Source organism: Rhodamnia argentea, chromosome 1 (genome assembly GCF_020921035.1).
Source record: "Rhodamnia argentea isolate NSW1041297 chromosome 1, ASM2092103v1, whole genome shotgun sequence".
NCBI lineage: Eukaryota > Viridiplantae > Streptophyta > Magnoliopsida > Myrtales > Myrtaceae > Rhodamnia > Rhodamnia argentea.
The window spans coordinates 8220986-8280144 of record NC_063150.1 but is presented as its reverse complement, the minus strand read 5'-3'; the positions used below and the strand labels follow the sequence as shown (position 1 = coordinate 8280144).

The window sequence follows — 59159 nt, the reverse complement described above, 5'->3', positions numbered from 1 at the left end:
GGCTCGCCAAGTGTGTTGCCTTGGGGCGACCTTGTGCTGTGCCATGCGAGACTGGGTCAGTGGACCGTCCTTTTCCAATGTAATTACAAGCATTTGATGGATCGATAGGAACACGAAATGTCAAGACTCAGCAACCGTAAACCAAAAGACAAGACCGAGTGCGGTTTTCCGTGACTCTTTCTAAAGCATCCAACGGAATGTCCTGTCACTTGCTCTACCGACGTCGATCCCTACGATTCAGACATATGCTTGGAGGGACGACTGCATCACCTTGTTGAATCATTCAACTATCCTAACGTGATGCTTATCAAGTTAGTATTGCTTTTATTCGTTGGGGAGCGCTCTATCTCTCTCTCTCTCTCTAAGCAAGTTTGCAAATATTTGAAGCACCAGACTTTTGAAACGTCGGTGGGGCTATGGTGAAGAGCTTCTATATCCTCTGGGCATACTAATTTGTTATGCTTCAAAACCGAACATTCCGTAATGGGTGTGCAACTCCCATCGAGAAGGATACATGTATCTCTTCGTGCCCTTATTATGGAATGATGCAGTCGCATGTGAGCTCTGTACCCTGTCAAAAGGGACACCCCGTGTCTAAACCGACCACGTCAAACTTAGAACCACTCTATCAAATCATCAAATTGAAATGCTAATTAAATTGGCAATCCTCTCGGTGCTTGTCTATGGCATTCTTCTTGGCTCTTTATCCTGTAATTATGAAATCTTGGAATGGGGGAAAGACATCTGACTATTGAGATCAAATAATATGCTCCGGTGCATGCGTTAAGGAAAGAACAATGAACTTTTCACCTTTCCCTTTCGCCCGTTCATGATATCACACCTTTCTTTTCTTTATTGACCTTGAAATTTTCATCTGTGACCTATTTATATGGAGATGTGACATGTGGGGTAGTACGAATGGTTTGAACTTATTGCCTACGCTCGCGGGAAAGGGATCAAGCTTGGCCCATTTTCAGTATTCTCCTAATAACTGCGACCCACGTTAGGGTACAAGAAATTATCATCTCTCTCTCTCTCTCTCTCTCTCTCTCTCATGATGCTTACATACTAGAGACTGAGTCAATTTCTTGCTGGTGTGTTGGAATGATGATTACACACCATGATCATTTGTCAAGCCACAATAATTAAGAATAATTTAAAAATGTTCGAAAAAGATTTAAAATCTTATTAAAAATTTTCCACGTCGATGCCGGTCGCCGACGCCCACTTCGATGATTTTCGGCTAATAGGATCGAATTGTCAGAATGTGAAAATGTTTATTTATTTATTTATTTATTACAATTTTATGACTAAATTGATCAAGTTAAAAAGCTTAGAACCGAATTGGTACAAATATAATAAGTTTAGTACTTTTTTTTTGTACTTTTTCCATTTTTGGTAGGGTCAAGGAGGGCTTTGAGTAGGGGTGAGCGGTTCCAGGTTCCTTACAGGTTCCACCTGGAACCCGGAACCTACCCGTCGGAACAGGTTCCTCATTTTTTAGAACTTGAAACCTACCCGTCACACCTTAGAACCTGGAACCTACCCCGTCACAAGTTCTAGGGTCGGTTCCGAGGTACCCGAGAACCTATCAATTTCTTTTATTTTTTCATTTTTAGTTAAGCAAAATGAGAGTGAAGGCTATAACATTTAAGAGAAAATAGATGTGAGTGATTTTAGGCTATGTACATGTTACATTTAGAACCTAAAACCAATTAATTGGAACACGTTTATCATTTTTTGGGACCCGAAACCTAAAAAATTGTTTGGCTCCAAATTATACACTTATCATCGGATGCCAAAAACATTGTATGATTGTGCAAAAATATATACCAAGAAAAATATAAAAATTTATTTCAGAATCTAGGGTCCGGGTTCCGGGTAGTGGAACCTGGAACCTACCCGTTGGAACAGGTTCCTCAATTTTTGGAACCTAGAACCTACCCCGCATACCTTGGAATCCGGAACCAGAGTGGATCCTACAGGTTCCGGTTTCGTGTTCTCGGTTCTACCCTGGAACCATGCTCACCCTTAGTTTTGAGAGTATAATTTCCTAATACAACCGGAATATTAGATTTCAGAAATAAGGTATAGAATGTAATACAAATCTTGTGCATCCAATCAAAGTTGGGTTTGTTCAAGGATAACTTTGAAACATCTTTAAATGACAAGCATTGGAGTCAGTCGATCAAAATGATCCAAGGGCTTGTTCAAGTACACGACGGATTAAGAAAAGTGCCGATGACTCAGTCTCTTCCATTTAACGTTGCGTGTTCTTGGAACAAATAAGACGGCGCGTTCAACGGCGGATAAAACGTTTCATGTCGGATCTGAACTAATGCAACTCTCAATACCATCATCTCATCCATGCAAAATGCAACTTTCCCAAAAGTGGAAACCCTGACGTGTGATTCACGCTTGTGAATCCCTACAAAAGAAGAACAGAGGGAAAAGAGGAGATGAACTTCACGTAACTACGTTGGTCTTGTCATTGTGGAGGGACGAGTCGATTAGATGTCTGACCAAAAAAATAAAAAGAGCATGGAATTTGCTTGATTCACGGCTAAAAAAAAGAAGAAGGAAACTATACAGAAAAAGGATGAGTGGCCCCGTGGTCTCCGGATCGGAAGTCAATCTCTACCGTTGATTATGTGAGCTCGAACAAATATAAGTCTCGACTTGAGGCCATTTTCGCACAATCGACGGCTACAATATGTTTGGATCCATATATGGGTTGCCTTCATAGCAGGACCCGCGTAATTAACTATGGAGAAGATATTTGTTCTCGCAAATCACCTCATCCCATCATGTTTATGGACATGATTGGGCACTGTACGACGTGGTCATGCTGTCCCGAAAGAGACATTGGCTTTCAGCTCAAGCGATTGGGGATGAGGTTGGGGACACACACATGGCCATGGCCATGCAGACACACAGCAACATCATAGCCTGCCCCGTCCCGGCCATGACGACCCCAGTTGGATTCCATGTGCACTTTCTCCATCCTCCTCTCGAAAAAGTTATTATGCAAATGATAGCTGCTCCTCCAATAATTCGACAATATTGCAAGATATTTTTAATCATATAATTGAATGCTTTATGCGAAACACGTAGTGATAATGCGTAGATCTATAATTGAGATTTTACCGTTTTTAACAGTATTATTAGGAAAGAATTTTTTAATATAAACTGACGTGATAATCTAATTCAATCGCATATATAAAAAAAAATATGGAGTGAACTTTCTCTATTGGCTTGGAATACCTCTCTCTTTCAAACACACGCGAGCAGAACAATCCTTCCCTACGCCAATCAATCGACCATCCTCCCGTGGCGCACATGATGAGAGACTTCCCGTCCTGCTTCGGCGAAAGCGGAGTCCAAATCGCCGACTCGTCGCCGTCCTTGGCGAGGAACAGCCCCCAGAACTCGGTCACCTGCATCTACAAGTCCAAGGTACGCGGCCGCCCTTGCCTGATCACTGTTACCTGGACCAAGACCCTCATGGGCCAAGGCCTCACTGTCCTGATCCTCGTCGACGACGGCGATGGGGGCGACCCCGCCAGCTCGTCTCGCTCCCTCTGCCGAGTCGAAATCAAGCCCTGGCTCCTCATCTCCAAGCATAGAGGTTGCCGGAAAGCCCCATTGTCGTCATCAGATTCCTCCACTCTCGACGTTCACTGGGACCTCTCGAACGCGAAGTTCGGCGCTGCCCCCGAACCTGTCCAGGATTATTACGTCGCGGTCAAGGATGACCGGGACATGGTCCTCCTCCTAGGGGACATGGAGAAGGAGGCCTACAAGAAGCTCGCCGGCCTGGGCTGGGACCGTGACACCGCAGTACTCGTGGGGAAGCGGGAGAACGTGTTCGGTAAGAAAAGCTACTGCACGAGGGCCCAGTTCCGGGACAAGGGCCAGGCACACAGCGTGGTGATTGAGTGCGACCCCGGCGGTGGCGCTCCGGCCGAGCCATGCCTCGTGATAAGGATCGACGACCGGGACGTGGTGAGAGTGAGGAGGCTGCGGTGGAAGTTCCGGGGGAACTGCATGATCGACGTGGACGGCACCGGCGTGGAGGTGTTCTGGGACGTCCATAACTGGCTCTTCGGGGGCGATTGCGTCGGGAGCAATTACGGGGTGTTCCTGTTTCAGACGGGCCCGTTCCGGGCCGAGAGCGAAAATGACAAGTTCCACGGTTCGTCTAGCTCGAACGTGGCGAAGCCTTCGTGCATTTCGAGCTGGTGGAGCTCATCGTCGTCCTCTTCCTCGCGGGGGATCGAAGATGACCCTCATCATCAACATCAGTTGCAGCTGAAGCAAGGTCTGGCCTTCTCTTTAATACTGTATGCTTGGAAGAGTGAATAAATAGTATTATTCAACATTTTATCTATTCACCTTCCCCACCCCTCCCCCCCTCCCAAAAAAAAAAAAAAAAAAGATTGTAAGAAGTAGAGAAGTTTTCTTCTTACTACCTTTCGGTTTTTTTTTTTGGAAAGACAGTTTTGGCTTTTCATATGGTTGGAGTGGTTAGTGGTATGGAAGATGCATAAGATGAGTTCTTCATGAGTTTGATCGAAGTACAGTGAAATGAATGCAGATATGTCGTTGCTTCTGATATCTTGTTGCAAATTCTGTCCATACACATTCTCTTGGCTCAAAATTTTCTTTTGCACATACAGCAAAATTGTCCCTAGTCGGAAGGGATAACCTCCGATGATACCTTTTAATTAGGGTCACGAGTTGTGATATCATTTATAATTAAGCTTAAGTGAAAGCTGCAAAGGTAAAGCTATAGTTTCATTCATCCCTTGTAGGAGAACTAACCGTGATGTTAAAACCCGTTGATGTTTATTTTCGTAGCTAAGAATATGAGTCGATGAAGCTTAACTTCACTTGTCATTGATATGGTGTACGGTTTAAATAGAGATATCACCGCCTATAATTATGGTGTAAATCAAAGATAAAAGATAACAATTTGATACCCATGGAAAATGAATAGAAAAAAAAATCAGATAAAATCACGTAGATTCTTTGCTTGATGTGTTATCTTCAAGGAGAAGATTTTGCACCTCATTTTGATTTTTTGTTTTTTTGATTTGTTACTTCAATACTCCCCTTCAAACCGATTAATGGGGAGGACCAAAGACTGAGTTTGGTTCGGAAACCGACAAACTTATCTCAAGTAGGAGTGGTCGGTTCACGATTTGGCCCGATCCCACTTAGAAACCAATTAATTTACAAATCCGGGGACACTAAAATCAAGAACCGGACAATTGATCCGATCCAGTTCCCGGACAGTCCAATGCAACCGAATGTGCTTTAAAACACATACAATTTTCATAATTCTACTTTTGCATCGCAACATTGCCTTGAGCGCCATTTCTCTTTACCTAGCTGAGAAAAGTAAGCATTCGGCAAGCGCTTATTTGTGAAAATAATAAGCTTTGTGGCTTAGATTTTACTCACATGGCTTGTCCTTGGAGCCTTCAATGCGTTTGATGGGAGACTTGTGTCCACAGAAGCACTCAAGGTTCGCATGGAAGGCTTATGTACGTGACTCGCCCGGTATTCGGCTTCAGCTATGGAGCGGGCCACAATAAGTTGTTTCTTGGCACACTATGAAATGCAATATGAGCCAAGAAAAGTACAATAAGCGGTAGTTGAACGTCGGGTGAGTTTGCATCCAGCCCAGTCTTGTGACGGTCTAAATTTTGCCCGATTGAATTAATGAGGGGATTAGACATAGTCGGGCCTTGTTTAATAGTGAAAGTGACTTTGGGGTTTAATTATTTTGTGCAGTGAATTATTTAAGCTCAATGGTGTAGTGGGCGTGGTGAGAGTGGACCGTTACTTGTCGATAATCGTTTTAGTCTTCAAGAAGTTGATTCATGCCGGATTTGGTTGGAAATTGAGGCACGAAGGCCCCAACCGACCACACCCTCTCTTCCACCATATAAGGGTTCCCACCTTCTCTCTCTCCTCATTTGGTTGTAGGGGTGAGCGGTTCCAAGTTCCTTACATGTTCCACTTAGAACCCGAAACCTACTCGTTGGAATAGGTTCCTCATTTTTTGGAACTCGGAACCTACCCGTCATACCCTGGAACCTACTCTATCACAGGTTCTAGAATCGGTTTCAGGGTACCCAAGAACCTATCAATTTATTTTATTTTATTTTATTTTTTCATTTTTAGTTAAGCAAAATGAGAGTGAACGCTACAACATCTAAGAGAAAGTAGAGGTGACTGGTTTTAAGTTTCATACAAGTTACATTTAGAACCCGAAACCAATCCATTGGAACATATTTATCATTTTTTGAAATCTGAAACCTAAAAATTTGTTTGACTCCAGATTATACACTCATCATCGGACGTTATAGAATATTATAGGATCGTACAAAAACATACCAAGAAAAATATAAAAATTTATTTTTGGAGTCCGGAACTTGGAACCTACCCATTAAAACAGGTTCCTCAATTTTTAGAACCTAGAACTTACCCTACATATCTTGGAACTTGGAACCGGACCGAATCCTATAGGTTCCGGTTCTAGGTTCTCGGTTCTACTTCGAACTATGCTTACCCCTAGTTGTAAGAACACTCTCACCTCTCTCTCGCATTTCTCTCTTTTCCCCTCGGTGGTTCCCTCTCGCCCGAGCTGCCTCTTGTTCTTACCTTGAGCCGGCGATTTTGTGGCGTGACGACAATGATTCACGAACTCTTGTGGTCCGTGCTCAACCCCAACGCCGCTCATCTCCTTTTCCTCTGTTGGTTCCTCTAGCACGTGACCCGCCAAGGAAGAACGGATGATTCGAGCTCATTCGGGAGGCGATTCAAGCCCCGTTTCTTCGTACGCGTTCCCAAGGCAAGTAGATTTCTAATCATTCGACTAGGTTGCCCATTAATTGCTCGGCTTGGCGCTTAGTGATAAATTTCGGTTGTATTGTGCGGAATTGAGGCTGACCTTGCGTCAATGAGAAAACGTCGATGCATGTTTGATATATTGCTCATAGTAGTACCTATAGGATGTGGGTAACTTGAATCTATGAGCTGATCGTCAAAGAAGTCGTAAGGAATGCCATGAATTTGAGTTGCGCCATGTATAGGGGAGATTTGGCCGTGGGTCTTGCGAAGAAATTCTTGGTGTTCAGGACTTGCAAGTCAAATCTGCTAGCTAAAATATTGCTATTTGGGACTTGGGTAAGCAGAATCTATGAGTTGATCGGCACAGAACTTGGTTTTGGGAATGGGCATTCCTATGGATGGTTGAGCTTGACTGGTGAGGAAAATGGTGTTCCATATGCGATCCATTGCTTGAGTCGGCATCTCTGGATCTTCGGTACGCTGAATATGTGAGTGGATTGCCTGGATTGCTATTGATTTGTGAGGAATTGAAATGGGTCTATGTAGAGGAGGATCGACCATATGGTTTGGGAAAAGATCCACGAGGTCCGATTCTTATATGGCGGGTCCCTTGGTTATACGGATGATGTCTGACTTGGATAGGATGGAAATTAAAGTCAGATGGCCTGATAAATGGCTAGTTCGGCTTGAAGTGAAATCGAGACTATATGAACTTCGGCCTTAAGATGTGAAATGAAGGACCAATAGATTCATCCGGCTCCTTCATGTCTTTTTTTTTAAGTCTCGTGAACCTTCCATGCTTATACCTTGTGTTGCCTTCTGCCTGGTATTCTGTTGACTTGTGGTCTACTAAGATTTGCTTGATTGATTGAATGAATGGATTGCTTAATCGTTTGGTTAGATCTCTCTTCCCTGAGCTCTAGCTCACCCCCTGTTGTTGAACACCTTTTCAGATGCCTAGTTATGGCAATGGATAGAGCCATGATGTCGGTGGTGAAGATAAAGCTCGTCAGTGGTGCCGTTGGATTAGGAGTAGTTTTTGCACCTTGTAATTATCCCAGTAATCTTTGAACTTTTGTAAAGAGTTGGTTAAAAAGATATATGTATATGTATGTGTATATAAGCTCAATATTTTCTGAATTTGTTGCTTGAGTTTCAGATGTCCGATACAGAATAGTGAACCCTATGAGGCCATACCCTCTTAGGCGTCGTGCCTTCCGTACTTTTCACACACCTGTTTTTTTTGTATGGCCGCCTGACTGTTTTATTGTTTAGTCTTTCGCATGTGCCCTTTATTATATCAAGCACTTTTAGATAGTATTGATCAGACCGAATCAACCATGTTTTTTCCTAATTATCGTCACAACAATGCCACCACCCGAAATAAAATATATAATATAAGATAAAAACAGAGCGCGATTAGCAAGCATATGGCGGGACCGGGAGGTTACCACAAGTTTGCATGGGCAAAGCCAAATAAATGGAGAGAACTACAAGACAAAATGCGAAGCTCAATGTGTAAAGTACCGCGAATATGTTAAGGAGTGGTTTATAGTCCCCAACGACAGAAAAATATGCAGGTAGGGTTTTGGAGGAGCTGCCCTTGTGGCGATTTCAAGGGGGCAGCGCCTCTTGAACACCAGAGGGTTTTTATAGTTTAAGCTCATAATTTTTCATTAGTAGTTTGAGCTTGAGCTCATGAATAGCTACTGTTATATATACGTCTTTTCGCTTGTAATTGAGTGATGTAACAAGAGGTGCGAGATGTTAATTATAGTATAATATTATGTTGGACGTAGCTTAGTTCAAGGGTGAACCAGAATAAAAACATTGAGTATTGATTTCTCTTTCTCATTACGTTTTTCTTCGTTGTGATTGTGCGCCAAATCCTAACGTAAGATATCGCAATATGCATTTTACCATCCGATAGTGAGCAATCGTTGGGGAAGTGACGAATTCCTAGAATTTAAGGGACGTGTGGGACAAAGAAATTATTGAAGAGCGTGAGGAGGAGGGATAGAATGCTTAAATATTAAATCATGTCTTCATCTAGTATTATAATATGTAAATATCAAGCGGCTATTGTCTTTCATCTTAAACTTTTAGAACAGTTAGCAATGATCCACAAAATCTCACATGATATTAGAATAGAAGGTTTTGAGTTCAAATTTTTCCAGTCCCTATGGATCTCCTCAATTAAATATTTCATGTTTAATACTAGGCAAAACTAAACGTGAGAGAGTGAAATAATATATAAATATTAAATTTTATAATTTAATCTTTTAGAACAGCGGCCAATCAAAACGCGATTTGATAAAATCACGGCCTATGAAAGTAATCGAGTCCAATTTGCAACTCACCAGAAAGTGGCGTGGTCCGAGGATTTTCTCTCATCAGAGATTGGGGTAAATGTGGCCTGAAGAAACAAGGTTACACCAGTCTACTTCTCTCTCTCTCTCTCCTCTTTTTTGACTGCCACTTAACATTTGAAATTTGACTCGTGCCAAACACATAGTACCTCAATTCCTTAAAATCATCCAAGAAGTGATGTTTAATAATCTATAATGCTATAACAATTCACTAGAGATCTTTTTATTTTGACAAGTGATCAAAACGTGCTTTGAAGTTAAAATTCCTACCAGACGCGTCCTCAATGAGTTTCATGTCGCGAGGAAATCTTATACAAATATAGTCTATGAGTGATGTGGTAGGCATAGTCAATCGCGTATAAACTGTGTGAGAACTAGTGTTTTCTAATGAGTCCCAATGCGACCATCACCACTTCTTGACATGTGATTATGATCTATGATTAGATTAAATCTACCTAATATATTCTCTTAATCATTTTGCTCACCTAATAAAAACATCAAGTCCAATAGTAAACGAAAAGTGAATATCATTGTACGATTTACTCTGGTTGACAACGAGAAATGACTAATGGGAGTTAAGATTACTATTTCTTTCAATTGAAATTAATTGGATATTTTCCATTAGGAGACACTATTTGCACATCCATTTTGGCAAAAGACATATTTTCAAACGAATTGACTAGAATGTCCTAATTTCTCTCTCACCTTTTGTCTTCTCAGTTTCCTCTTCTCATCATGAATAGTTTTCTCTTGAATTCATCCCGTCTCGTGGGTTTCTTGCCACCATCTCTTTCATTGATCGAGTGTTTATACATGATTCGATCCTCCAAATCACAATGAATGACACTTTGTGTGTGAGGATTTAAGTAAAAGCAAGATTAAGAAGTTAAAAGACCAGACTTTCCATCTGTGTTATCTTGGTTTATTGCTCGAAACAGATTGTCGATCTTAGGTGTTACAAGTTCATCCTCGGTGCTTCATCGGAGCGCTTCATGATTTTTGTGGAAGGCAAGCAAACAACATATTTTGACCAAATGGAGTTTTTGAAGGGAATTTTCCGACCGTTCATTAAAACAGGGGTTTTAAAGTCGAAAAGAGTAAAAGTAGCCAAACCCATTTTACATATCATAAAGAAAAAGCAGAAACTACCAAAAAAATCCTAAATATATCGCATTGATACCAATTCAATTTCAAACCTTTCAATTATGCCAATTTAATCCTAAAACCTTTTCAAATTGGTACCAATTCAGTCCATTCGGCCAAATTATGCTAGAAATCGCCGATGTGAATATCAATCGTCCTACATGGCATAATCCACGCCGATATAGAATATTTTCTCATAATTTTTCAATATTCATTTTTAATATTTTCCCTCTCCCTTTTCCTTTTGCTAGTGGTTGACGAGGGTTGGCCTCGCGCAAGTGAGGTCAACCCTGGCCAACCATGGCCTATGGACAATGGCCGGCTACCGGCTAAAGGAAAAAAAAGAAAATATTCAGAAAATTCTAAACATGTTCACGTCGGCACCAATCGTGCCATAAAGGACGGTCGAAGTCCACATCGGTGATTTCCGACCTAAATTGACCGATTGAATTGAATTGATACGAATGCAAAAAAGTTTAGGACTAAATTAGCCCAATTAAAAGATTTATGACTGAATTAATAACAAAACAATAGGTGCAGGACTTTTTTGGTACTTTTCCTTAAAGAATAATCTCATAGTACGGTATATGAAGAGAGAAGAGAGTAACTCATTTGTTTAACTGCAATATGCGACCTATTAATTGGACTCGAGAATTCTGACAAGAGTTCAGCAAATGTATTCAAATTACATAATCTAAAATCGAAACTAATCACGTATAAGATATAAGTATCCAAGTGATTTCTCGAACTCTGTAATCTCCATAAAGTTTGTTGCATCTTCACACTCAAGTTGATAGAGTAGACAAATATCAGATGGATGCCAGGAAACTTTGCAAAAGGAAGTGCCATCAAATTAGCTTTCGAGTGGACGAACCTAAGATGCAAAAGCACCATCTGAAGGCGTTCGAATTAAATTCCAATCAGACAATACATGTAAGTGATAGCACGTTTAAAAGCTAGTACCATCGTATTAGCTTTCGGGTAGATCAGTAACAGGAGACGATCACGTCATCTGAAAGCAAGCACTATCCGATCTTACTTCCGGGCAGATGGTGCACAAGGTGCTTGGAAATAAGTTTTCGGGCAAATCTATACTTAAAGACGATGATCCCATTTGAAAGTCAAGAAAATGAGCACTCAGGACATGAAACAGCATTTGAAAGTAAGCGACGGACGTCGTCCTATGCGGGGCCACCTGCATGACAAGAGCTCCCTATCCACCGTCATCCATTAAGCTACGAGACGGAGAGTAAAGGGGAGTCCACGATACATGGGGTTGACGCAGATGGGGTGGGGCATGATGAGACTGATTCATGGAGGACCTCGCATCAATGCTTGCGAAGGAGAATTAGAAGGTGGAGTGAATTTACGAAGAGATGCATAGATGTGCATCAAGAATGATTTGCATCCATTGCTACTCAGAAATGTGAAGAAAAAAGACAACAAGCCAATTGTATGCTACGACCTATTCTGGATAGTGCTTATCGAGAGCTTTCCAACGAAATCTACTTTTCTCAAATCCGACGGTCAGATCTTATTATATCACATCTTCTAACCATGGGCTGTTCTATCTCAATGGTGTCGGGAAACTTTTTCACACGATAAAGTCATTTTCATAAAGATCGTGTCCCAAGCTTTTCCATACTTCCAGAATTGAAGCCTCAGTGACGAAATTGAAAGAAAAAAAAAAAACGATTGCCATAAACAAGCCTTACTGAAGTTTCCGGGGTGACTTTAGAATCATATCCTAGAGGAAATAGTTAAATTTGTTAGAGCAAAGCGGACATTGACTTCACAGCTGCTCCATATCTCAAGAAGCAAACTAATCATTGAATAGAGTGGTCGAATTGCAATTATAAGACGGTTGACAACACCTAGATTATCCACAACCATTACAGAACTGAAATAGCAGAAATTAAAAGCGCCATGAACAAGAAAGAAATTTAGAGAAGGAAAAAATCAAAGCATCAGTCATGAGTCATCCATCCGATAAAAGTGGATGACAATTTTGCACCGGGGAGAGAGGGACAAGGGAAGATGTTGCTAATTATGTTCTGGCCTTTAGGCATTTATCCATGATGAAACTTTCGGAGTTCAGGCAACAGGCATACACGAACCTGGGGTTTTCGGCGTTCCTTCAAATCCACAGCCCTTGGCGGTTAAAACTTGACTAGGGCGGTGCCATTGATTCGGATAGCTAGATAAAGAGCTTGTTGCAGAACTGACAAAAGGAAGAGAACAAAGAGGAAATACTGCATCAGTTAGATTTTGCAAAAATATCGTAAAAGAACTGCCACTGTTGCAAATCCCACACTAACGCCTTTTCTAACAGTGCAGCAGAATAACCGTACTATAACAGTAACGCAGAATAACCATGAGACATTCCTCACATACTGTAAAGTGCATTGAATTTATCAGACGGGGTCTCCTAGCCACTAGCTTCAGGCAAACCTTTGGGCACGACATATCAAAATTCGCTTCAGTGGAAACTCACACTTTTCTTCCCATAGTTTATAAGTAACCCTTCTATCAGAATAAATGCGCCCTACCACTAGGCAAAAGCCTAGAGGTTCAGATCAAGGGGCAGGAATGAGAGAATCTATGGGTCCAAATTACAAAGAAGAGAAAACGAAGCATGGGCCCTTCTGAGGCTCCATTTATTTTTTGTTAACTCAGTTCATAAGTAAAACAAGCGATCATTTTTAGGAAAATATTTTCCAATTCATTTTTTGAGAAACAAACGGAGCCTGAAAGTAGATATAAGGAAAAAATAGATAGGAATTTACTGTATATTGCAAGCAGTTAAATTCTGATTGGGAAAGAAAGAACATCATAGCAAACAGAACCTGAGTTTAAATGAAGCAAAAAATTCAGAGTCTCGGTACTAGGTGATATAAATGACAGTGGAGCACGCACCATTTTGTTTTAAGGCACAATCTCCAAACTTTCCTTTGCTTAAGGCATTTCCTAGATTGGAAAGTAGTCCAGCTCATCTGAACTTTCCTCGTAGATTACGTAGCTGGAATCACGGCTATCCTCATTACCACTGCCTTGATCACTATTGTAGCTGCTTTCAGATGAACTTATAAAGACAGAACTATCTGATGCATGACCATTATGATGCAATGGCAGGCCAATCTCACTATTGAGGTCACTATCAATAATTTGTTCCATCTCGCTAAAACTGCAAAAACAACATAAATCCATGGGGCAAAGAGGAGATTGAGATTCACGTTCCAAAGAATGCATGCAATAATTTAAATCTGAAGGTAGGTATCAAGCACAACGGTCATAGAGCAAAATCCTAAATCGATAACTACATGGAAAAGAACATTTTCAGACAAACCTTCCCCCCTCTGATGGAAAATCTGCTAGCAAACAAATATCCGGCCTTTCTTCCACTACCTGTTTGAATGGGATGACACTGACAAGAAAAGTACCAACAATGTAATGTTAGAGTGGGAAACTTGCAGCCATTCCAACATGATGAATCTAATTAATTTTAGGCATACCTTGAGCAGTAACTTCTGTTATACCAGTCACCTTCAGAAGCTAATCCTTCCTTATTGGATATGTCCTGCAGCAGGAATAATTTCAGGCTATATTGCAAAATCACAAAATAATGATAAGACAAATAGAAGGTCCACGGTACCCACAACGTGTCTTAGACACTTGAAATCTCCAGCAAGAACAGCGGTAAAAAACCGAGCAACCTCCGTCTGCAGATAATCTTGTATTAGAGAAGGTGGCAAGTGGAGAGAGAGGTGACATAATGGGGCTACTCTTTTTCTCACCTCTTTGAGATGCATACAGTCCCGTAAAATCAGGAATTCCAGTAATGTTCCCATTGAAGTGCTGCCAAGATTTCTAAAAATTGAAAACAACATACCTATTTGAGGAAAATCCACAGGACGTCGACCCATAAACAGAAAATTAATCTTATGACGCGCTGTTCAGGGAGGGAGAGATTAGCTGACCTCAGAAAATTTCCAGTGATTGAGTAGGATGTTGAAAAGTCAACATATCGTAGCTTTCGAAATCCCTGTGAGAGATACCAAGAAGAGTGCTTTTCGTAATTGACAGAAATGACTCAATCAGAATCATCTTACTAGGCCTAATATCTCCTTAGAAGGGACTATTAAACTCAAACATCCAACCAATCCCAAGTGAAGAGATTTATATCATCCCACCACCTATGACTCATAGAGGCAACCTTAGATGAAAGAGAATATGGCATAAAAGAGCTGCTGATAGAAATTCTCTGCAGTCAGTCCCAGATAGCTTTTAAGAGCCAAAAGTGGCTTATAGTGAGTACATCGGTGTCCCTCTTCAAATGCTTATCTTACTAGTAAAAAGTGCGGCTCTTTGGTTTTTTCTAGGAATAACCAAAGTAAATTTCTATCGAAACGCTGGTCTCCAATCACCAATGATCACATAATACAACAACCATCAACTATACACATGCCTTCAATTAATGAAAATCTTGTTCCATACACTGCATTTGGTCGTCAGGACCAGAATTGTATAAAAAATCCCCCTGATGGTAAATGTAGACATATCAAACCCTATCATGTTTGGCACACTTTAAGATAGATTGAAATAAAAACTGAAAACCCAATTAAATTAAAAAAAAATGAAAATTAGAAAATCCAATTCAATTAAAACCAGAAAAGGAAAAACCCTAGATCTAGGCATTGTGGCTGCCGCCGCCACCATGGCCGTGATTGATGACAGTGACCACCAGCATTTTGTCACGGTAGTCCAGTGCTATGAAAATAAGAGGGATTGAGGGCGGCGAAGGAAGCCAGAGAAAGAGGTTGAGGAATTGCAGGGGTGATGGCAAACCACGGAGATTGAGACATGTCAGTTAGGGAGTGCCACTTGAAAGCAAGCAATAGCTTGTTGTTTTCTTCTTGTTAAGTTCTTTTCTTATTTTTTATTAATTGCAATCTGCGTCTATCCAACCCCTTTCCCAGATTTCTTATCAGGCATTATAACTGGATATATCCAGATGCATTTGGTTCGGAGGATGTCCCCAAACACCAAATAAGATGACAATATCTCCCATCTGGATGTAAACCCGGATCAAATGCAGCCTAGCAGTAAATAGAGTTCATGGCCATATAATTAGAGCAGAAATAAGACCGGCCCGATAGGGGGAGGGAATTTACTCCATCGACTACAAAAGTCCAACAAAATAGTCTAACAAATTGAAAAGAGATAAATTTAGCTTCAGACTAAGCAAGGCAAAAATATGTACCTTAACAAGTGTTCTAACTTTGCAATCGTGGAGCTTAAACCCTCTTAGCGACAATGAAGTCAAATGAGGACAATTGTTGACTAGATCAACACAAGTTGGTGATTTCAAACTGTCATCTCTACCTGATGGAAAGAGAAAAGTAACGACTATATCAGCAAAAGTATGACATGAGAATTTTGTTAGTGTCAAAGAACTCTCACCTGTTTTTGAAGATTCAAAGAACAAACGCTCTATCAAGTGACAATTTAAGCCCACGGAAGTCAAGAATTGTCTCAATTCAACATGTCTGTAATTTGAAGAATGCAATGTTAGAACACATGATAATGGGTTACAAGAATGCTTACCTAATAAGTAACTGAGAATAATTTTACAAGGTTGTCATGAACAAACTTGGGTAGGGCTATAGAAGGAATAGCTTGTCTTGCATGCTAGCAATTTTTGTTCGACTTAGAAATCAAAGAGAAGAAAGAAAACATGATATGCTAGTGGATATGTAAATGTAAAAAAGACAGGTCCAAAAAAGAGGATGTTTTTGTCAGCATCATGCAGAACAACTTCTGGAAATGAAACATTAAATGAAAAAGAACTTACAGGCCAACGATTTCCAGATCAATTAGAGACGGGCATACTGATAAAGCCATACAAAGTGATGCACTATCCATTCTTTCAATATTGTACAAGTGCAATCTCCTCAACAATATCCTTGAGGAAACGTTAAAGGCAAAAATTAGGAGGAAATTGCAGCGTGAGCAGCACAAGTTCAAAGAAATCATAGTATACGACATACCCAGCAGCACTTCCATCAGCACTTAAAGGGCTTAAGCATGTCCTGGTCAAGATGGGCGACTCTTTCCCTTGTCTGGTCTTCTTATCATTCCATGAAAAGTTGGAGACATCAACGGAACTCCTTATTGTATAGACCAATGGTTGAGAAGATCCAGGTGATATGGTTGGGCCTGGGACTATACCAAGCTTCAACGACCTCAAAGATTTAAAGGGAAAATAAAGCAAATTTAGATGGAGAACAAGTAATCCCATTATGCAAAAAAGAGTACCTTCATTTAAAACATTAGACAAGATTTCCTGCAGAGCAGACGAAGAATTCACCAATAAATATAAAAGTCACATCACAAAAACTATCGAGAGAAATCTATTATACACACCACACAACCTACAAATAGAACCCAAAGGGAAATAAAGGCAATGACATTTTTTCAGATCAATCAAATTAAGTGGCATAGAGTACAGTGGGTCAAAAAAGCCCTCCAGTTTCTCACTGCTTTAGTTTCATATGGTCTAGAAGAGCAGAAGGGGAGATGTCCCCTTATAAAGTGTGATGCAAAGGAAGAGAAGTAGCATGTGTAGACACTACTTATCTCTCACCCTCAGGCACATTTAATTACATCACAAAGCATCCTTAGAGAACCAAATTCAGTCCAACCAATACAACCGGTCGTGTACAACTGCACGACAAAGCCTATTCAGTGCAAGTTCATCAGTAGCAGGTCAGTTATTGATGCAGAGGAAAAACTGGCAAAGAAGGACTTGAAATGAAAGAATTTCACTACGATTCCTTACTGAAGGGATCTTCCAGCTCTTTGAATCATTGTAGACACAACAGCATTATTAACCTTCGGGACAACTGTTGTCAAGTCAATATTGGTATAGCATAAAGGATCCATCGCGCACTTGTTAAACAGCGAACAAGTTGCTGCAGCGTAGCATAGGCTTTGTGAATCAAGCATGGAGAAAACCTGAATTCCCTCGTAAATAAAAACATATAAGTACCCGAGGAAGGAAATATTGCAAAACCATTTCAACAAAGGCCAACAGCGTGAAATGCCAAAAGACATCATATTTATTGATAATCGAAGAAGAAATAAATATTTTATTCTACTATCAATCGAAGTGATCCGGTTGAGTACATATTGTCCAATAAAGGCCTTTTAAAGGCACAATCAGAATCAGCCAGCAACATTTGCAACAACCAGATAGCTAGGACGTGAGTAGATAATCGTATCATCACCGAGGCAACATACAATTCCTCGAGCTCGCAGACAAAAACCGAAATCAAACTCCATTCGTAAACTGATCCACCACCCAAGGGATCCATCCACACGCAAATGAAACGAACTCAAACGATTCAACCGCAAATGCCTTCGCCACCACTCCGCAGCGCAAAAAATCACAAACCAAGACATTGCAATTCACAAACCTAGAAACCTCCGGAACGAGCCAAGGATGGTAAGAGACGAAACCTTAATTGTGAGATCTGGAGGGAGAGCCCAGGCGACGGAATTGTGCTTGGTGGCGCGCTTCCTCGCGGAGCGCCTGGCGGCCTCGGTGATGGAGGAGCCCAGCCGCAGAGCCCGGTCGATGAGCAGGGCCTGCTCCCGATCGGAGGCTGTCGAGTCGAGGAGCCTGTCGAAGGAGAGGTCGATGGAGTGAGAGCGGGAGGAGGAGTCGGCGAGCGAGAGGAAGGCGTCGAACAGGTGGTCGATTTGGTTGAAAGACGAAGACGAGGACGACGCCGGCGGAGGGGGCGGCGGCGACGACGACGGGCAGGGTCGCTTGTTGGCCATGGATGATGGCGACGGTGCGGTGGCGCTGTGGAAGAGCACGGTATCCATAGTGGGTGGAGTGGAGGATATGTGTGTGTGTGTGTGTGTGTGAAAGGGAGCGAGAGTTTTCTTTGGGGGGGTTTTTCGGGGAGATCGATTTGATTGGGGGAAGGTACGGACGAGAGGCTGGAGCGACACGTGGGCCAATGACGGCGCGGGTGAGAAGGGAGAAGGCGGTGTGGACGGGTGAGTTTAGCGGATTTACTCCCCATGTCTGCGGAATAATGTGATTTTGGATTTTAGCCGAAAGAGAATAGAGGCGGGACGTGCTGCTCTTGCGTTTATACGTATGTATGATGCTCTCCTAATTAGACCCTAAAAACTTTTTAAATTCACTTATACCTAATTTCAGTTCAAGAAAAATTTAATGAATTTTTTAGGAACTACTTCTTTTCGTAAATAAATATTTTCTTAAAAACGATCCACTTTATAAGTAAATAAATAATTAATATTTTCATTGTTCACGAAAGTATTTAAATATAAATTATTATCGATAATAAAAATATTTTCATTAATTAATTGTTTCGAGCGATCCACAAGTAATTATTATCCTACAAAGGAAGTAACGAAAAATAATTGTCAAATAGTAGTCCCATAGGAAAGGGCATCTTATGCATGGTCCATGAGCGGGACAGGTCGTAAATAATATTTCATTGACTAGAATCTCTCCGCGTTGCCTCTGTAAGGGGAAAAGTAAATTATAAATTGCAAAATATTTCTCGGGATGCTATGTGCTACAAAGGTTTTAGTAAAGTTTGAAATTGATTTTACCATATGTTAGTTGTGGGAACATGCGTGAGCGTGCCGGACGAGAACGGAGTGCCGGACATAGACACCGCCGTAACCTTGGAAGCTATCCGGCGTGGCCCAGCAGATTTGGTTTCCGTGGGCTTATAGCTCGCAGCATCGGCATTAGGATTGCTCCAATCTTTGTTGCATAAATCACAAACGATATATTCACACACAATAAATGAATTAGAAAAACTTCACTTTTAAGAAAAAAAAATGTCTATCATGTATTATTCCCTTTTCCTTTTTTACCAGCACAGAAGAAACTCACTTTTGCACTCTCCCTTCATGAAAAGGAATGTATTGAATTTTTTTAGAAGTGATGCTTCAAAAAAAATTACCAAAAAAATCCTCAACGTATTGCAATTATACCAATTTAGTCCTACTTTTTTTTTTGTGCCAATTGAATCGTAAAATTTTTGTATTTATGCCAATTCAATCTGCCTAGCTAACTTTCGCCGGCCGACCACGACCTCGCCTCCGGGTGGTCGCTCGGTGACCAACGAGAGAAAGAAGGAGAACAAGATAAAAGAAAGAAAAGAAAAATATGAAAATATAAAATTTTGAAAATTTTTATAAAAAAATTGGCACATCAACGCCACGCAACCAAAATTGGTCGAATGCACTAAATTAGTATAAATGCAAAAAGTTTAGGACTCAATTGTTAAAAAAAGATTTATGACTGAATTGATCATATTGCATTAGATTTATCACTTTTCTTATCATTCCCTCATTCTTTATGTCTTTAATCCGTTTGCAGCAATTACAACGACCAACACCATTGTGTTCTAGCCGGTCTCGTGTCCGGATGACTCGATTCTAGAGGAAACCGAGATCAATATCTCATCATCATATCATTGGTCCATTAGTTTCCCGACAGACGAATGCTGGGAAATCTAAAACAGGGTGTGGATTTTTTTTTACCTCGAACGGCGCTCTATTGGTATCTCGCTTAATTCTCAATAATTGATACATGTAAATATGCCAAAATTACTTCTCTTCAGAAGTAGAAAAATCAACTTCTACTCGGAAAAGTAGATTTCTAAAGCAAAAGTGTTACTACGCGTGTGGCAACAGTGGACATTTAGGATATGTTAAAAAAGCATAGGAAGACGGTACCTTAGATCTTTCCTAAGGGGAAGCATTCAAAGGGATGTTGGGGTCATCCCAAAAACATCAAAGAGGTTGAGAGGAGAACTTTTGGAGAAACAAGACATGGAATTGATAAAAAAAAAACTTGGACCGGAACCACCGGACAAATCAACCTGCAGAGCACCGGGGGTCGAATATATAAGGAAAATTATAAAAAAAAAATCTTAAATTTATTGTACTTTTGTCAATTCAGTTCTAAAAATCCTAAACCTATTGCGTTTATTTCCGCGAAAAAAAATCCTCTCTTCAACCGCTTCCCCTTTTTGCCATGGTTTTGTCTGGGCACTACGTCTAGGACGAATGAATCCAAGTCTGACCGAAAGTAGCTTCCCAGCACAACTCAAGCAAGAACACACGTCATGTACTTGAACAGTTGAACTGAACTCCCACTAAAACCGTGCATTCCAAACAGACAACCTAAGGGCAAAAAAGAAAGAAAGGAAACACCAAGGAAACAACATGAAGCGATATAATTACTCACATACGAAGAGGACTCGCATGAACTTTGCCCATCTAGGCGAACCCCATCACGGCCTCGTGAAGCCGACCGAGTCTCGGAAAAGGCAAGGACGCGGCAATCCACGCCGCTCTCAGGAGACCGACTAGTCCAATCTCCATCTTCTTCGCGTCTTCCAATCCTCCTTATCAAAATGAGAAGAATTTGTCTCGTTCGATGCTGAAAATAACCCGGGTTAGTTTAGGCAAGAATTTTCTTGAACTTTTCCGGAGAATGAAGAAGAAAGTGAAGGGTGGTTGCGCTTGCAGGAGATTAAACGCGGGGTACGGGACAGTGGCAGGGCAGCGCGAGACCTTCAAGAAAAGTCATACCAGGCGGTGACCTCTCTCGAGATTCACATGGAAGCACACTCGAAACTTGTTCCTGTTTTTTGGCCCCTTTGGCTTGTGAAGCTGAGTGAGTGTTACAAGAGACTACGGACGTAATCAGCTTTTACTATTGAATTTAGGGAAAATTTCAAATGTCACTGTACTCGTTTTCTCAAATAAAATCTAAAATGACCCTCTTTATTTTAAATAAAGATTTCTGACCTCATTGACCGGCTGAATATTCGTACCAATCAATAACATTTTCATTCAAAGACAATTTTAACCTAACTCTTAATTAAATTAAATTAAAAATTAAGAAAACTAAAATTTTTTAAACAAGATAAAAATACAGGCAAGGGAGTCTTCCCCCTTATGATTGCCGCCCCACCGCCGGTGGGGCGTTGGCCATGGCTGGCGGTGTGGCCAATACCTCGGCACCTTAGCGAGGGTCGGGGCTCGGCCGGACTTAGGGCGAGGGTTGCGGCCCTTGCCACGCCCCATCGGCGATGAAGCGGTGGCCACAGGCAAAGGGGTCACCGTCCAACTTGTATTTTTTTCAATTTTTGTGTGGTTTTTTCTTTTTTTTGGTTTAGCCTTTTATTCCTCTTTTGAGTTTGTCTTTTTTTTATGGAAAAGTTTGGAAACAAAAAAAGCAAAGGACGAAAATGCCCTTCACTAGCCGATGAGGCACGCCCTTTTCTGAGACCAACATAGTCTCAGCCTCTTATTCGAAATAAGGTTCACTTCATACCTTATCTAAAAATATGAGGATACTCCCTAATTTGGAATTATCCCTTAAAATTAGGTAAAAGCCACTAAAAAAACTCAAATTATATATAATGTGACACATTTACCTCAATTTTTCTTTTAGAGAAAATTCCAAATAAAGGCTTAAATTGCCATCATTTTCTCAAATAAGGGTCACTTTATTTTAAATAAGGGCCTGAAATACTCAAATTATCTCAAAGAAGGGTTTGGCCGATGAGCATTTTCGTCTCTTACTTTTTTTCTATTTTTCCTGTTTCCTTTTCTTTTTTCTCTTTTTCTTTTTCCCCTCCTCTCTCTCGCTCGTTACTTACGGCTTTTTGCTTTTGATTGACTTCCAGAATGCCTGGTACAACCAAGGCATTTCGCTCATGGAAAGCTGCAAGAGAACTCGCCGAGAAGAAAGACATTGAAGCACTTCACAATTTGTATACTCAAGAGGTTCGTTCATCTCTCTCTCTCTCTCTCTCTCTCTCTGCATCATGTATTGCTGCTGCAAATTGCCATTCCAACGTGTTTTAATCCATTTTTGGTTGCTAATTAGGTAGAAAAGTTCATCCATCAATGGAACCGCGACGGGCATTGGAGGCAGGACTACGAGAGGAGGATTCTAGCTTTGCTGAATGCTGAGCCAGCGGGGGGCCGCGTAGGGACGGTAGGAGAAGGAGTCGCGACAAGGAGCCAACCGTAATGGAGGGAGGGTTCGTCGATGACGAAGGTACCCAGAAGGCTCGAGAAAGCGACGCGAGCGCTGGAAAAGGAGGATCTTCGAGCAGAAAACCAGTGTTCAAGTAGAATCATAGTCATGATCAAAATTAGCTCCCAAATGGTCAATACCAAACGCGAGTTTTGCATGATTTTTACCAATTTTTAATCAAAAAAGTTTGTACCTACAATCGAAACGTGTTGCTCAACAGACAAAAACGACATGAATAACCAATGCAGCAGGCTGACGAAAGCATGTGTGAATCAGAAGAGCACTGCCACAGAAATTACTGCTAACCCGTGAATCAGAAAGAACGTAGCGAAGTGATATTTTCTCATCAGCTGATAAAGATTATCGTCGCTCGCATCATTTAATCTCATCACGTTCATGGGATCAAACAAAAACCGCCAAATTCGCGAGCACACCCAGGGAAATTATCAAAACCCCACGAAAAAGCTCAAGAGGAGGTTCTTGCTTTGTTGGGGTTAAGGAAGCACATTAGGCTTGTGCGTTCCAACAAGACGGGGATCAAGACAATACAGTCTTGCAAGCTCGGCCTCACCGAACCCACTCCCCTCTTGTCCCAACTCGGATTACTTTGCGTTCATCTCCTTCAAGATCGCCGCTAGAATCTCTCTTCGTCGGGTGAGGGTCACCCTCGCCCGCCCTGGCACCACCCAGGTGAGGGCGACCCTCGATTGACACCGGCCCCGAGCAAGCATTGTCCGACACCGGCTCAGGCGAGGGCCGCCCTCGCCCGAGCCCGAGCCAGAGGCGAGCGATGGCCGGGGAAAGGGAGGGGAGGGAAGGGGAAAAAGAAAAAGAGAAAAAAGAAAAAGAAAAAAATACAAAAAATACAAAAAAGGAAAAAAAAAAGAGTAAAAGATAAAAATACTCTTTGGCCAAGCCTTTCTTTACGACAATTTGAACTAAGGGTGAGCATGTGCCTAGTTAGTAGAGTCCAGACCTAGATCTTGAAACCGACCCTGTTATAATCGGTTTCCAATTTTTGGAACCTAGAACCGATCTTGTTTGTCTTGGAATTTGTTTTCGAATCGACCCTATTTTTCGATTTGATTCCGTGGTCTAGCCGAGAACCTGTTTTTCTTTTGTTTCTTTTTCTGATTTTATTTTTTTTCATAAAAATAATATAAGTATCGATGAACTCACCTCGCTTTGGATAGCTAGGTCGGTGTCGGTGAGATGCAAAAGAGAGGTCTATAGTGGCTAGTCTAGCAACAATGAGACAAAAGGCAATGATGAACTGTGTTGCATCTTTGCGGCGCCAATTATGGCGACAATGAGAGGCGAGTAGATGAGAGAGAGAGAGAGAGAGAGAGAGAGAGAGAGAGAGAGAGAGAGAGAGAGAGAGAGAGAGCACGACGAGATGGGAAACATGAAACAGAGGAGGGAAGGCAAGGCTGGTAAGTGAGGCTAGGGTTTCTTTTTTTAAAAGAGTAGCTAAAAATCGGTTCTAAAATCGGCGTGGGTGGGTCTCCACCTAAAATTGGGAACCACACCGATTTCAACCGATTCTCAAAAAGTGAAACCAATTTTCGGACCGGTTTGAACAAGAACCCATTCCCGGCCCTATTTTTCAGGTGGTCCAATCCGGGTTTCGAGTAAACCCGGTCCGGTTGCACACCCCTGATTTGAACAATTCATACCCTTATTTAAAATTTTTTCATTTTTTTATGACACTGAAAACCTGAAATTTGTTCTCGTGTGACTTATTTACCTCAAACTTATACCCCGTAGGATACATTTACCCAAAACTTATTATTTATGACACTAAAATTTCCAAACTTAAACCCAAGCCAACACATTTATCATTTCTCAAGATTTTTTTTTCTTCCTTTTTTTTTTCGTTTTCCTTCCTCCTTCATCTTCACCGCTGTCCTCGGGGGGCCGAGGACGCGGACTGAACTCATTCAAAACGAAACTCGGCTGGTTCGTGGGGGTGAGACTCAACGTGAGGAGGCTTGCAAAAGATTTTGGAATTCAGAAGGCCCAATGGACTTACCAATCCGACGTCTCATTTCTTGAACTGAGAGAATTGAGGCCACAGCATTTGTGGGTGAATGGGCCAATGCAATAAATTTTTGTAACTAGGGTAACAGTTCATTCAAGAAATTTCCAACTTCCTTGTCAAAGATAGATTGAATTTGGCGATGGTTTCTTGATATCTTGCCAGCCGAGCAACCATATATTGCTTTATATTTTAAAAAAAAATTGGGTTAGATAAGAAGATGCCGAATAAAGAAGGAAGCTGATAGTAATGTTAGTTATTTCTGATCACACGCTGTCTCAATTAATGAGTAACACACTGTGATGGTATGTGGATCTATGGTTGAGATTGTACCGTCCCCGACGGTACTGTCAAAAAAACATTTCTCAATAAAGAATGACATAATACCTGTGTATTGGATTCATAATGAAGTGTAAATACAATATACATGTATAGAATGTTATAATACCAATTACTATCGACTAGAATCCCGAGAATATGTGCAACCAATGAAAATAACTTACAATCCCGAGAGATATGAAAATCAAAAGAAATTAGTCTAATAGACTATTGGATAAAACATTCTGAAAAAAAAAAAATTTGCCCAGGTGGATGCTTCATAGTGTAGACGTTACTAGAAAAATGGTAAACATATGGTAGAGAACTGGTGAAGTAGTCTACGTGAACCGGTTTGGTCTAGTGACGTGATAGGTTACTGTTAGCAGCCTGGCGCAATTTCTGACGTCGCTACCATACAATAAACTGACGCGGCAAATGCACATTCGAGTCTAACGTGGGTAGGCTACACTACAGCGGTGGCCGCCGCCGGCATGACAGGCTATTCGACAACAAGTTAACGTGGTCGTTCATGCGGCGGTGACCGGACCGCTTGGGTCGACGTTGGTGAGTTGATGACGTCAGTGATACGCACGCAAAGGCTTCCGGCGGGTGAGAGGAGCACGAAGCTTGGCCACAGCGGCGCGTGGTGGCCACGTGACAGGCCGTGCGACAGCACAACGCGACAAAATTTCAAGATCTGGCTCGCTCGCTTGAGGGCAGCAAGTCCAATGGTAATGTTTGTTGTTTTGTTGTTTTTGCTTTGAAAGGAGCAATGACAAGTGCCGAGGTCGTTGAATAAGACCACAATCCACAGTATCTTGGAGAGAGGGAGAGGGAGAGAGAGAGAGAGAGAGAGTTTCAGCGCATGCTCGCCACATATTATGGCACAAGATCACCAGACTCAAGCTGGAGATAAGGAAGGAGGTGAGTGGTTTGCTCGTGGGACTGGGAATGATGACTGTTTCAGTCCACGGAATCGCTTTCCCTCCTCTTTTTTAGGGGAATCGTGGCTGTCTCTTTCCCTTCTCTCTCTCTCTCTTCCTCTCTCTCTCATCTGCATGTTCGCCGCTTGCACCTGCAAAAGGGTGACGGTGAATCCACGATCTCGCGTGGCCCCCGTTCCTTCACTCCCCCAGAAATGGTCAGACCATCAGCTCCCACGAGCAATTTTGCTGGGATGGTTGGTCTTTCGAGAGTTTCAGAAGGAGCCTTTTTTTTTTACTTCAATGGGTTACCCTCCAACGCCCTGTTGCACTCTTCTTTCTTCCTTCCTTCCTTCCTTCTTCTTGAATTCTTTTCTTCCTTTTCGCTCTTCAGCAAATGACTTTGATGATGAACTCTCCATCCCCTCTTGCACTTTGTTGTACCTTTGCCTGTCTGCTTGACTCTCCCACCCACCAATTGGAATATGTTCCTCCGTCGAATCCGCACATGAGTTCCCTCCTTTTTTTTTTTAGGGTGATTGGTAAATTTATGCAGGGGCGTTGCTAGACTAAATAACAATATTTTGTGGGTCACAAATTCTTGAATGAGTGGATCCCATAGTAACTTTTAATTATTTGTTCGGATCTCATAGTAGGTTAAGTCGGTCTCATAATCATTGGGATTTATCAAAATTACCGTAATTATTTTTGTGCATGCTATCCTTTCTCCACTTTATAAGTTAAGCTTTTGGATTAGATTTCCTATAACAATAAATAAAAATGATGCGGCCTTTTCAAAGCAAGATACAAATTAGATGGGAAAATGACCAAAATTAACATTAAATTGTTGTATGGATGTTAATTCGATTTTAAATCTTTTAATTTAGCTAATTTAATCTTATTCCTTTTAATAATTTGTCAATATAGTTCTTTCAGCTGGTTATGACTAGAAATTTATTCATATATTTAGAATTCGCGGATTCGTGCCATGTCGTGTTTTTTTTTTCCATCGTTGAAAACGTTGGACCACTATGTGCTTATTGTTGCACTATAAAAGTAATTTTCAATTTAATTTTTCTCATTTGCTTAGTTTATGATGTATCCCAACTAGAATATGATATTTTCACCAAACGCCATCATTGGCTAAAAGCTTCTCAAATGAGAGCTCATGAGCATATCAACATATGCAATTAGTCCTGCCTTTCATCTTGGAAAAATATTAAAAATCACGATCCACGCACATCTCAATAATCTCTTCCTCCCGCGTGAGCTCTGATCTTAAGCACGCTCCCTCTTAATCCAGACGTCATTCTGCGTCAACGTATCCCAACTCGAATGTGATATTTTCACCAAATGCCAATCAACATTCGGAGCCCATCATTCAACCAAAAGCTAAAATGCCGCTTGCTTTAACACGCGTTAGAAGCTCTAGTACCGCATGTTGTCACGTGTAACGGAAGCTCGATACCTCCACCTGTGAGATTATCAAAAGAGAGCCCAAGTCCGAGCTCATTAATCTATTTAAGCCAACGAGTTATACGTCAATGAGGATTGCGTTAACTGCCCTAATCTCTAGTCACTCACCCATCTCAACAAAAGCACGTTATGAATGGAAATTCAATCTTTTCCCAGCGTGTGGCCAAATAGAGGGGTACAATTCCTAATTCCCGTTGGAATTCCCCCTTCGATTCCAAAATCGCTGCTCCCATTTTGTCTAATCCATTCTATTTAAATGGTTGCACCAGTCGAAAATTAGCGTGTCTAAACCACTTCATTTCAATGTGCCGTCAGATAGATGAGTTTAAACTTTTAAGTAATGTGACAGATCATTATGAGATGTTGGATATGCTGCACTTATTTAAATGCCGAGTTATAATGGGTGATCGTGATGCTATTTAATATTCCAATCTTATAAATCATTCGCGGTTATTCTTCCTAGAAATCATGGCTCGACGAGGGACAAGAATCCTGAGCCCATCAGAAGTCGAGAACATCACAAATGATCAAAAAGATGAGGGTGAGATCTTGGGGAATCTCCACTTTTTTAACTCTTCAGAGAGAAACCCCAACTCCGTCACGTGCGACCAGGAGCTGTCTGTCTGCCATTCTCTTGAAGAAAACAACTCCTCCTGTCTTCTCCTTCACATCGTCCACTCAAACCAGAGCTGCGAAACCCAAAGCTTCATTCTTGTTCCCGTATCTTGCTTGCAGATGAGATCTTATGTGGTGAGTGGTAAGTGCGTCTACAAAACATCTTTGTTTTGTGGCCACCCTGTTCTTGGTTTAAAGCATGAATAGGACGATGTCATTACCGTTTTCCGAACTTGATGAAGTTGGGGTCACAATATTGTGTCGATTCGGGTGCGGTTCATCCCGAAAAGTCGGAGGGCTTTTATAGTTTGAACTCGTATTTTGCTGATAGTTTGGGCTCATAAATAGTTACTGTTTTGTATATTATATTTCTCTTGTAATTGAGAGTTGTAACAGAGAGTTGTGAGGTGCTAATCGTGGTATAATCCTTTGCTGGATATAACCTTAGTTTAAGGGTGGATGAGATAAATCTTGTCGCTTGATTTCTCTTTTTCGCTTTTAGTTTTTATTTTGTTGTGTTTGTGCGCCTAATCCCGACGGTATCAAACAATTGCGTCCCAAGCCTTGATTCAGACCCCGATCTCCCATGTATCGTAATACCCTATGAAATGATAGATGTGGATGCTATCACACATCGAATCAAAATGCAAATGATTCGCCTGCCTCCGACATATTTAATTAACTAATTAATTTTCTCTTTGAAGTGATAACACATGAACTACGAAGGGTTCAAATTGAAAAATTAAGAATTTGAAAGATCTCAATCCTATCATTCGCTGATCAATTTTGGCTATGTTGCCAACATGTAAAGTATGCTAAGTGTTATACTTCCAGTTCCACCTAGAATGCATATACACGAACCTAAACTTTAATCATGCATTTCCTCCTCTCTCTTTTTCCTTTTGATAGGGGAAAAGTACATTAGAAGTGCCATAACTTTTGTACGGCGTTCACTTGAGTGCCATAACTTTCAAAACATTCACTTAAGTGCCATAACTTTTAAAAATCATTCACTTGAGTGCCATGTTGATGTGGCAGCCGGAAAAGCTGACGTGGCAACCGGAAAAGTTACTGTAGATACCAGAAAAGTTATTGTAGCACGCTGGAAAAGTTACTGTAGACGCCGGAAAAATGACGTGGCATGCTGGAAAGCTGACGTGGCACGCCGGAAAAGTTCTTGTAGCACTCAAGTGAACGATTTTGCTCCGGCGTAGCACTCAAGTGAACGATTTTTGAAAGTTATGGCACTTAAGTGAACGTTTTGAAAGTTATGGCACTCAAGTGAACGCCATACACAAGTTGTGGCACTTCTAGTGTACTTTTCCCCTTTTGATAGCAAGGCAAAATCTTCCATGTGGGCGAAACCCTTTTCTTATGTTTTTGGAAAAAGAAAAGGTATTAACGTTGCTCTTATGACCTCATGAATAAAATAGATGAGTGCAAAGACTTAGAAACAATAACATTTCTCATACAATATGTTTTGCAACGAAGTTACCGTCATTTAAAAGCTTAAACCGAATTCTTGCCAAAAAAAGAAAAAAAGCTTAAATGGTGTAAATTGCGAGGCTAGTGGCCCAACTCAAATTTCTCATATTATAATTGTTCTCCATGTTACTCACTTGCTTTCACTAGGTCATCTTGCCATGGCACAAGGAATGAAACTACACATGCACGTAGTATTACTTTCGAATGTACCAAATGAAGCATTGAGAATCATCCCATTTAGTTACTTATATATTTCCCCTCTGCTTCTGAAATGTGAAGCATTGTCTTTCTACAGGCTTGCTTTCTTTTCTTTGGCTTTCCTTGTTTCGTCCATACCGTTTTGCTTCTTTTTTTCCCTAAGTGGCTAACCAAGTGCAGATGGGAGCTATACATCCACATTACCTAATCCCTCGTTCATTTTGCGTTGCTGAATCCTAGTTTACTGTCTCGAAGAGCACTTTGGCAATGTGGGAGTTTATCGTCCCGGGATCGCAGTGGGCGGTGTAGTAGAAGCTTCGGGTGACCGCGAAGAAGGCTTCCTTCACGCCTCTGTTGAGCCCGGGCGTCGGATCCTGGAGCACCAGCTGCACCAGCTCTTGCATGGCCGTTTCCGTATGGATGCTCTCTTCCTCGCAGACCTCTTGGGTATGGCAGCGAGCCAAGCAACGGCAGATCGTGTCGGCAAAATCGCATAGGCGGCGGTACTGAGGATGGGAAGAGAGGTCGTCCGAGAGAGAGCTGTCGTCGCCGGCACCAAGGGTGGTCATCTGCACGAGGAGTTCAACCACTCCTTTGTACTTATCTCCTTCCTCTTCATATGCCACCAGCCACTTTTCCCACTACATGATTGTTATGAACATCCACCCAAAAAAAGACAGGGATTAGGATTTTGGTTAAATAGTGAATATAAATTGACTCATACATTTCGTGATCCATCTACGTGGATTAGATTCAAAAGACAAGCCGTTGTTCTAACTTCAAATATGGCCTTCGGAAATATATTTTGCGGCAATTCATTTCATCTATGATTTTGTACTATATCCGCACCAATTATGACTTACCGTTCTCTATATCTTCAAAAATCGAAATTGATTTCATTTTGTGCATGTTGTGAAGACTTTAAATTAGCTCATCGAGATTTGAAATTATAATTAAACGATAACATCGTCGCTCAACTATAATCGTTCGGAAACTTCCACCTTGCGTCAAATTTGTTAGGGCCAATTCGTCGTGTCTATACGGCGTCAACTCTAGCTCTTCCAAATCGAAGCAAATGATATTAATTAGAGTGAAAGATCACGGTTTTTATTTTTCTAAGGAAATATCATAATATGGGTTTACATTGTAAGAATCATGGTTATAATTTATTTAGGGGATTATAGGTCATACCGCAGTACGTAGAGGATGGCCAATGTCTTCACCGCGAGCCACCAAGACTTCCAAGGAGAGCTGGTCTAGGGTTCCAAGCAGAGCTGCAATGAGCCCGTGTCCTCCCTTGTTGGGAACGGAGCTCCTGCAACGATTTTCTCCCCGTTAGGGAAGCCATCTCAAGAACAGAAATAATCAAAAAAACTTCCTGACCAAACAAAGACAACAGGTAGACTCCTAATCCGAGACATATTAGCTCCTGTTTGCTTTTGCCTTTACAGGTTGTACTTGTATTTTTCAGATGAAACAGGCCAAACAAAAGAGAACGAAAAGCTACAAAGTTACTTTGGATTTGAGAAGGACGAGGAATGTGGTCTCTGTTCTTCGGGGAGAGAGAGAGAGAAAAGACGACAAAACGACAACCTAAACTTACTTTTCTGCGAACCCTGCCATGTCCACTTGCTGATTTCTTCCTAGGAATTTCACTATGCAGGTTGAGGTCATGTTGACCATACATGTACCCAACTGATATCTGAAAAACCTACAAGTAACTATTCTTTGGGCCATGGCTTCTGGTTCTGAATTAGCTTTGGCTCATGGTATCTGCGTCGGCAAACACGAATCGCGCGCTCGTGCCGGCTTTAGGGCTACTCTTCTGTTAAACCAGAAAAGAGAAACAAGAAACAGTCCAAGCGCTCTTACCTCCCGTTTATGTGCTTCTGTTTCTTGGAGAATTGCTGGAACTCGCGAACAAAGGCTCTTCTTTGCTTGCGAGAGTTCCCCTCGCCCTCAAAGTAGGAGGCAATTCCGTCCACCAACACGCTTGTTTTGGCCCACGCAAGCCGCTCTCTCGCCCGTTCCGGTTCGTAAATGCTTGCCGCCGCCATGAAATAAGAGTAAAGAAGAGTCTTCCCGCTTGTCCCAAAGTCCACGAGTTTGCTCTCGCAATACCACCTGCAAAAATTGCAGATTTGCATTGGCAAATTTTCAATAACTATATGTTTCGCACCCTTTGATTATGGTGAAATCACCTCTGAAAATTGTCCCATTCCGAGAGGTGCAAAGCTTGGCAATGGTTGTAATCCAGCTTTGCGAGCTCGAGATAGACATTGTTGTTCACGTACCCCATCCTGCCATTACATACAGGAAGATTGAAAGTTTAGCAGTTGATTAGAATTTGACCATTCCTTGTTCTTTGTATATTTCTTCTAAAAAAAGGAACGAAAATTAGAACTAATAAGGACCACAAAAAGGGAGATTAAACGAAAGAGAGGAAGAGAGAAGAACCTGTAGAGACTTTTGCCAATCCAAATGTCGCTTTCGCCGCCATACTGGTCTATGTAAAATCTCGTCTCGACGCGAGGTAAGCTCGCGTACCATGGAACATCCAGAGCATACCCGACCTTTAAGAGAAAAATTCCATCTACTTATTTTCCTGACAATAGTACTTCTAGTATCTCAAGAATCGGATTTATGTAACAGATAGTAATTGCATGCTAAAATAAGGGAGATAGAATCCCGAAAACTGAACCGAGCACGGTAGAGCGATACCCTAACAAAGTCCAAAGAGTAGTGTGCACACCTCGCCGGGTAAGTCCTTGGCTATGACCCACTTATCGAGTAGCTCGTTGGCTTCTTGTTTCCGTCTCAAAAACTCCACCGCATGTCTATTCGCGTCTTCGAGGATCTTCTCTCCTGGAAACATCAACTGAGAGGCCCTGTAGAGATTGAACATCCCGGTGACCGCCTCTGTCGATTGCCTCTCGAAGCTCAAGAACTCATTCCCTCTCTTAAATCTCTGAAACACATCTGATGACACCCGATGCAGTATAAGTGTAATTACTTCCGCCCAGTATCGAATCAAGAAAATCGAGAAAGAAAAGGAAAGAAACCAAGAAGGAGCTGTCACGTACCGGCAGACACTTCATGGCCATGGAGTCTCAAGAGCCTGAATCCCATGGCAGTGTCGTCAATATCACTGATCACAGAATTCCTTGCCCAGCAGATCCCTTTGTCACTCCAATATCTGATCCAATATTCATCATATAGATTGAACAGAGTTTCAGTTCGCAAATTAGCTATCTGAATCCGATAAAATTAACTGGAGAATTCGCGGCTCGATGCTTAGCTCCAAAGCTCAACCAAGCTTTGACCAAGCCTGATTTTTCTCAGCATGGTTATTTGGAAGTGTAACAAGAACTCTTTAACTAAACTCAGCATTTGTTTGTTACCTTCAGCCATGTCTAGAATACTTAACACCTTCTAATTTTCAATTTACAGTTCAAGTAAATAAGTCGAGTCTCCTGCGTTTAAGTAGATTGCATACTGAAACAATATATCCGGCAGGATAAAAGAAAATCACGTTCGTTTAGTTTTTTTTTTTTCCTAAATACCTGGAAACGTAGCTCATGCATTCTTTGATCTCTTCCTCGAAGTACCTAGAGACTCCGAGTCGCTGCAAACGGTCAACGGTCCACAGATGTTCGAACAAGTCAACCGGATACACGTTCGGAACTAAACAAAATTTGGAACAAAAAAGAAAAAAAAATCACTTTTTAAAGTTTTCAACTCCATAAAAAAAAAATTGACAACTCCATGATATCCGGCAACTTGAAAGTGCTAATCAAGTGCTTCTACTACTTGTAGATCACATGCATCAAGTGATATTTTAACATTATGTATATAGCATGATTGTGTAACAATACAACAGTGAAATGTCAGTCAAAAGATCAAAGGTGTGCCTAGCATTCACTTCTATATATATATTTTTTTCCAGTCGTAACATTGTGGCTGAGATTTGACCGTTATACTGTCACACGGTTATGCATACTTGAGCTTCTCTTTTAATTAATATCGATCAATCACCTTAGTATAATCATCTCCCGACCAAGTGTCAACTATCGATAATAATTAGATAAATGCATGATTCACTATTTAAGTATCCTGATTGATATAGAGGCGGGGAATCAAAAAAATAATAACAAAAGAAAAAGGGTGGAAATCCAAATTTTGACTCCTACTAATTAGAAAAAGTTGCTTACCTCCTCCATTGAATCTTTGGACTGCTCTGCTTAAATAATTCAAGCAATTGGCATCCTTGGTTTGCATGAGTGCAAATGCAGTGGAGGAGGGAGAGAACAAGAATGACCCATCTGCGCTCTGCAATTTCAAAAGCTTTTCCCAATTCAAGCCCTCCATTCCCTCCAAGCTATGGAGTAGAGTTGTGGGCACTTGGTGCATTATGTCCTTTGGTATCCTTTTTTTTTTTTTGGGTATCACACCAAAAAAAAAAACTATCATTACCCCCAACATGTACCAAAGCTAGATCAAAATGGGCCTTTGTGCTTTGTGGGGAATAGTGATTTCTTTATTAGATAAAGTGCCCTCACTTTTTCATACATTGTCTACCATAATGAAGTGTGAGAAAAGCAAGACACAACTATCATTTGTAGAAGATTTTGAGCTCCATATATTTTGTGTTAAATTCCTTACTTGCTGAGCTTCAAATTCCTCTTCGCATATATCTCTTGCAAGACGGGAGAGTCGTCGCATATCTCGATCTCTAATTTCCGGGCAGTCTCGATGAGCGAAGGAAAAGCAACTTCGAACCCAATAGGCATGTGCTCGGAGTTCTCCTCTCCAAGTTTAGATATGTTGTCTTTGTAGAATTGCATTCCTTTTGAAATCACCAAAAAAAAAAAAAATTGAAACTTAATATGTATCCCAAGATGAGAAAAAGAAAAACATTTATTTGTGGCAATTCAAGATGTGAAAGAATTGCCAAGAACAAAATATAGTTACACAAACCTCGTTCGCATTTGTCAAGATGGATCTTCCAGTACTTTAGAGCTACGACACAACCCAAAGTGTTGATGATTCGATCATGGGGAGAGAAGATGAGACCTTCGCCCCAAGAACCGTCCGGAAGCTGATTGTCCGCGATCCACTGTAAAGCTTCTGGGAACTGAGGCTTACCACTCCCGTTGATGTCCTGTACGAGAGCAACCCAAGCCGTGTCATAGGGTGATACACTTATCTCCCCGTCGCTCATCGACCACAACATCGACTTGGTTGCTTCCACACGATCCTCGATCTCACTCGATGGATAAGCAACCTTCGCGACAAGAAAGATCAGGTGAAACACATCACGTGACATGATGACATGACATACGAATAAAAATTGAGAAAAAGATGTCACTCAATAGTTATGTCATAAATGACCGGCCAAGTATACAGTCGAGCTTCCGACCAAAAAAAAAAGGAAAGTGTACAGTCGAGCTGAAAGTTTTTTGCAGCTGTGGACGATGGCAAAGAGAAACAATGAAACAAAGCATTTACCTTAAAGCCTTCGACTCCTAAGTCATCTTCCACAATCTCTCGCCACTTGATGATTGGCAGACCATTTTGCAGCACGTCATATTCTGCGCACGATAGTCCCACGTCAACCCCCAAAAGGGTCCCACAAAGTCTATGCTTTTTTTTTTTTTTAATTACAGATGTCTTCATCTAAATTTTCAGTTTCTTTATACCATAACATACCGGCATCATTAATTAATTAGGTCAAAAAGCATAATCGTGGGTAGGGGATGATGATGATGTGATGATGGTACCTTCGGAGAGAGGTTTGGATATGGCGCTGCATCTGGGGCGGATATCGTAGCGAAGTCGCTTGTCGTCATCCCCGGAAGGCCGAACACCTGCAAATGTTCTCTAGCTTTCGATGGATTAGTGCTTACTAGTGGTGCTGTGTTGTCCATTTCGTCTTTCGTTTGTACTTATTTACAGCTTCTGTATAAGCCAAACACGAGTGTTCAAGAGGATCGACAAAGAGGGTAGGAAAGCAGAGGCCCGTTTCGACAAGGACAGACTATATATGTTCTGCAAATAAATATTATGAAAGTCTTACCCTCTTTTTCCTAGAGAAAAAAAGTAAAAGCAGTTGCCAGAGTGGAGGACAACCGTCTAATTAACGAAAAAAATAAAGCATGAGCCTAGGAGGAGTGGAAAGAAAAGAGGGAGCTTGACATGAAGTGTTAAAAAGGTAAAAAGTTGACGGCAAGTGCTGAAAGCAGGAAAGAACCGGAGACGAAGAGGGGCAGTCTGAAACTATTACCTAACCTCACTCTCTGTTTCCCGCAAGATCTAACCTCTCGCAAATATACCCAGAAATACGTCTGGCTCATGCACAGTCTCTCTCTCTCTCTAGGAGGAGAGTTGATGGGCAAAGATGCCTTCTCTTTTGCAGAAGGGAAAGTGAAAAACCAATGTTGATCAGCAAGGGTTGGCTCGTCAGATGCATGCATGGCTCAACACATGGACAACTTCACACAATTTAGCTCCTCACACACAAGAAGAAGAAGAAGACGAAGAAGAGAGAGAGAACGCCGATGACTGACTCACCCGGAAGACGGGAAAGCCTGGCGGTGGACCATCGGTCTCGCGAGAGATAGGCGGGAGAGCGACATGCTGCCGGAGGAGAGGGCGTGGAGAGAGAGAGGAATCGATGGGAGGACATGTTCATGCGATGGCGACGTTGTGGTTATGGTTGGTGCTGTTGGTGGCGAGTGCTTGTGGTGGTTTTTTTGATGGAATGGAACGGGAAGGTATGAAAAGGAGGAAGGGGTCGAGGGAGGGGTTTAAATAGGGGGAGAGACGGGAGGATGAGGACAGAAACGGCTTCCCCATAGATTCCCTCCATGGCCTGAACGGTATCGTGATCCTCCCTCCCTTCCCAAGGGGCTCTCCCGTCCTTTTCCTCCCCACATCGATATTACAGCAGCCATATTTCCACCCTTATTTGATTAAAAGATCCCGTTAACATAACAGAATGGCAGTATAACGGTAGAATGTCAGACAGAAGATTAGATATTAGTTCCATCATGATTACCATATATTTTTTTGCTATTGTACCGTTTTACCATAGCACTATCAACTTCTCAAATTCTCTGTTTAGATTCACTCAATTTTTGTCGAAAAGATAAAATTTTCTCCAACCATTCAATTGCAATTTGAAGTGGGCGACTCCAAATTTATTTACTTTCCTTGTTTCTTTTTTTTTTTAAATTTTTTCTATCACCGAAAAGGCAAAATTCCCATGTATGTTAAAAGGCACTATGTTCTTTAGATTGTTGGATTTTACTTCCATAAAAATTAATTTTTGTCGAAAAGAGAAATTTTGAGAGAAGAATACCAGGAGTGCCAAAAATTGTATACGACGCTAACTTTGGTACCAAAAAAATTTCCCTCAGATTACTTAAATACCAAATTTTTTGAAGAACGATCATTTAAGTGCCAACTCTTACCTGTTTGGTCGAAAATCCGACATGGCTTTTTTTTGCTACTATCTCGAGCCGACGTGGCTTACTAGAGGTCCAATCAACAATAAAAAAAAAAATACAACTTAATTAGATTAAAAAAATAAATAAGCTAAAAATTCCTTAAAAAATAAGCTCTAAATTTAAAATAAAATTTAATACAAATCTTATTTAACATAAATTTGAAAATAAGCTAAAAAAAAAAGGATAACAGTGGACACCAAATGGCGATGGCTTGCACAACCCACGTAGCGGTGCCCCACCATTGTCGGTGCGGGCGAGAGCTCGGTGAGGCCTCTTGCCATTGCCGGCGATGGTAGCATAGCCCTAGCCTCCTAGTTTCCACCGTTAGCTCTCTTTTTTTAGCTTTTTTAAATTTATTCTAAATAAAATTTTTATTTTTAAAATAATTTATTTTTTATCTCATTAATATATATTTGATTTATCTTAATTTATTTTAACTTTAAAAATCCAAGTGGATTGAATTTAAAAAAAATACCATATCTTATTAAAATTTAATTATAAATATCACGTATTAATTTTGGCTGGAATCTCTCGCCTAAGGCACTTAAGTGATTTTTTTTTCCGATTTGGCACTTAAATGATTCGGTGGAAACTTTTGGTATTAAAGTAAACGCCATACATAACTTTTGACACTTTTGGAGTTCTTCTCCCAAGAACTTTCAGAGACATTGTTTTTTTGTACATTGCTGGTCAACTATATGAATAAATGTCAATTAGAACCTATAATTTATTGAACATAGACAATTTTTTAGCATAATGATATGTTTACAATTTTTCACTTTTGTTGTGCATAATACCATCAAATCCAGTCTTATCTGGTTTTCTTTTGTATGTATATATTGGTATGATCAATTTATTCGTCAGAACGATCGTCAAAACGTCGTCACTCTGCTTGCGGAATCCTCTAAGACCGTCGGCCGCCCTAGCTGTCCGTAGGCCACCCAACCGCCTTAGCCGTCGTTTGCCGTGCCGATCGCGCACCGCCTTGGCTGATCATCGTCGTCTCGGCCGCGATCACCCTAGCCGTGGCTGACCTAATCCGTTGTCCGTTTGTCTTCTCGTCCGTCCGATCGTTCATTCGTTGTTTTTTCAAATAATCGAGACAAGTATATTCCTAGTTCGTGTTACTATATTGACTATGATTTTGTTATTGTGAGCATCGTTTGCCGATATGTTGTGGTTGTGACAGCCTTGATTTGGATATTTTGAGGTTCTGAAATTCTATTCTTGTGCATCTTAGATTCTGGTTCGAAAGATCTCGAATCGTGATATTTTTTATTTTGTTTATCCTTGGATTCTGATTGATTCTATCATTGGATTCTGATTTGATTCGGATATTCTATCCTTTGAACACCTTGGATTCTATCGTAGTGACTTTGATTGCAATTCTGCGACTCTATAGTTGGTTTAGTCATTTGGCATAGGAATCCTACTTGCAGAGGAGCTTCGACTTACTCCTATTGATTAACCATTTTTCAAATGAGCAAATCGACAAGGAAAAATATTATGGGAAGTGAAGATCATGGACGGGGATGACGTTGGTGGATTCAGAGTAAATTACCTTCCTTTGAAAATCCTTCCTTAGTCATTTGAATTCTTGTAAAGAACTAATTGAAAGATATATAAATGAAATCAATATTTGGTAAGTATGTTGTTTGAGATGTGTGTATCCGGTTAGTGAAATCATAAAAGACCATACCCTTTTTATTAGGCGTGCCCGCCATTGAATGTTTTGTATTCCATGCACTTGTGCTCGTATGGCCGCTCTGTTTGATTTTCTAATTTTTAGAGCTTTCGTATGTGCCGATTACTCTGATTAAGGAAAGATTAATTAAAGAAGAGACCGATGTTTTTGAAAAGCATTCCCATCGAAGTGTCAGCGGTATGGGACACTAAATGCTTTTATACGGAGTATATGAAACATTTTAGGAATACACTAAAAAAAAAAGGCGAAATGCTTACTTATGGCAACTAGTTCATAAATAGAAATAAAAAAAATAAAGAAAAAAAGAAGGAATTAGGCCATCACTTTGTAATTGAATGATTGATGGCTATTTTGTCTTGTAGTATTAATAGAGTGGATTTAGTCATATAGGGAGTGGAAATAGTGTCACTGTGAAATTATTTTGATTATTATAGGTTATTTGCATTCTTCTTTTACAAGGATTTATGTTGTTTTTGGCTTTTATTTTGTACAGTTGGGGCCCTGAAAAAAGTAACCGAGCAGCTAGAGTTCAGAAAATGACAAGTATAAAGAGTTTTTTTTTTGGTCGAACAAGTATAAAGAGTTAAATACACGCTTGTTTGAGTGAAAATATTTTTCAGAAATTGATTTTCGGACTTTCATCGGTTTAATTTGCCGAAAATAACTTAGTCAATGGAAAACACTTTCCGATCAATAAAAAATTCATGCATAAAATTAAAAGATTGAATTCCTAATTCTAAAGAGGTTAAAGCACTTTCTGGAATTGCTTATCTCGAATTTTTTTTTGATATTTTACTCTATATTATATTTTTTTAATTTATTTTGCTATTTCTTTTTGATTTTGTCTTTTTCTTCTTCCTCCGTCGGTCGCCAAGCCTTAGGTACGGCCGGTGACTGGCTACATTAGGTCGAGCCACCATATTTGGGGAGCTTGAGTTCACCCGGCGGCCGGTCACCGGCCGTGGGAGGAAAAAGAAAAAGAATAAAAAATAAAAATGTTATAAATTTTTTAAAAATATTAAAATTTCAAAATTTTTCGCTTAAAAAATAAACTCATGAGATTGAAATCATTTTTCGAATGAGATCCCGAATACCATAAATCGTTTTCGATTGCATGACACCAATTATAGGAAGACAAACCGCTTTCTTGAAAAATAATTTCCCAATAAACCATTTTCATTTTTCATATAGTTTTCCCCCAAACAAACGCACAGAGAGTCGATATAAATCCTTTTCATTTTTATTGGACACCCATAGTTCTATATTCTACGAACATCGTTGTTTAAGTGAACTAGGAAAAGCGGGTCCATCAGGTAAGCAAGCTGCGCGATATTTTTTCTGACTAATTGTACGCTAGCCATATTTTGTCGCCATGGATCTGGAAAATGCATTAGTTCATAAATATTTGATTACCCACATAAACTATATATTAGACAAGCTTCGTACCAAAAATTAATCTCATAAATTAGGTAGAGGCTGCCCATCTCTCCAGAAGTCCAAAGAAGGCCACAAAAAGCCCACTGGGCATGCCTCGAGGACTCCCGCGTAGGAGGAGGGAACTTCAAGGATTGGGCCATGCCCATTCCTGTCTTTTCACTCTTGAGATCCAAGCATTTTTTGTTTGCCTTCTATTTATTTGTCGTATAGGTCAATCTAGTTTTGTCACCAATAGGCATATGGCTTTGCAGGTAAAAAGATTTTAGGGTGCGAATCCTAGTATCATAGGTGTGGGGTTCGACTCCCGCGCTCTCTAAAGAGGTAGAGCAAAAGTTGAGAATGCAATCTTAGGAACATCGTTCACAGCACTAATCAAGCCATTTATAGGGGAGCATGCTTCCAAATTTGTATCAAAGCCTGTATCAAAAGACATTAATATTTTATTTACACTGTGAAAGTATGAAGTAAGATTTCCAGCTCGCGAATCAAAAGTCGCTCCTTTTTTTTTTGGTCGAAAAAGTCGCTCGTTTCAAACCTCGTTAATTACGTACAAACTATTTTGATAAGCGTCTTTCTTGTCCCTTCATATTCGTTTTGGTCTTTTTTCCTCTCCATTTTGAAAAATACCCGCCAAAGTGAAATTTACTATTTTCTTAGGTTCCACTAGAAAATATATGGTTGAGGCAGCACCGCACACATTTGTATATAGTCATAACAAAAACATCGCCGTGTTGCATAATACGAAAATTATTTCAAAATGTTTCTCTTTTCAGTTTCGACGGACAAAATATCTCAAATTAAAAATTCACGCTTCGGGACCTTTTGAACTTGAGGACGATTAGAAGTATTAGACACTCGTACAATGTCATAAATTTAAAAATCCGTACTGTACAATGTTCTATGTTTGACTCCGACGATTTGTAAATATAGCAATATTAAAAGGGTGGACGTCCAACCCTCATTAAATAAAGTTGCATAGGTTGATGATTCTGAAATTAACCATACTTTGGTTTTTTTTTTGGAGAAACCCCACGTAGTCTCTTTCATTCTTCTTACTTTATTCGAAGTTCTTGTATCCAATAGAATCCTGCTAATGGAGGTTGTCTTTGCTTTCTCTTGTTATTCTGTACTTCATTTCGTTCGCCAACTTTATTTTTTTTTTTTCATTTAAAAGTTGCCATCTTGAAAGTCCATTTAAGTGGAATATTTTAGCAAGAGGGTTTAATTTAAAACATAGTTTCCCTGCAAAAAAAAAAATGGAGTTTTACGGTGAAAAACTAAAGGTGGAGAGTGCTCCGCCGCTATCGAGAGAGAGCGATGGAGCGGTTCCCTTCTCATTTCCATGATATTCTGAGATTCATTTCATCTCGATAACCCTACTCGGATTTCTGCCGCAGCTAACAAAGCAAGTTAGAAATTAAACCAAATCCATGAATGCTATCGATACATGAATCATAACCGTTCGACTCCCAAGACCTGTCTTTATTGTTGTGTAGCTTTTAAAAGTCATTATTAGTTGAGCAGAGTCTATCAAAGAGTCGGTTCATATTCCGATGCGTATTAAACGTTATGTAAATACTGTTCGTGTTCTAGAGATAGGTTAAGAGTCATTTATCAAGCCTCTAAATAGTCGTGTCTTGTAATAATTTTGATATGGGTGAATCGATTGTGAATGCAGAATATTGAGAATGCATCTTTGGTCTCCTCCTTCGTGAGTAGAGTTGAGTTGTGAGTATTTGTTAAGAGCCTATCCCATCAAGGCAGTGGTACGAGAATTCTTAATGTTGATGCAGATTGCTCCTAGTGTTGGGACGGCGGACGCCTATCATGGAACCATTTTGAGCAACCTAGGATGAACTTGTCCCACCATTTGGTTTTGAATGTCCGGATTAGCGAAGGCTTATGTGTTTTAGGATCTGTTTTGTAGTCATACTCCCATGATGATATCCAGGAGACTTTTCAGGCATTTTGTGAAAAGATGGAGGAGATTCACTCTGAGAATGGACGATCAATGTAACGGTATCGTTGAATGATGAACTCAAGTCAGCAATAATTGCGGTATTTGACGCGGATGCTGACTCCAATTGCTGCGAAGGAGGGTTAACTCCTACCAAAGTTTATGAGAATGCTGCAGGAGGACTATAATCAAGACATGTGGATCATCTTTTGCTAAGGGGGTCTGTAGCTTGCCAAAGCTGGCGAAGTTCTTTAGACATTAGCCAGAGTCTTCCCTCTGCAATTCAGCTTCCTTTCCAAATCCCTAATCTTGGGAAAAAAAGATCAAAATCCTAGAAGATGCCATGCAGCGGAACCCTCACCTCAGTCTTCTCAAACAACCAAAGTTCCTGAACCTGTTTAAGTTGGAAGAAATTTTGAAGCGGTTGGACTCGTCCAATGTGTCTGAACATTGGAACCCATGTCCTGAATTCACAAGAATCCCCATCTTTGATGACCAACTTACTCCTCACTGATTGGAAATGCGAATGTTAACCTGGAATTATATGTGTTAACGCCATATGTTTACTTGGGGTATGAAAACTTCACGACAAAAGAAAACATTTTCCGTGGCAAGGAAAATGGTTGGTATTCATTCATTTGGTGGTTTAGGAAAAGTAATTTTCTTCTTGCCAGATGGGGGAGTCGTTTTTCCCTAATATATATTTGTTATTTTCAATCCATGAAAAATGTTTTTCTATAGATTGATTAGTTTTTCCCCATCCAAACACCAGAAAGTCAGAAAATAATTTCTTCTGAAACAGTTTTCCTTTGAATAAACGGACTCGTAGTGCCACACAAATAAGTAGATATGACAACAACTCCATCCGAAGTAAGATCAAACTCAAATAGGTGGCCGGAGGAGACGTTAAAATCTAGGCCATGAGATCCGCAGCTATATAGCTCTCAAGAGATTGCCCTAGTCGGAACTCAAGCACCCGGCGAAACTTCTCTATGTTCCGATTCGACGCCAAGCTCTAACCAACTCGATAATTTGTAATTGCGGAAAAAATTGATAATCTCGGCCCGCTTCTTTTAATTTTTACTTTGTGGTTTGTACCCTCGTTGAACATGTTTACTGAGAGCCAGCTCTTCACCAAATGACCCTCTTCTGAGCAAACAAAGAAGGACAAAACCGCATGGAGATTCCCATTGCACCGGGCCAACGGAGGAGCATCGAGCTCCACGTGCTATGGTGGTTGCATCGGTAGCTCCCAATGCGCATGAGGAAAAGAGATCGTGCTTTAGCTACAAGACAGGCATGTCCTGTGCACGCGTGATCGATCTCCATGCAATCACCTAAGCAAATATTGGAATCTGGAACCCCTCGATCGTCATTAGATCGATAGGAACTTGTGGCGTTTCCCTTGGCCAATGCATGGAAGGGTCGACGCTTTTCGTCGATCGTTGTCTGACTAAATTATACGCGTCAAATCATCTCACTAAACTCGTCTTTTTAAGTGGGCGGCCGAGTTGTTAGGGCTGTCAAATCAAAGACGGATATAGGATGCCCGCGTAACTCTTTTTGTTTTTTTTACACCGGCAATGTACGCTCTGATATTTTCATTTGTCAATCACTAAACAAATAGATTGATTTACCGGCGAATGATTTAGGTTGTACCGCTAACATGGTCGAGCAAGGAGCATCTCAAATGGAATCGGGCATTGCTAAATTTGATTAAGAGACGCTCACTAGCCCACAAAATCAATGATGGAAGAGCAGCATGAGCAAGCCTCCGATTGTTTCGTTCCGACATGGAATCCCAGCAACCCCCACCACCTTGATGCTTCCTCTGGGTTTTTGTTTAATCTTTCTTTCTTTGGTGGCTGTTCTCGTTTGGGAAACACCACCTTCCTCGCGGTCAGGAAGATGAAATAAAATGGAAAATTACGAAAAAAGTCATAAATCTATTATAATTGTGTTAATTCAGTTCTAAACCTTTTTTTTTTCCAATTCAGTCCTAAACCTTTTGCATTTGTACCGATTCAATCATAAACATTTTGTATTTATGTTAATTCAGTCAATCCAACCAACTTTGGTCGGCCAGCACCGATGGGGTACTGATGTGGTAATTTTTAATAATATGTTAATATTTTGTCAAAATTTTTCATTTTCATTTTCTTTTCTTTTTTTCTTCTTCTTCCTCCTCCAGCTGATTGCCAATCCAACGAGAGGCTAGAGGAGAGGGCTGGCCTCGTCGGCACGGGACGAGGCCGTCCTTGCGTCCCCTAGGCGAGCTCGGACTCATCGTCACCGGGCGAGCTCGTCCTCGTCCGGCATCGATGAGGGCAAGGTCTCATCCCTCGCCGGCCCTCTCTTCTTCTTCTTCCTCAACTGGAGGAAGAAGAAGGAAAAAAAAGAAAAGAAAAAATAATTCAAATTTTTTTTAGAAATTGCTACGTCGGCGCCGACTTCTAAGTCGGCGTCGGCTAGTCAAAGTTGGCTTGATGAACTGAATTAGCCAAAATGTAAAAATTTTAAGACTGAATTGACAAGAAAAATTTTAAGATTGAATTAGCACAATTGCAATAGACTCATCACGTTTTTGGTAATTTTCCATCAAATAAAACAAAATGAAGTGATGCTTTTGTACTCGAAGGAATCTCTATTGCTCTATACTAATTTTGAACACAAGGTTTGCACTGGTCGCATTAGAATATCCGCCTCGAAAAGTTAAGCTAACGGGTGGAAAGAGAACACGTGTATATAAACAGCATATAGTCTCTATAAATAAGCGATGTGTCATACTTGTCCCCTTTGACATGAACGACAGATTAGGGACAACATGTAGAATTCGATGAGCGGGGCCCAAACATGCAAAACAAAGCGGGGCAAACCTGGATCTAATACTGGTCTGGAATGTCCAATCCAAAAACTTAAGTTAATAGATAAAGGGAGATCACATTCGAGGCGGAACCCGAATCAAATACGACGTTAGAATGTTCAATCCAAAAGCTCAAATAAATAAATGAAGGTAGATCACAAAATTTTAAATAATATATAGATCACGTAGACAATATGAGATACTTTCAACACATTCGATTCATGTCCATGGAATGGCATCTGCGGCACAATTCATTTTTGTCACGTTGGCTACCAAAAGCGACACATTGAATTTGTTGTCTTAATAAAAAGAATTTCAAGGTGACGGAGCAAACGCAACAAACGGTACGTGATAAATATTCTGTCTCGTATTTGCCTAAGCCAATAGATGTATGAGATTTTATGGGATTACTATTAACTATTCTGAAAATTTAAGGTGTTAAATGAGGTTGTTAATTAATATTTCTATATTCTAACGAAGCCATCTTAGTCCCATTGATTCTCAGCTTAGAAATTGGCTCAGACGGCAGTTAACGTTCACTAGAGATCTTGGAATTTTCCTCTCTTTTTTTTTTTTTTCTCTCTTTTTTAAACCTTATTGGAAGAAGAGGCATAATCAGGTGAGGTTTCGACAGTCGGGCATGTGAACCTGAGAAACCCTCATGAACAAAAGGGTAGCAAAAGGGTTTATCCGTGGTCGGTGCAATCTGCAATAATATCGAGTGGCACGAGACAAAGCTGTCCTTTTATTAAAGCGAATTTGGACCGAGCAATAAATTCCCAATTTCCAGTTTCTTGTGATTTTCTTGCTAACATCGTCGTTCCACGGCTTAATCGGATCATTTCTTGGCGAAATAATATCTTATGTGGTAATGTAGAGAAGGGGTTGTTAGCGCCGATCGCTCTTTACCTATGTGGAAATATGTCTCAAGTTTGAGCCCGAAGCGAAAATCTAGATTGAATACGTATGAACGTCCGTAGAAATATAGAATTTCCTGTTTGGTGCTGGATAAGAAATAAAGTTTTCTTCATTTGTTTTGATATGAAATTGGCATGCAAGAGTTATAAGCCAAGGAAATAAAAAAAAGAAATAACAGAAGTTGACTTCTGTTGGGATTCGGAAAAGAGATTTACGTTGACCGAATTTGTATAATGGATTTCCTTTATCGTATGGGACTTTCAAGAAGGGTTTTTTGGCTATATTTTTCATATATATAAGGGCAGTTATTTTGCCGCGAAAAAGGAGCCGTAGTTGATCCACACGTACAATTATTGAAGCGCCGTTTTCTTCACGAGTGTTTGGCAGTGGACATTCTCGTGGAATTACATCAACTATTCAAGTGTCGAAATCGATTAAAATCTTGTGCGTTTAAGATTTGTGTAATTCTTTTGTGAGGTTGAGAGATTATTTCATTGGGAATTAAGAAGGCTAAATACTTGTACGTTATTGATTGTAATTGGGACCGGAGAATACCGAAAGCGTTTGAGTAACTCAAACGTGATTTATAATCTCCGTTTATCGCTTGTTCTGTAGTGAAATTCGTTATTCATCTTCCCGTGAACGTACGTCTCTACAATCAAATCACGTACATCTAGTGTCCGATTTATTTTTTTATTTTATCTATTTATTATTCAATCGTTTGTTCTGCGTAATAACCTTAAAAAAAAAAAAAAAAGGAGGAGACTGTTAGTGGCTACTATATCTTTGTTGAATTACCAAACGCGACTGAGTTTCGGAAATTAGATAAACTACTCTTACGTTGCAAGAAAGACAATCATGTGATGCTTACATCACTCAATGCGATCGAGAGAATTTGTGTGGTTTAATGACAGCGGCCCGACTCACTGCCCGACACAAGCGTCACACCATACTTTTTTTTCTCGAGCCTAATGCCTCTGGCTGTCTTTCACCAACTCCAATCGGACATACAACTTGCGTTTTGGAAGATAATTACGATAGTAAAACTAGAAGAAGGGTAAAAAGAGTACCTTGCTATCAACCGTCAACTCCCAGTCTCCCACAACTCAAAAATTCACATTCAAACAAGACATTTTCGTGAAGTATCATAGGAGCCTCGGTCGGCCTTCGTTCTTCCTCGCCTCGGCCCACCCAAGCCCTACCAGAGTTTTAGTTTGGTTCTGGATTTCCGAGGTGGGATGTGTTTTGGGTTCTTATTTCAAAGGGGCAATGACATCCGAAGTATTGAGATTCGTTGCACAATCATAACAAAGTAAAGAATAGCGAGAAAGAGAAATCAAAACACAAATTTTATCATGGTTCATTCTTAAACTAAGGTTACGTCCGGTAGATAATTTCACTATAATTAGCACCATGCACCTTTCATTACATAACTCAATTACAAGAAAAAAAAAGGTATATATAACAAAAGCTATTTATGAGTCTAATGAGCAGAACCCACGTGCTTTTCTGTCGGTGGGGAATATGAACCCCACCCCAACAATAAGAGCCCGACTTTTTGCCGTATTATAAATCAAAGAGATTTCAAAAGGTGACAGTATAACAGTGTAACGATGCAATCTTAACCACAAGTGTTATGAATAATAAAAAAAAAATTGCAATCATGGAGTGATTCACATCTGTTCTTATGTCTTAGCATTCTACCTATCACACTGTTATGCTTGTAGGACCCTAAATCAAATACCTAAATTCTTCCTTCATTCCATCGAGTGCCTCAACTTTTCGATCGAATACCACTCTTACATTGAAAATTTTGTCCAACTTGGGCAAACTACAACCACGACCTCCTACTCGGAGATGCCAGCCGCCACCACGATTGGCACTGCCGCCACCACCACCAAGCTTCGATCGCGGCACCATTCGAATGGCGGCTTACAATCCAGAAGTCGACATAGGAGCTCACCGACAGCCAAAGATCAGTTGCTTGCACTTTTAGAACCGGAGTAGCTTTCCAACTGCTGCTTCACCACGGCCAACAATTTCTCCCAGTCTGCTGGTGATGTCGTTTCCCTCACTGTGAATCACGCTTACAACTCACCGATATTTGATACAAGATTAGGAAACATTCTTCAGAAATGTCGTGGCCAAAGATCTTGTCAAGCAATTGAAATGTTTCTTTAGTGCTTTGATTTTCTTTTCAACGTGATTGTCTGCTTCTCGTGGATGAGATCTCTTACTACCTAAATTTGATTCAAGGCACAGACTGCATATCCTAGCACGAAAGATGGTACCAAGCATAGGGTCGCAGAGGTGCAACATGTATTGGGGTACCAATGGCAGCTAGAGCTTGTTGCGCCGAGTTTCATGCTCCAAACTGCAGAAATATCCTTAAGAATAGTGCTTGCGATCTTTTCCAAATTTTTCCTAGTGGAGGATGCTCTCGCGCATCGATTGAAAATGCAAATATAAGTACGTGGTAGTACCTTCTTATAATACAAAATGAAGCATCGAAAATCATTCTCTATGCTACTTTTATTTTTCTCTGTGCTTCAAAAACATTGTCTTTTTTCTCCGTATCTCTTGCTTTTTCCCTTCATTTTATGTTGCAGAATCTTAGTTCACTCTCTCGAAGAGCACTTTGGCAATGTGGGAATCGATTGTCCCAGCATCACAGTGGGCAGTGTAGTAGAAGCTCCTCGTGACTGCAAAGAATGCGTCCTTCAACTCTCTATTGATCACGGGCGTTGAATCCTGGAGCACCAGCTGCACCAGCTCTTGCATGGCCGTTTCCGTTTGGACGCGCTCATTTTTGCAGACCTCTTGGGTTTGGTGGCGAGCCAAGCGACGGCAGATCGCGTCAGCAAGGTTGCAGAGATGGTGGTACCGAGGATGAGAAGAGAGGTCGTCTGAGAGAGCGGTGTTGCCGCCAGCGCCGAGAGCTATCATCTGCACAAGGAGCTCGACGACTCCTTTGAACTTATCTCCTTCCTCTCCATACCCCAGCAGCCACTTTTCCCACTAGATTATTGTCATGAACATTTCAGAAAAAATAAAAAGGACAAAGAGATCGGGAATTCATACTACAGGTCTTACCACAGCACGCATAGGATGGCTAACGTCTATGCCACGAGCCACCAACGCTTGCAATGAGAGCTGGTCCAGGGTTCCGAGCAGAGTTGCGACCAGCCCTTCTCCTCCCGTATCGGGAATGGAGCTCCTGCAATACTCTCTTTCGACATGAGCAAGGTTTCTCCATAATTCGTTAACCGAAGAAAGAAAAAAAAACGGCAATAACCCAAGTGATTTTACCTTCCATTTATGTGCTCCTGTTTCTTGGAGAATTTTCTGAACTCGTGAACGAAGGCTCTTCTTCGCTCGTGAGAAGTTCCCCCTCCCTCAAGACACGAGGCGATCGTATCCACCAACACGCTCGTTTTGGCCCAGGCAAGCCGCTCTCTTGCCCGTTCCGGTTCGTAAATGCTCGCCGCCGCTGTGAAATAAGAGTAGAGAAGAGTCTTCCAGCTTGTCCCAAAGTCCACGAGTTTGCTCTCGCAATACCACCTGCAAAAATTGCAGATTTGCGTTGGCAAATTTTCAATTACTATATGTTTCGTACCCTTTGATTGTGGTGAAATCACCTCTGAAAATTGTCCCATTCCGAAAGGTGCAAAGCTTGGCAATTGTTGTAATCCAGCTTTGCGAGCTCCAGATAGACATTGTTGTTCACGTACCCCATCCTGCCATTACATACAGGAAGATTGAAAGTTTAGCAGTTGATTAGAATTTGACCATTGCTTTTTCTTTGTATATTTCTTCTCGAAAAAGGAATGAAAAGTAGAACTAGTAAGGACCGCGAAAAAGGAAATTAAACGAAAGAGAGGAAGCAAGAAGAACCTGTAGAGAGTCTTGCCAATCCAAATGTCGCTTTCGCCGCCATACTGGTCTATGTAAAATCTCATCTCGACACGGGGTAAGCTCGCGTACCATGGAACATCCAGAGCGTACCCGACCTTTAAAAGAAAATTTCATTTTTGTGTTTTCCGACAACAGAATCCCGGAAATCGAATGAAGGATGACAGAGCATATACCTCGCCGGGTAAGTCCTTGGTTATGATCCACTTATCGACTAGCTCGTTAGCTTCTTGTTTCCGTCTCAAAAACTCCGCCGCATGTCTATTGGCGTCCTCGAGGATTTTCTCTCCTGGGAAGATCAACTGAGAGGCCCTATAGAGATTGAACATTCCGGTGACCGCCTCCGTCGACTGCCCCTCAAAGCTGGAGAACTCATTTCCTCTCTTGAATTGTTCAAACACATCTGACGACACCCAATACAGCATAAACATAATTACTTCCACCGATTATCAAATGGAAGAAAATAGAAAGACGAGCAGGAAAGAAACCAAGGAGCTGTCAAGTACCAGCAGACACTCCATGGCCATGGAGTCTCAAGAGCCTGAATCCCATGGCGGTGTCATCAATATCAGTGATTCTTGAATTCCTTGCCCAGCAGATCCCTTTATCACTCCAATATCTGATACAATATTCGTCATATAGATTGACGCAATTTGAGGCTCAATGCTTAGATTTTGGAAGTGTGACAAAAGCTTCAATGATTTTAAAATCAGCATTCGTCTCTTGTCCTTAGCCATGTCTAGAATAATAATCAACAACTTATTCCAAGCACAAGACGAGGTGCAGAAGTAGTCAAGCATTTAGGGTTTCTTCTTCTTCTTCTTCTTTTTACCTATAAACGTAGCCCATGCATTCTTTGATCTCTTCCTTGAAGTATCTTGAGACTCCGAGTCGCTGCAAGCGGTCAACGGCCCACAGATGCTCGAACAAGTCAACCGGATACACGTTCGGAACTAAACAAAGTTCACAACAAGAAACGAGGTAAAAAGAAAAGTCAATTTCTCTTTGCTTAATTAATACTTGCAGATGACATGCATCAAGTGACATTTTTTTCTTATTTTAAAATATATTTGAGCTTTTGTTAATTAATACATCGATCAAGGCCTCGTATGATCACCTCCTAACTAGAAGTTAAGCTGTCGATAATAATTAATAGTTTCCCAAAACAAAAACAAAAAAAGTGATGTTGGTACTACTACTTCCCGGCGATCTTATCGCGAATCAACAGAAATAGTTAACAAAGTGTAAAAATACAAAGTTAACTGCAATTAAGGATCCGTTTGTTTCGTGAAAAATGAGTTATCCTAAAAAATGATTGAGTGTATTGCTTGAAATAGTCAGTCAATGAAAAATATTTTCATCACGAACAACAATTTATGTCCAAACATTTGTGTAAACGATGAAAATATTTTTCGTAGATCCATTTTTGTCGGCGATATAGGCAATCGTTCTTTTTTCAAATCACTTGTTTTTCGCAAAACAAATGGAGCCTGATCGAAGAAGCAGATTACCTCCTCCATGGAATCTTTGGACAGTCCTCCTTAAATAATTCAAGCAACTCACATCCCCGGTTTGCAGGAATGCAAATGCAGTGGCGGAGGGAGAGAACAAGAACGACCCATCTGCGTTCTTCAATTTCAGAAGCTTTTCCCAATTCAATCCCTTCATTCCTTCCAAGCTATGGAGTAGACTTGTGGGCACTTGGTGCAACACGTCGCTCGGTATCCTTTTTATGTTTTTTTGGGTATCACAACAAAATAATTACCAGAGTTAACCCGAAATGGGAGATTTTTCCTTTGAGAGGAATAAATAAGCTAGAGACAACCATCACTACTAGAAGCTTTGAAGGTAGAATTACCAAAAAAATCTTAATCTATTGCAATTGAGCCAATTCAGTCTTAAATCTTTTGCATTTGTGCGAATTCAATCCATATGTCAAATTTTGATCTGCCAATGCTGACATATAATTTTTTAATAATATTTTTGAATTTTTTTATAATCTTTTTTTCTAGAATTAGCCCAAGAAGGGCAGGGCGCCGCGTCACTTGCTAGCCCTAGGTGAGGGCGTCATGGCCCTCACCCGAGCGAGGCCATCGCGGCTGTCGTCCCTCACAAGCCTTAAGTTTTGGGGGAAGAAAAACTAAAAAAGGAAACAGAAAAAAATTTTAAAAAAATCTAGATATCATTAAATCATTATTTTAAAAAGTCCACGTTAGCGCCGGCAGCACCACGTCAGCGATTTCCGGCCCAAACTGGCTGGATTGATTGAATCAATGCAAATGCAAAAAAGTTTAAGACTACATTGGCAAAAAAAAGAAGAAGAAGAAGTTTATAACTCAATTGGCTAAATTTCTTACTTGTTGAGCTTAGTATTTCTGATCGCATATATCTCTTCGAAGACCGGAGAGTCGTCGCAGACCTTGATCTCCAATTTCCGAGCGGTCTCGACAAGTGAAGGAAAAGTAACTTCGAACCCAATGGGCATATGGTCGAGCTTCTCCTCTCCGAGTTTAGATATGTTGTCTTTGAAGAATGATATTCCTGTCAAAATCACCAAAAGGAAAGTTAATTATATATCCCAAGATGAGAAAAGAGCATTTGTTTCTGTCGATGCATGATATCAACGAGTCAACAATTTTGACGAAAGATGTTTACTTTTTTTTTCTCGAGAAAAAGGAAATTTCTCACAGCCCTATTGAAGTAACCATTGATCGATTTCAAATTCACAAACAGCGAGGGAGATTTTCCTTTTCCTTTGGTCGTAAATGAAAGAAGAAAAAATAGAAGAAAAGAATTGCCAAGAACAAAATATGGTCAGGCACACCTTTTTCACATTTATCAGGATGGATCTTCCAGTACTTTAGAGCTACGACACAAGCCAAGGTGTTGAGGATTCGATCGTGGGGAAAGAAGAGGAGATCATCGCCCCAAGAACCGTCGGGATGCTGATTGTCTGCAATCCATTGAAGAGCTTCCGGGAACTGAGGGTTGCCACTCCTGTCGACGTCCTCTACAAGAGCAACCCAAGCCGTGTCGTAGGCCGATGTACTTATCTCTCCGTCGCTCATCGACAGAAACATCGACTTGATTGCTTCGACTCGTTCCTCAATCTCACTCGACAGATAACCAACCTCCATGAAGAAAGACATGTACATATCATACAGCACAATGACACAATGTTCAGTATTCGATCATGTTAATATTCTTTTAAAAATTATCTGATTTGACGCCTAATACCACGTTAGCATGTCACTCGATGTATGTGTTATGTTGGAATAAGCAATCACAATTATCTTCTTCCTGATTTACATCAAAATTGACTGGCGAAGTCTATTGTCGACTCCGAAAGTAACTGTAGTTGCGGAAAATGGCAAGAGCAAAAATGAAACAAGACATTACCTTAACATCTCCTACTCCCATGCCATCCTCCACAATCTCTTGCCACTTCATAATTGGCACGTCATATTCTGCCAAGCCCCAAAAAGTCCCACAAGCTTTATGCTTTTATTACAGATGTTTTCATTCGATTATAATTCTCTTTAGATTATGGTATATTGACATTGTTAGTTAGGTCTAAAAGCAAAAGAAATATAATGAGGTGGGCGTGATGATAGTACCTTCGGTGAGAGGCTCGGACACGGATCTACATCCGGGGCGAATATTGAGGCGAAGTCGCTCTTTGTAAAGCCAAACACCTGCCATGTTTTTGTAACTTTTGATGGATTACGTTTCTAGTGGGGATGGGTCTGCCATTTCCCTCATTTAGAAATTTGACATGAACATAAAGATAACGAAGAAATTCACGGATTCTCCTTCCACCTATTAATTTAAATTTTTGTACGTGCGTCTATCCCCATCAAGTAGACTTTCACCGTGATTTCGCTCCTTATTGATACAACGTGAAGTATCATTTCTTTTTCAGGCATGGGAAAGCGAAAAAATAATGCTGATCAGCAAAAGGGGTGGCTCCCGCAAGTTCGCTCCTCACACACAGGGGAAGAGGAGGAGGAGGAGGAGGAGGAGTGACTTACCCGGAAGATGGAAAAGCTTGGTGGTGGAAGATGGAGCGCGATTGGAGGCCGAGCGACAGGTTGCAGGAGGAGAGAGAGTGGAGAGAGAGAGAGAGAGAGAGAGAGAGGAAGTCATGGGAGGACATGCTCGTGTGATGATAACGTCGTTGTTGGAGCTGGTGTTGTCGTTGTTTGATGATGCGACGGAAGGTATAACTTGCATGTGCATATTAATTACAATTGCTTTTTTCTATAAATGTATCCACACTTAAATTTTGTCTAATTTAGTGATTCATTGCATAGAAAATTTAAAGTCAATCCGGGCTCTAACCGAATATATTATTAACTTGCATGTGCATATTAATTACAATTGCTTTTTCTAAAAATGTGTCCACACTTAAATTTTGTCTAATTTAGTGATTCATGACAAAGAAAATTTAAAGTCAGTTCGGGCTCTAACCAAATATATCATTAACTTGCATGTGCATATTAAGGGAAAAGTGTCAAAAAAAGTCCTAAACCTATTGCATTGATGTCAATTCAGTCCTAAACCTTTCGTATTTCTGACAATTTAATCCTAAACATTTTATTGGTGCCAATTCAGTCTTAAACCTTTTATATTTCTGTTAATTGAGTTAATTCGACCAATTTTGATCGGAAATTCACCGACGTGGATGTCGGTTGTCCTACGTGGCACGGCTAGCGCTAACGTGAATATTTTTTAAAATATTTTTAAAAATATTTTTAATAATTTTATTAATGATTGAGAAAAGAAAAGGAAGAAAAAACCAAAAATTTATTAAAAATATCATAAAGATATCCACGTCAACACCGGTCATGCCACATATGACAACGGATGTCCCCGTCAGCGAATTTTCGACCAAAATTGGCCGGATTGACTCAATTAATGGAAATGCAAAAGGTTTAGAACTAAATTGGCACAAATACAAAAGGTTTATTAGAATTAACACCAATAAAAGGTATAGGACTAAATTGGCACAAATGCAATAAGATTAGGATTGAATTGGCACCAATAAAAGGTTTAGGACTTTTTTAACACTTTTTGTGCACATTAATAAAGGTGTCAATTTCAACCAAAAAAATAACGGTGTCAATAGTTTGGTTCGGTTCGATTTTTCAAGAAAATCGAACCAAACTGAACCATTATGGTGTAAGCTTAAACCGAACCAAATCTCGTCCTAAATTGAATCCAATTCATCAAGGGCTTATGATGCCAAATCTAGCCATGCCCACGGCCGACAAGGGCTTCGTGACCCTTGACCAGGGACCGGCGACCCCTGCCGGCCCTCCGCTAGTGGCTAGCAACTCCACTAGCTCTTTGCCCCCAAAAAAGGAAAAAAGAAAAGAAAGAAAGAAAGAAAAAGGAAGATGAAAAATAAAATAAAAAAGAGGTTATTTTGAAGATTTTCATTGCAATTTGGTTAATCGAACCGAAATAACTGAACTGAAAAAAATTATTATTTTTCAATTAGCTGAACCGAGAATCAAACCAAACTGAAATGCATGAAATGTTTGATTCAGTTTAGTTCATTTAGTGGTTCGATTTTTCAGTTCGATTTTAACACCCCTACATACTAGAAACATTTAACAGCATTAGGCCCATATATATTGCATCATAGTTAGACTGACTTAAATGGATAGGCTCTAAGCTCAATTAAATTAGTTTGACTAAGCCCATGAAATGAAAAATTGGAACAAGCCCATTATTCTCCTTAAGTGGTTGAAATCGACATGTGCTTTGCGCATGTGTTTTTTTGAATTGGTCTATACTAGCATAATACTATTTGGATGACTGTAAGAGCAAAATTATATTGTGGACCACAAATTCTAGAAAGAGTGAACCCCACATTAATTTTTAAATTATTTGTTATTTAATTGTGTAGCCGAAAGCATATTGTTAATCTCACAATGAATTAATCACTATCACATAATAATTTTTCTTTCAAATTAGGAAGCATTAATTTATTAGAGCAAACTTGGGAAGTAATTAAGCGTTATATTGTAAGATTTAGGTCACATGGAAATAATAGAGAGGTTTCCTATCATTAAATACTTATCGAAAGAAAACCCTAGATTCAAGCCTATATAAATGTGTTATTAGAAACAATAGAGGGGGGTTTCACAATTAAGGTTGGAAAAAACAGAGAGAGGAGTTCTTACAAGAGGTTCGACATACAGTAGGAAAAGCTCACAGTACAAGCCGAGGAAATGAGTTCTCCCTCATGCCATCGCAGCCTCACGCCCCATCACAGCCCCGATAAAGTTGCCCCGCCCAATGTCCCTCCGCCTTGCACCAGCTCATCAATGCCACTTCAGCTCGACACCACACGCCTTACAGCAACATCCAGCAGCCGCCCGCAGCATCCTACATTAACGCCGAGCTCCCTGCGGCGACAACAACTACCCGGCTTGCCACAGCTGGCGATGGTGTCACCAGCAGTAGCGTGCACTCTCCTTTACAACGATTGAATTTTCTTGCAGGTTTCTCGATTTCTCCGCAAACATCACTCATATCCAACAACTACCACTACAACTTTAGTGCCATTTGTTTCGCCGGAAATGTTTTGCTACGAAAGATCTTTCAACAAGGTTGTGGTATTCGGCTTTTAAATTGAATTGGGCTATGTGGAGATTCGGACAACAAGTGATGGATAATGGCTATGTAGAAGTAAAATAGATAAAGTAAATAAAGTACGATAAGCAGGAATAAAGAACTGGAACGATAAATTGTAGGGAAATTGATAAGTGATATTGTTTGCGGATCTTTACAAAGGTTCTTCTTCGACTATATAGTTGATTACAAATGATGATTGTCCATAGCAGTTACTTCTAAAACACTAATCTATTCCTCGATTCTCGGGCTTGTGTCTATAACTGCTCTCCTTATCCTATGAGCGGTTGAATCTGTGACTTCATTTCTCCTGCTCGTATATCTGTGTTATTTGGCGATTACCTAGTGTGGCCGACGCTATCCTTTACTCAATCATCGGCCACGACATCACACTCAAACACTGACACGTTCTAGGTGTATTGTACTCATGTCGACGACTCTCCACAGGCCTTCCTGCGTGCTTAGGCCCAAACCGATTTTGAGTGTCAACACCATCCCAACAGCTGTAGCATTGCCAATCACGCCAACGACGCCCTTTCAGTCTCGACAAAATCTGCCACAAATGATATTCATCCAGTACACCGAGCCCTCATCGATGTCCCTTGCCGTCGTGTCCTTGCCTTTATCTCTATGATCCCCTCGCCGCGGGTCACCATTGGAATCAATTGTCCAATTTAGGTCATTTCTCAAATTATATTTGATTCGGATATTTAATTGCCTAATTTGAATTATTACAATTCTAAAGTGACTTGGTTTCAGCATTACATATCTCTTGAACAGGCAAGTTTCCCCATTTGAGTCATTACATGATCGGGAATTTGATCTTCGAGACAACAACATCGCACCCCTGATTAAATTTGTTTCCTATTTTGGTTGTTGTGGCTAGTGATATAATCGAGAGTGGGGTAAATAGGTTATTTTACAAAACTTGACAACTTTTTGCGAAAATGAGTAGAATCAAGTTTATCAATGGAGGAAATATGTACACGGTGCTTCTGTCAAATAAATGAAATAACAAGTAAATGGGATGGATATAGATCACACAGTTTAATAGTGTTTCGGCTCCGAATAAACTTACGTCCACTCTTCCAAACTAACAGCTATAAACAAAGTTAGAATTCACTAGTAACTCTTGAGGTGTTGTAGATGTAGCTAGCATTGCTTCTACCCAAAGTTGGTAGAGCACACTACCAAGCGCACTACTACAGCACTTGTATTCTTCTCAAAAGATTAACACTCAGTGCATAACTCTCGATAAGCAAATCGATCGATAACAAAATACGTGAGGTGTTCTTGCAATTCTCGTAGCCCGTCTCTATGTACATTGGATTGCACTGGTCCCTTCTAACGTCATCGATCTTCGCGTTTAATGATCCATGTTGCTATTGAAGATTGCAATCATACCTCTTCCAAGAGTGGAGTCTTTGAATTAGGAAATAATCCCTGTTGAATGGTATGATGAATAATGGATTGGATCATCTTCAGAACAAATGAATCCGTAGTTCTAGGCTTGTGATTGGCTATTAGATTCCGTTGAATGCATAATAAAGGTTAAAGAATGTCTACGTCTTCATTATGTCACTTGTCTAGAAGCGATCTTCCAGTTTGATATAAGTCGTAGCTTCTCTCAACTTTCTTGGTTTTGCCAAGTGATCCAGTTGACAATTGTTGTGTCTATCAAACTCCATCGATTTTTTCCCAACACGTGTGTAAATTAGACTTCGGCTAAGTCGTCCTTGACTTCTCATTCTCTTTCACCCTTAAGATTCTTCCAGTCTTTCAAGTTCTTTCACTCAGTACTTAGGAGAGTTCCAATGGTATTGAGTCGTCAATAGTCACCGGAACAGAAGCAACACTCTCATCTATCAAATCACATATCATGTTGCAAACGAAGAGACAAGGGAATTGATAAAATAGTTGGAACGAAGGAAATGAAATCAAACACCAGTTTTACGTAGTTTGGTCTGGATATCGAAACCTACGTCCTCGCGGGAAACAACATGGAATTCCACTATAGAAACAAGTGACATAATGGAGGTTATAATCACTCGAGCACTTAAACACACTCTTAGTGTTTTTCAACCCCCAACTACACCCAATAACGCACATAATGTTTAGATCCTCACAATTCCTAGTGAAATCTCACTCAAGGCGTTAAACAAATTCTACTGACAAGAATTTAACTAGCTAAATCGGGTGTAATTACGGTGAGAAAATCTCCCTCTGCCAAGAGCTCCTACGTTATGCTCAAGGAAAGTTCTATTTTCATCTCCAGACTTCCCTCTCCTTTTATAAGAAGAAGGGAAACAAAGACCTCATTAAATGGTGCCCACAAGACAAACTTCACGGGCGCCCTCCTATTGAACATTGGCCAAGAAAAGAGTGGGATAATTCTTAACTTGTACGCAGAACATGCGCCGTTTCTCATTAATGCTCCGCAGAGGTGCTTCTCTCTTTTAGCATATTAATAAAAGGTGTGCGTACGAGTCGAGTATTGTACACAGGCTCAAACTCTATACATAATTTTAACACATCATCATAGATGGTTTTGTCAGTATTAAAATCTTCAGAAGTTTTCTCAACAATATCCGCCTTTTATATAATAACTAAAGTAAATAAGAGATTCGATTTACCGCAAAATAAAATGTTAATTGCTATGAATTTTTAAGATGATCAGTGTAA

The 59159-nt window shown here is 40.5% G+C and overlaps 4 protein-coding genes across 6 annotated transcripts; 1 reads left to right on the top strand and 3 right to left on the bottom strand.

Moving 5' to 3' along the window:
• Nucleotides 1–3233: 3233 nt before the first annotated feature.
• LOC125312754 lies at nt 3234–4592 on the top strand. Its single transcript, XM_048271995.1, has 2 exons — nt 3234–4371; nt 4415–4592. Exon 1 carries the CDS (start codon nt 3340–3342, stop codon nt 4363–4365), a length of 1026 nt encoding a protein of 341 aa, XP_048127952.1. The 5' UTR covers nt 3234–3339; the 3' UTR covers nt 4366–4371; nt 4415–4592.
• Nucleotides 4593–12168: 7576 nt separating this feature from the next.
• On the bottom strand, nt 12169–18306 carry LOC115756964 (F-box protein SKIP17-like). 3 transcript variants are annotated; one of them, XM_048284220.1, is made up of 13 exons: nt 17892–18306; nt 17212–17387; nt 16421–16615; nt 16225–16335; nt 15834–15919; nt 15634–15755; nt 14351–14415; nt 14168–14240; nt 14030–14092; nt 13886–13950; nt 13720–13797; nt 13220–13557; nt 12169–12594 (listed from the first exon to the last, which is right to left on the bottom strand). In XM_048284220.1, exons 1-12 carry the CDS (start codon nt 18261–18263, stop codon nt 13341–13343), a joined length of 1623 nt encoding a protein of 540 aa, XP_048140177.1. In that variant the 5' UTR covers nt 18264–18306; the 3' UTR covers nt 12169–12594; nt 13220–13340. The 3 variants fall into 3 exon arrangements, with proteins under 3 accessions (XP_048140177.1, XP_048140181.1, XP_048140172.1); XM_048284224.1 differs by having other exon boundaries at nt 12169–12641; nt 13290–13557; XM_048284215.1 differs by having other exon boundaries at nt 13290–13557.
• Nucleotides 18307–29491: 11185 nt separating this feature from the next.
• LOC115756954 (ent-copalyl diphosphate synthase 1-like) lies at nt 29492–36280 on the bottom strand. The gene is made up of 14 exons (XM_030696953.2): nt 36106–36280; nt 35316–35402; nt 35044–35126; nt 34513–34819; nt 34198–34381; nt 33747–33961; nt 33099–33219; nt 32619–32731; nt 32288–32514; nt 31993–32108; nt 31737–31835; nt 31408–31659; nt 30727–30850; nt 29492–30176 (listed from the first exon to the last, which is right to left on the bottom strand). Exons 1-14 carry the CDS (start codon nt 36224–36226, stop codon nt 29772–29774), a joined length of 2454 nt encoding a protein of 817 aa, XP_030552813.2. The 5' UTR covers nt 36227–36280; the 3' UTR covers nt 29492–29771.
• A 12253-nt stretch (nt 36281–48533) lies between these two features.
• LOC115756956 (ent-copalyl diphosphate synthase, chloroplastic) lies at nt 48534–53288 on the bottom strand. The gene is made up of 12 exons (XM_048273018.1): nt 53235–53288; nt 52660–52966; nt 52193–52376; nt 51347–51561; nt 50668–50788; nt 50342–50454; nt 50012–50238; nt 49818–49933; nt 49562–49660; nt 49233–49484; nt 49017–49140; nt 48534–48941 (listed from the first exon to the last, which is right to left on the bottom strand). Exons 1-12 carry the CDS (start codon nt 53283–53285, stop codon nt 48537–48539), a joined length of 2214 nt encoding a protein of 737 aa, XP_048128975.1. The 5' UTR covers nt 53286–53288; the 3' UTR covers nt 48534–48536.
• Between the last annotated feature and the right edge of the window lie 5871 nt (nt 53289–59159).

Bases quoted from the DNA above. Each gene is read 5' to 3' on its own strand.
- LOC115756964 (XM_048284220.1), bottom strand. From the start codon at position 18,263: ATGGATACCGTGCTCTTCCACAGCGCCACCGCACCGTCGCCATCATCC. The intron at 15,920-16,224 runs GTAAGTTCTTTT...TTCAAATTACAG, and splicing joins GATCTGGAAATCGTTGGCCT to ACATGTTGAATTGAGACAAT. The intron at 13,951-14,029 runs GTGGGTACCGTG...TTCCTGCTGCAG, and splicing joins TCAAGTGTCTAAGACACGTT to GACATATCCAATAAGGAAGG.
- LOC125312754 (XM_048271995.1), top strand. From the start codon at position 3,340: ATGATGAGAGACTTCCCGTCCTGCTTCGGCGAAAGCGGAGTCCAAATC.
- LOC115756954 (XM_030696953.2), bottom strand. From the start codon at position 36,226: ATGAACATGTCCTCCCATCGATTCCTCTCTCTCTCCACGCCCTCTCCT. The intron at 34,820-35,043 runs GTAAATGCTTTG...CTTGTCGCGAAG, and splicing joins TAGGAGTCGAAGGCTTTAAG to GTTGCTTATCCATCGAGTGA. The intron at 33,220-33,746 runs GTAAGCAACTTT...AATTTTGTTTAG, and splicing joins CCAAAGATTCAATGGAGGAG to TTCCGAACGTGTATCCGGTT.
- LOC115756956 (XM_048273018.1), bottom strand. From the start codon at position 53,285: ATGAAGTGGCAAGAGATTGTGGAGGATGGCATGGGAGTAGGAGATGTT. The intron at 51,562-52,192 runs GTAAGAAATTTA...AAACATAAAAAG, and splicing joins AGAAATACTAAGCTCAACAA to GATACCGAGCGACGTGTTGC. The intron at 49,934-50,011 runs GTATATGCTCTG...TTTCTTTTAAAG, and splicing joins CCAAGGACTTACCCGGCGAG to GTCGGGTACGCTCTGGATGT.